The 60,948-nt window shown below is 47.1% G+C and overlaps 1 protein-coding gene across 4 annotated transcripts; it reads left to right on the forward strand.

The window, feature by feature from the left end:
* The first annotated feature begins 7,160 nt into the window (after positions 1-7,160).
* On the forward strand, positions 7,161-57,683 carry NCLN (nicalin). 4 transcript variants are annotated; one of them, XM_030218857.1, is made up of 15 exons: positions 7,161-7,619; positions 16,217-16,407; positions 18,820-18,964; positions 27,567-27,661; positions 28,045-28,125; positions 28,275-28,378; positions 28,570-28,658; positions 30,787-30,926; positions 31,228-31,406; positions 34,859-34,946; positions 35,021-35,059; positions 35,241-35,401; positions 36,318-36,371; positions 36,452-36,530; positions 56,999-57,683. In XM_030218857.1, exons 1-15 carry the CDS (start codon positions 7,322-7,324, stop codon positions 57,056-57,058), a joined length of 1,803 nt encoding a protein of 600 aa, XP_030074717.1. In that variant the 5' UTR covers positions 7,161-7,321; the 3' UTR covers positions 57,059-57,683. The 4 variants fall into 4 exon arrangements, with proteins under 4 accessions (XP_030074717.1, XP_030074716.1, XP_030074719.1 ...); XM_030218856.1 differs by having other exon boundaries at positions 7,162-7,619; positions 35,238-35,401; XM_030218859.1 differs by having other exon boundaries at positions 7,530-7,906.
* The last annotated feature ends 3,265 nt before the right edge of the window (positions 57,684-60,948 follow it).

Here is a 60,948-nt window from a genome sequence, read left to right on the forward strand (position 1 = left end):
TTCTCAATCAGTTTTTTCTTCCTGGTCTAGGATCTTCTTCGGGCGTGGAAGATCACTGGAAATTAAATACTTTAGATCTTAAGCGTGCTCTTACATATTAAGAGAGCTGTTACACGCTATTTGCAAGATATTGAATATTTTCGGAGCTCGGATCCTCTTTTTGTCCTTCTAGCCAGTCGGCGTAAGGGTTTGGTCGTTGGTCGTTTCTGACCCTCTATATCTCAATGGATTAAGTAAATGAGAACTTCTATTTGTCTTCTCTCCAGGAGAGCACTTCCAGAGACTGTTAAACCATATTCCACAACTTGAGAAGCGGTTTTTTCCTTGGCAGACCGATTTTTAGTGCCCTCGGTGCACATTTGTAAGGTGGCAACATGGGCTTAGTTTCATTCTTTGTCTGATTAATACAGACTACATGTTCATTGTCGCCAGGAGGCGGTCTTTGCAACTCGAGTGTTCTCAGCGGGTTTGCTAGGGTCCCTCCCTTAAGATTACTGCTTTGGTACTTCCCATCAGTCCAATCCTGGTCCGGTCCGGAGGGACGCTAAGGAAGGAGAAATTAAATCTTACCTGCTAATTTGCTTTCCTTTAGTCCCTCCGGACCAGACCAGGCCCCTCTCATGTTCTGTCAACTATTCAGATTTTGGTCTTAGGTTTGGAAGTGAGTTCTGGAGTAATTAAAAAAAAAACACAGATGCTGGTATATATATATAAAACTTTAAGTGGGCCATACCACTATTATTGAACATATAGACAAACATGGTGGGACATAGTCAACATGGATTCAGCCAAGGGAAGTCTTGCCTCACCAATTTGCTTCATTATTTTGAAGGCGTGAATAAACATGTGGATAAAGGTGAGCCAGTTGCTGTAGCGTATCTAGATTTTCAGAAAACTTTTGACAAAGTCCCTCATGAGAGACTCCTAAGGAAATTAAAAACCGATGGGTTAGGAGCAGTGGTGTGCTGGTAAATGTTTAACAACAGGCTCTCTCCCCGGTCCACCTCTGCGCCCCCCCCCCCCCATCCACCTCTGCACCCCCCCCCCCCCCCAAATTGCATTGCTGGCTATAGCCGGGGAGAGAGTCTGATGGCAATGCATTACTCCAGGAAAAAAAATTAAATGATCCCAGGTTCCAATCTAATTCATGTTTAATGTGGGATAAAATGCCATAAATAAGTAAATAAATATAAACTTTTAATGTTGAGCACCTGATTCTCAAAGTGGACATATTCCAAACACTATAATGAAAATAAAATGATTTTTTCTACCTTTGTTGTCTGGTGACTTTGTTTTTCTGATCATGCTGGCCCAGTATCTGATTCTGCTGCTACCTGTCCTCTTAACTCCGTTTCCAGGGCTTCCTTTCCATTTATTTATTTCCTTTCCGCCTTTCTTCTTCATTTCTTGCCCTACATCCGTAAGTAAAAACTGGGTCCTCCGCAGACTTGACTGTCCAGTGGATCCAGCTTCTGCCTATTTTCTTCATCCATGTGCAGTTTTTCTCCTCTCTTCCTTTTCCCTCATCTCATCTCCTTCCTCACTCTTCCCTCCCCTCCATCCATGTCCTGCATTTCTTCTCTCCCTTCCCTCTCCTCCATCTACCCATGTCCAGCAACTCTCCCCTCCAGCCACCCATACCCAGCAATTCTCTTTGCTCCCATGCCTCCTCCTCCAGCCACCCATGTCCAGCGACTCCCTTCTCTCCCCTGCCCCTCCTCCAGCCACCCATACCCAGCGATTGCCCTCTCTCCCCTGCCCCCCTCCAGCCACCCATGCCCAGCGATTCTCTTTGCTACCCTGCCCCCCTCCAGCCACCCATACCCAACATGGTAACATAGTAGATGACGGCAGAAAAAGACCTGCACTGTCCACCCAGTCTCCTCAACAAGATAACTCATATGTGCTACTTTTTGTGTATACCCTACTTTGATTTGTACCTGTGCTCTTCAGGGCACAGACCGTAAAAGTCTGCTCAGCACTATCCCCGCCTCCCAACCACCAGCCCCGCCTCCCACCACCGGTTCTGACACAGACCGTATAAGTCTGCCCAGCACTATCCCTGCCTCTCACCACCGGCTCTGGCACAGACCGTATAAGTCTGCCCAGCAACGACTGTCCTCTCTCCCCTGCCCCCCTCCTGCAGCCACCCATGTCCAGCGACTCCCTTCTCTCCCCTGCCCCCCCTCCAGCTACCCATGTCCAGTGACTCCCATCTCTCCCCTGCCCCCCCTCTAGCCACCCATACCCAGCGATTGCCCTCTCTACCCTGCCCCCCTCCAGCCACCCATGCCCAGTGACTCTCTTCTCTCCCCTGCCCCCCCTTCCTCCTCCAGCGATTCCCTTCTCTCCCCTGCCCCCCCTCCAGCCACCCATGTCCAGCGACTCCCTTCTCTCCCCTGCTCCCCCCTCCAGCCACCCATGTCCAGCAACTGAGACTCCCTTCTCTCCCCTGCCACCCCCTCCAGCCACCGAGTTGTTCAACGAATTCTTCGACTCTCCTTCCTCCCTCCGGATCCGGTCCCTCATTGCATCCAGTGAATTCTTCGGGGCAGACAATCTTGCCTGCCCACTGCCGGCTGGCGCCGACTCTCCCCCGCTGCCAGATCACTCTTCAAAATGGCCGCCAAGACTTACAAGGGTGACCTGCAAGACTTCAGCAGAAGTCTTGGCGGCCATTTTTAAAGAGCGATCCGGCGGCGGGGTAGAGTCGGCAGCGGCCAGGCAAGATTGCCTGCCCCGAAGAATTCGCTGGACGAGGTGAGGGACCGGATCCGGAGGGAGGAGAGCCGGCTTGCACTCAGGAACAACTGGCTCGCAAGTCGGTACAAAATTTAACAACCGGCTCTTGCGAGCCGGTGCGAGCCGGCTCCAGCACACCACTAGTTAGGAGGCAATGTTTAGGAACTGGTTAATGGACAGAAAGAGGGTAAGGTTAAATGACCATTTCTCTTGGTGGAGGAGGGCAAATAGTGGAGTGCTCCAGGAATCAGTACTGGGGCTAGTGCTATTTAACATATTTATAAATGATCTAGAAATGGAAATGAGTAAGGTGAATAACATTTGCAGATATCACAAAATTATTCAGAGTTCTTAAAACACATGCAGACTGTGAAAAATTGCAGACCGTAGGAAATTGGAAGACTGGGCATCCAAATGGCAGATGAAATTTAATGTGGACAAATGCAAAGTGATGTACATTAGGGAAAAATAATCCAAATCATGGTTACCTGTTACATTCCACCTTAGGAGTAAGCACCCAAAATAAAGATCTAGGTGTCATCGTGGACCATGCTCTGAAATTTTCGACCCCGTGTGTAGTAGCTGATTAAAGGTAAACAGAATGCAAGGAACTATTAGGAAAACAATAGAAAATAAGACAAGGAATACCATAATGCCTCTGTATCACTTTGTAGTGTGACCTCCTCTTAAGTATTGTGTGCAATTCTGGTTGCCATATCTCCAAAAAGATATCGAGGCATATTTTCAAAGCACTTAGACTTACAAAGTTCCATAGGTTACTATGGAACTTTGTAAATCTGCTTTGAAAATGAGCCCCATAGTGGAATTAGAAAAGGTTCAAAGAAGAGCGATGAAAATATTTAAGGGGACAGAACTGCTTTCATATGAGGAAAAGCTTAAGAGTTAGAAAAGCTGAGGAGGGATATGAATATGATATGATAGAAGTCTACAAAATCCTGAGTAGTGTAGCATGGGTAATGTGAATCGATTGTTTATTCTTTCAAAAAGTACTAAGCCTAGGGGGATATTCAATGAAGTTACATGGTAATATTTTTTTAAAACAAATAGGAGGAAATATTTTTTCACTCAATGAATAGTTAAGCTCTGGAACTCGTTGCTGGAGGATGTGGTAACAGCGGTTAGCATATCTGGGTTTAAATAAGGTTTGGACAAGTTCTTAGAGGAAAAGTCCATTATCTACTATTGAGACAGACATGGGGAAAGCCACTGCTTGCCCTGCGATCAGTAGCATGGAATCAGTAGCTATAGAGATTCTGCCAGGTACTTGTGACCTGGATTGGCCATTGTTGGAAGCAGAATAGTTTATAGTTTATTGGTATTTGCTAAACTGCTCTAATGGAGCAGAGCATAGCAGTGCAGGATGAGAAATGGAAAGGAACGCCATTGTATGACAGGAAAGTATCACAAACATACAGAGAGACAGAAGGGAAATCAGTAGAGAAGGGAAACATGGGAGGGGAGGACTCTATTGACTTGGCAACCCAATCAATCTGCATCCCCATGTCTTTAAATGTACTTTGAAAGTTTTAAACAAGAGAGAACTACGAACAGGGAGAGGGAGCCTATTCCAGATGAATGGCATGAAAAAAAAAAAAACCACTCCACCTAGTTGACTCATAGTGAGCAAGCTTAGGCCCAGGAAGGATGAGCTGTTGATCATTTATGGAACACAGGATTCTGGCAGGTGTGTAGGGAATATTAAGACTAGATAAATACCCCAGACTACCTGTTCGGAAAGCCTTGAAGGTCAATATTGCTATTTTGTATATGATCCTTTGCTCCATGGGCAGCCAATGATACTGTTTCAATAGGGGTGTGGTATGGTCTGTACGGTGGGCACAACAGAGCAGTCTAATGGCCACGTTCTAAAGGGTCTGTAACGTCTTTAGTGATCTAGGAGGTGATCCAGTGTAAATTATATCGTGGTAGTCTAGGTGGGATAAAGAAAGAGAGAAGTGTATGGAACCTTGTAGGGTAAAAGAAATGGTGAATGCTGCATAATTGGCGAAAAACAGAAAAACTTACTTTCGTTAAGTGGGAAATTTGGGGTAAAAATGAAAAGGAAGAGAAAAAATAATTCTTAAATAGCCAAAACTCTATACTGGTGGGATCAGTGTTCCAAAAAGGGTAAGAGGAGAGGAAGGGGGAGTTATGGACCCAGAGAGCCAACATACAATTCTTTTCTCTTTATTGCTTATTAGTTTGTATTCAGACAGCCACTTGGAAGCTGAGTCTAGGCAAGTTTGAAGCGGGGCAAGTGAGGAGGAGAAAGAATTAGCTGGATATATGAGAAAAATGTAATCAGCATAAAAGTAGGCTGAAATACCAGAGGCTTGGATGAGGGCAGTGAAAGGACTCAAGAATTGTCCTGTTACTAGTGGTGAGCCCTTAGGTTCCTTAAGGCCCCGCAAGACCTCAGAGGACAGCCGTGCACCCCGAATCTTCACCCGCGGCGGCCGCCGTTCACCAAGGGTTGAGCCCCCAGCTGCAGGCGGCCAGCAGGACTGCTGGAACCGCGGGGTGACGGCTGACCTGGTGGGTAGTCAGCAACGCAGTCTCTAAAGGGTAGCTAGCAAGGGCGGCTAGCACTCCGAGAGGACAAGTAGCACAGTCTCTCAAAGGTGGCTAGCAAGGCGGCTAGCACTCCGAGAGGACAAGTAGCACAGTCTCTGAATAGCAGCTAGCAAGGGCGGCTAGCACTCCGAGAGGACAAGTAGCACAGTCTCTGAATAGCAGCTAGCAAGGGCGGCTAGCACTCCGAGAGGACAAGTAGCACAGTCTCTGAATAGCAGCTAGCAAGGGCGGCTAGCACTCCGAGAGGACAAGTAGCACAGTCTCTGAGTAGCAGCTAGCAAGGGCGGCTAGCACTCCAACAAACCCACTGTGCCGGCTTCAGCATACACGAAACGGAAGCAATTGAGTCCTCTAGTCCTTCTGTTTAAATATCGCGCTGCCCCGCCCCCTCCCCGGGAGAGGAACCAACCAACCCGATCCTGGAAGGCAATGGAGCCTCCGGATTGGCCGGCCCGCCCTCCAGGCGGAGTTTTAGCCCCGGCGCGCCAATCCGGCGGGAGGTAGGTGGAGCCTCCGCGCTGGCCTGCCCCGGGAGGCGTCGGCGCCGCCATCTTGGCCGGCGCAACGCTCTGCTCTCCGAGGCCGGCGCTCGCTCCAGCGGGTCGCCGGTCTCGGCTCGACCCGCGGCAGTGCCGGCCTCTCCGGAGGTCCACCCTCACAGCCCTGGACGCCGCGAGGCCCGCCGACCATCGCCCCCCACAACAGGAGCGCAGGTAGGAACGTGGAACGGGACAAGAATAAGTTAAAAAGGAGTGAGTAAAGGATTGAGCATTGTCAGACACCACAGTCACAGTGTAAATCCCTTTTTCCAGAGATGGTCAGCTGTGAGAACTTGAAAAGAATGGTGAGATACAAAAGAGGTGAAAAGGGAAAGTACAACCCCAGGTATTCCCAGAAATGATAAATACCGTAGGTAAAAAGTAGAGGGTGATTAACAAGGCCAAAAGTTGTAGATGGGCTATGGATCAATCGGTCTGCCCCAGTATGTCTATTTTTATATTATCATTATGCGGTAAATGGGGTAGAGAAGGTGAGATACTGAACATATGGGGGGGGGGGGGGGGGCAAAGAAGGGTAGCGGAGCAGGGTTTGGGCCTTCAGCAACCTGGGTGGGGGCGCACGTCACATACCCCTTGGCCAGCCCAGTACAATCGCAAATCAAGCTGGAAGACGAACCTTATCCCGCAGAATAGCAGAAACTGCAGGAGAATTTTTTCATGCTTGTTGCAGAATCCTCATAAACTTGGGGGCTGTAAAATTTAACGTTTAGTTTCTGGAATGCAACTTCATGGTTTCACTAAAGCTCCTAAGGTTATCAATAGAAATCAAACAAAATAAAACATGGAAAAGAAAATAAGATGATACCTTTTTTATTGGACATAACTTAATACATTATTTCTTGATTAGCTTTCGAAGGTTGCCCTTCTTCATCAGATCGGAAATAAGCAAATGTGCTAGCTGACAGTGTATATAAGTGAAAACATTCAAGCATTACTATGACAGTCTGAAAGGGTGGGAGGATGGGGTGGGTAGGTGGTATGCATATCATTGATATTCTAACAGGATGGGTGTGGATAGGTGAGGGGTGGGGTGATCAACAGAGACATACAGCTTTATGGTTTATAATGGGCTAGGAACCCCAGATTCCTGTTAAGTCCTTTCTGTTGGATGTTAAAATATTCAATCAGTCTGACTTCAAAAGTCTTACGTTCTTGTATGGTTTTAAAGTTACCTTTCAGGATTCTCACTGTGAAGTCACTGGTACAGTGTCCTGGTCCTGTAAAATGTTGACCAACAGGTGTGGGAACTGTACTGGCACCAGTATTGTTCATGTGATGTCCTAAAAATAAACATTAAAATTCAAACGCTCTTTTTTTTGTAATACTGGTACCAACAAAATAATCAATTGATGATAAAAAAGAAATATATTGTCTCAGTCCTCCTACAATGACAACCATCATCGCTCCACGTGTGGCTAGAACGCATGGAATTCGTTCCTTCCTGCCTACAAATCCCACAATCCCTCCCAGGCCCAGCCGCAGCAAACTTTCCGCTGTACAACTTGTACTTCTGGCGAAGAGGAGACGGACTGACGGAGGAGGCAGAGTCTACAGCACATCGAACGCCCCTTCCGCCAATCGTGTCGCTATTTTTGCGACTTTTTGGCACTATTGGGCTGCAACATTTTACGCCACCTGGCAAACGACACTCCGCCTTGGACATAAAGACTACGAGTCCTAGCAGCCCTTGGGTGTGGAAGGTCCCTTACGTTGCAGTCCTGAGTACGTGCGGGTGTTTGTAGTGTGCCTGCAGGGATTCCAGCGTTGTCAGCGTGTAGTGAGGGAGACCGGAGATATCGCTGCCGCTGGGACAGGGACCCAACCGACAGCCGCCATGATCGAGGAAGCCAGCGAGGTGTTTGAGAATATGCTAAAGGCCTCCTTCCCGCTCAGCTTCATTGTCTTCCTGCCCGCGGTGCTGTTGTTTGTGTCCCCGCTGCCGGTTGAGGCTGCCCATGAGTTCACGGTGTACCGCATGCAGCAGTACGATCTGCAAGGCCAGCCATACGGTGTGTTATTACTGCTACCCCCAGACGACAGACATATTTTATATACCTCTCCACTCTGACCCCCCCCCATTTATTTTCTCATATTACTCACTGACACACTCGCTTCCATATCCCCTCCTACATTAGTAACATAACCCTCATACCTCACTAGCAAACGCCTCATATCCCTAGCACTCGGATACTCCCAAACCCCCTACATATCTCACCATTTACCCACCACCCACGCTCACTGACCCCCCTATATGGCTATATAGATACCCACCTCACACTGACATGTACCCCCTACACACCCCTGTTGACATATCCTTATATATCCTGTACATCAGAGATGGGCAACCATGGTCCTCGAGGGCCACAGCCCAGTCCTGGTTTTCAAGCAGTACATGTGAATCAATCTCTTGCATATTCATTGTGGAAATCTTGAAAAGCCAACCGGGTTGTGGCCCTCAAGGTTTGTGGTTGACCACCCTTCTGCTACACTTCACATCCCCTCATTTACACTCCCACACCACACTGATAAATTCCACACTCCAGACTGTCCATACCACTCCCAACTTACTGTCAAATAACTCCTATACCCATTCCCTCACTGATATAACTCTACGTACCTTGCATACACACCCAACCCACAATAACATATGCCCTTGTATTACACCACCCCATTCCCTAATGACACACCCTCATACACCTCCCTACCTGCATACTCCTATATACCCTTACTCCCCCCCCCCATTGTCACCATGATATACTCCTCCCACACATACCCTCAAATAAACACACCTCGCATATATCTCCCTTTCCCACTCTCCCCCCTGCTTACATATCCTTCTTCTTTGTCATCGGCAAATTAATCCAGGAGCTTGTGAATTATGACAGCCTATCAGCAGGTGGAGATGGAGAAGATCAAACTGTCATATTGATAGATCAGTGTGCATTCTGCTAAATCAGTATCTGGTTACCATGTCGCTCCCCTCCCCAACGCCCCCCTCCTTCCTGCAGTTCCTTCCCTCTGCTTCCTCACAGGACTGAAGTAAAAAAAAATAAAATAAAGGCTAGGTGCAGACTTCTGCCCTTGTAACAAACAAACAGACCTCCAATTAAATCTGCAAGTCAAAGATGATCACCCTTGTTGAATTCTCAGAGAAACTGGCTGTCTGGGGTTTTGCACCATTTGGGTGAGTAGTCCTTTAAATTTTTATTATCTATCAGAGTCTGTGTGGCTAAGGGTTTTACTTTCTTTTTCTTCGAGGCAGTGGCTTAATCGTGGTTCTTGTGTTGGGAAGAATACTTCATTTTTCTGTGGCATTTGCTTTGGGGGCCATGTCTGTGCAAGCAGGGCCATCAGGTTCCAGGGCGGGTCAATAATTGGCATGTCCTCCGTCTCTCCTCAGCACTGCTCCATTGTTGGCTACCACAGCTATCTTGGATATCTCCGACTATGCCCCTGTGGGCCAGTTCCTTGCTTTCTCTTAAGCAGTGCCTATCTTGTTGAGCTCTGTGGTCAGGGGCAGCCTCTTCAGCTGTTTCTGGGTCTGAGCACCCCTCTCAGGAGCCCTTTTCTCAGGAGTTCATTCTCCTGCTGTATCAGACTTATTTATTGAAGCACTCCTATCTCATTTTGGAGTCCCTGCAAGTTGCTCAGCCTCTGCAATTTGGCATGTCTGCCAAGAAAGGGTAGGTGGAGAATTTTACAGAGGTGGATTCTGTTGTCCCACCTTCTCCTTCTGATGGTGGGATTTCAGTGGCTTCATTTCACTCTTTTAACTGAGTCCCTGGAGGAGGATAAACTGTTGCCTATTGAGGCCGATGAACCTACAGCTAGTTTTTCACAGAGAGAAATTGCCTTCCTTTATAACTAAAGTACTGGAGGTCTTCAATATTGCTTCTGCAGCTAATTCTAATATTGCTAGTACAAAGAAGCCACCTAAATCTTTTCCAATTCATGAGGCTATGCAGGAATTAATTTTGACCCACTGGGCCACTTCAGACACCAGTTTGAGGGTGGCTCGGGCTAGCCTTTACCCTGTGGCGCAGAATGAACTGGAGAAGCTTAAATTGCCCAAAGTGGATTCCTTAGTGACAGCAGTGACGAAGAAGACTACCCTTCTGGTGATCGGGTCTCAGTAGTCCAGTGTCATGGTGGGTCTGGCTTTTCCTTCCTGGAGAGGCCATCAGCTTTGCCATGTTCATTGCCCTTCCAGTGCTTATAACAGAAGTTTTTATCACACTCAGTACATGCTAACAGTTTTAATCTTGTATTCTTCATTTTGTGAAAAGTGAGGAGTATCATCTGACAGAAGCTTTTACCACACTCAGCACATGTGAATGTTAGGTGTGATTTATGAATAAAGCTTTTTCTACATTCAGTGCATGTAAACAGTTTCTTCCCTGAATATATTCTGTGCTGCTTTGACAATAATTTCCTGCAACTGAAACTTTGTTTACACTTTGTAGTTGAAACTGGTCTCTCTCCTGGGTGAAATTTTGCATTTCTTGTGGAGCTTTCTTCCTGGTTGAAGCTACTGTCATAAACAGGATATAAAGATATTCTATTATTAGTGTTTTTCTGATATTTTGTAATGTTTTATTGATACAGTTTTTCCCGTATTCTATACTTGTATAGGTTCCAGAGTGGAGGAGTAGCCTAGTGGTTAGTGCAGTGGACTTTGATCCTGGGGAACTGAGTTTGATTCCCACTGCAGCTCCTTGTGACTCTAGGCAAGTCACTTAACCCTCCATTGCCCCTGGTACAAAATAAGTACCTGAATATATGTAAACTACTTTGAATGTAGTTGCAAAAACCTCAGAAAGGCGGTATATCAAGTCCTATTTCCCTTTCCCCTTTATTATTTTTCAGGGGCTGCTTTAGCTCTTTCTTCATACTGAAATCTTTCTCAGACTTAGAGCATGTAAAATGTCTCTCTTTATACATGTTTCCTTTTGTTCTAGTTCTACCTTTTGACTGAGAAGTTTTTTCACAGTCTGTACACTTAAATAGTCTCTCTTCAGTGTCAGATCCCTCTGGTAATGTCTCTAAGAGGTCAGGTATGGGCTCGCTATCCTGACACTCTTCTGCTAGGCTGCACACAGCTAGCACCATAACTATGCGATTTGCATAGGCCTTTAACATATTTACATGAAAAGTACACTGCTTTTTGTCTTGAGAGTTCATAGATATAACATAGTTTGTATCATTCAGGCGCCTTATGACCTTGTAAGGTCCCACCAAATTAGTTTGAAGTTTATTGTGATGAACTGGGACTAAAGTATCTGCTGGCCCTCATAAAACTCTCTATTTCGGGCCTTACGATCATACCAGGTTGTTTGCTTAGTCTGGGCTGCCTGCAAGTTATCTCTAACAAAGCCCACAAGTTCTTGTAATCTCTGCCGCATATTAACTACATATTCAATTACAGGGGTGTCAAAGGTATCAACTTTCCACTCCCAATGTTCTCTTTTTAGGTCAAGGGGCCCTCTCACCCTCTGGCCATAAAGCAACTCAAATGGGGAGAACCCTGTAGACTCCTGAGGTACTTCTCTGTATGCAAACAGTAGGTAGGGTAAGTATTTTTCCCAGTCTCAGTCTCCTGTCTCTACAAAAGTCTTCAACATATGTTTTAATGTACCATTAAATCTCTCCACCAACCCATTAGTTTCAGGGTGATATGGTATGGTATGTACAGATTTCATGCCACAGTTGTGCCCACAGATTTTGGATCAGCTCATACATAAACTGTGTCCGTCTTTGAGTATTTCTCGTGGATATCCTACTCGGTGAAAATATTTCTAGCAGGGCAGTGGTAATTTTCTCTGATTCTATGTAGAATAAGGCTACCGCTTCAGGGTATCTGGTAGCAAAAGTCCACCAATATATTTATTTTCAAAGTCCAGCTAGGAACAGCTTGAGGCCTTACTATATCCACAGCTATTCTCTCAAAGGGCTCACTGATAATGGGTAGAGGTGTCAGGGGAGCTCAGGGGTAATCTTGGGTCTAACCCACTCTTTGGCATGTATCATAGGTTCGACAATAGTCAGCTACGGCTCAAAATACTCCCGGCCAATAGAGGTTCTGTGTCAGTCTAGTGTGTGTCACTCCCTGATGTCCTGCTAGTGGAATGTTGTGTGCAATCTGTAGAAGTTGTTCTCTGTATGCCCTGGGCACTATAAGCTGCTTTCCTGTTGTCCAGGGCCTATTAGGATCAATAGGATCAGTCCCTCTGTACAACAAGACCCCTTTCCATAGGATACGATCTTTACAAGTCTTACTGATTGGTTGCTCAGCCCTCTGCCTCAGGGCTTCTAGGTCAGGGTCAGAGCGCTGTGCTTCCTGAAAAGGATGTCTCTGTCCTATATCAGTATCCATATTTGGAAGGGTTTCTACTGGTGACCCTGACAAATCAGGGTCATCCATCTGATCAAGAGTGTGCCAGTTAAGTTAGGCTGTTCCATACTTACGGCCTCGGTCATCTCTGGAACTGGTGCTGCTGGAAGATTCCCTCTGGAACTGGTGTTGCTGGAAAATTCCCTCCTGGTTGCAGATTCCCATGTTTCTTTGGAGTTCCCAACCATGGAAATGGGTTTAGTTTATCTGGCTGATGCTTTGCATGATCTGGTTAGAGCTTCGGCCAAAAAAAAATGGCCTTAGCGATTACAGCAAGGCATTTATTATGGCTTTGCCACTGGACAGTGGCATCTTGCCAAGCTGCAACTCCTCTTTAGAGAGGATTTGGAGAAACTAGCCAAAGATTTGGGGGACACAAAGACTCAGCATTTACCTGAGGACAAGACTAAGGGTTCCTTCAAGCCTAATCATTCTTGTTCTCGGTTTAAGGATTCAAAGTGATAAAGAGCTGGCCATTCTGCCTTTCAAAGGCCCAGACCTAAGCAGTCCTTTCACTCTGACAAGTGGGCCTTTAGCCAGTCTGCCAGGTTCTTCTCTTCCCCCTGTTCCTCACAATGATGGGTGCTAGTCCACTCTTTGGTTGCAACAATAGGAGGGCGCCTGACCATTTTTTATGAAGAATGGACCAAGATCATATCCGACCAATGGGTCTTGGATATTATCGGAGAAGATTACAAATTAGAGTTCTCTTCTCCCATCGAAGGTTTATTCTTGGAGTCCCTGTGCAAAGCCTTGCACAAACAGGCCGTTCTTTCCACTCTTCAGTCCTTGCAAGATCTGGGAGCACTGATTCCAGTGCCATATTCTAAGCATGGTCAAGGTCATTACTCCGTTTACTTTGTAGTACCAAAGAAAGGAGGTTCCTATCATCTGGTACTCAACTTGAAGAGGGTCAACAGATTTCTTTGTGTCAAGCATTTCAGAATGGAGACATTATGCTTGGTGATGGCAGCTGTTCAGCCAGGAGAATTCTTTACTTCATTAGATCTCAAGGAGGCCTGCCTTCATATTCCTGTTTGGCCTCATCATCAGCACTTCTTGCGCTTTGCAATCCTGGTTCAACACTTCCAATTCCAGGCAATGCCACTTGGGCTCATTACTGCTCCCAGGATTTTCTTGAAAGTCATAGTAGTGGTAGCGGTCTTTTTGCAGAAAGAAGGGGTGCATCCCTGTCTGGATGACTGGTTGATCATGGCATTCTCGATTAAGGATGGTCATCAAGTCACTGCCAGGGTAATTGGCCGCTTGCAGCTCTTAGGTTCGGTAATCAATTTTGCTAAACCCATTTGGTTTGTGTCCATCAACCAGCAGGTGGAGATAGAGAACTGAAAACTGAGCTGAGGCATATTGGCATCTAGTCCAGCTCCTCAGTATTTTCTATCTCCAGCAGGTGGACGAACACACTTTTCGACCACTGGTTCCGAGTGATTTGCTTCGCGGATTTACTTCTTCTCTCCCTTCACGTCTCCCCTGTTTCCTATGGAATTGTCCTTTTTCAACAGAACAACCTTAAAAAAAAAAAAGAGGTTTACTAGAGAGCGTGGGACAGAGTATTGGTCCTGATTCTTTGTCATCTGTGGTAAGACTTATGGAGACTGTTGGGAGCAGTCAGCAGTAGTAAGTCTGACTAAAGTTTGACTCGGAACTGCTTGGAAGGCTGCAAGTTCTACTTGATGCAGGGGAGGGATCCTGACTCACCACTTGGGACTGCATTGTGCTGCGCTTGAGCCAGTCGGGGTGAATGATGACCCCTGTGGAGGCAGTTAAGTAGTTTTCCCGCTGTGGGACCCACCGACTGGCATTGGAGCATTGCACTGCGTGCAAGCCAGGACTTTCACGAGACATGGGGGAAATGGTCAGCAGCAGCATGTCCAGATTTGGCACAGCTTCCGAATATGCTGGGAACTTCGGGCTCTCTGTCAGGGCCAGTGCACAGTTTGACGCAGGAGAGTGTGGGATCGGGAAGCATTTTGTCTGGTCCAGCTGGTTCTGTTTGATCACACGTGAAGCAGAGCCGCCATTTTACAACCTCAGGGCTCGACAGAGCATTCAGTTGCATTGGGATCTTTGTTTTCTCCGGAGTTTATATTGCTCTTACACCAGGCCTATTTATTGAAACAGGGACAGTCAGAGTTGCTGCAAGGTGATTAATTTTCTTGCCTTGCTGCCCTTCTGGCTCCTAAGAGGTCGCATTTAGCTTCATCTGCCCACTCCTGGAGGTCTATCTCTGCTTCTCCCTCCTTATCTGATGTGGCTTGGTCTATTCAGAGGAGCCATTGTTGAAGGAGCCATTTGAGGAGGGACATTACCTGAAAGTATTTTCATAAAGAGGAGCTCAGTACTCTTAGTTTTGAGGCATTGGTGGTGCTTTCCATTGAGGAGCCTTCTGCTTCGGTGTCAGGAGTTTCATTTTCGTTGATCATGAATGGGCTTGGAGGTCCTTCTAAGGCCTTTCTGATGCATCCAGACATTCAAGACCTGATTATAGCAGAATAAGTCTTGTTGGCTGTGGGGCTGAGATTAAGAAGTGCCATCGTTCACCTCAACCTGTTGGTTCCAGAGGAGAAAGAGAAATTGCAGCTTCCAGGGTGGACTCTCTTGTTAGGGTGGTGACTAAGAAGACCACCTTGCCGTTGGAATGGGGCATTGCCATAAATCTACAGGATAGGAAGCTAGAAGGCTGACTGAAACAAGCCTTTGAAGTGGCTTTTTGGGCATTCAAGTGACAATGTGCAGCTCATTCATTACTAGAGCATACCTGAAGTGGGGGCAGCAGCCTGCAACACAAGACTGGCGCCATACTGTCCAGCTGGAAGCAGAGTTGGCCTACTTAGCGGATGCTGTTTATGACATGTTATGGCCCATAGTATGTTTTTGGTTGTCAAGGCACATTGGCAACTGTAGTTGTGGCATTAGGCAGTGGATGCAGCGTCAAAGTCATGTCTAGTTAAACTACCCTTTTAGTGCAAATGATTATTTGGAGAAGATCTCAGTAACTTGGTGAAAGAACTGGGAGAGACTAAGCCACAGCTGTTGCCTGAGGAAAAGCGGAATGCCTCTGGTCGTCTGTCTTCAGGGGGACTCTCTATCTCGATTTTAAGATCAGACTGTACCGGCCTGGTCAATAGTCCCGCTTTCAGGCATGCCAATCATCCTTTCATGTGGACAGGAAGTCCTCCTCTCAGTCTGCTTGAGCGCCTAATGCTTTCTGAGCATCACAATGATGTGTGCAGTAATATGACCTCCAAAAGCACCTTAAGGTGCATTAGTGTTACTACCATATACCCTTCATATACACAGTCACTCTCTGATAATTCCGTACCCTCACCCCTCCCACTGACATACCCTTCCATATAGCCTTCCACACCCCACTGACATACTCTTCTATATATCCCTCCTGGCATACTCTCCATACACAGATAATCCCACTTCATATACCTCTACCCCATCATACGTGTATTTTTATTTATTTATTTAAAAAAATGTGTAGATCACACTATCGTGCAGTTGTAGGTGGTTTCTAAAATATATGCATAATAAAATCTTTACAAATAACACACTATACTTCAATCATATGAGACAAGATGTAACATAAAATACAGCAATTAAAATAAATAAAAATCAAAACTAACATCAGTCCTTAATTGTTAGCAACTATCACCTGCACAGACAAATCTATGGTGCGTTACTGCTGCCCCCAATATTATTTCCTCCTCTCATTGACATATTTTCCTTATGCTCTTCACTCCCAAATCATACACCCTGCATGCAGCAATAGAACTTGCAGGGGTAGCCTTATGATAGAGTACATGGGGAAAGTTTACAGAGTCACAAAGATCTTTGCTGGTGTATCATTTTGTGAGATTTGGCCTGAATCCCAGTTACTGACTATCTTGTCGTACTACAGGCACCAGAAATGCTGTATTGAATACAGAGGCCCGTACATTGGAGGCGGATATTCTGAGCCGCCGCTGTGTGATGATGCGGCTCCTAGATTTCTCCTATGAGAAGTACCAGAAAGTGCTCAGACAATCGGCGGGGGCAGTAGTGATTATCCTACCGGCTAACATGTCAGCTGTGCCCCAAGACATTCTCAGGGTGAGTACATCCAAGAGGATAAGATGGGGCAACAGATTTCACAGCTACAGTAGCAAGTGGCAGTGCCTGTTTTCCAACTAGTGGTGTTGAGGATGTGTCTTGGTGAAAGAGTTCCTCCAGTTCTTGGACTGGCAAGGGTCCTGTAACTGCCTTGGCATGATGTAAGATGAGAGGGATCATAGCTGGAGGGGTATGATGCAGAAAAAAATAGAGGAATAACATGAGACATCAGCTTACTACTCTTTACACAGAATGCCTTGTTTTTTTTTTTTAGCAGAAAACCTTGAATTTGGAAGATGAATGGTGAAAGTATTGCATGGAGCCACAAAATAAGGAAAACAAAAATCTTCCACAAGGAGTCAGCAGACAGACAAAACGAATGGAAGTCGCTGAAGAAATGTGGCGATAAAGTCAGTATACCAATGATGAAGTCTTATCACATTTGTTTATTCATAATTGGTTACACCTCAATGCAACTGAAGACATCATACCCAACATGGGCCATGTTTCAGCACACAGGGGTCCTCTAAAACTCATCCATCGCTACCCCATACAGATAATTTTGTTGTGTGGAGTAGTGCTGGATGACTGCATCGCAGTTCTTTTTGTAGACTACTAGGATACTTTCCCATCCTCCATTTGGTTTTAACCTCCAACTTTTTATCTATGCAAATTTTAGATGACCCCTGAAGAAGGCTTGTGTGGTGAAACATGTCACATGTTGGGTCTGATGTCTTCAGTTGCATTGAGGTCTAACCAATTATGAATAAACAAATGTGATGGACTTCATCATTGGTATATTGACTTTATTTATCATCTTGAACATTTCTTTGGCAACTTCCACACTTGTTTTGTTTGGAAGTATTGCATGACACAGGTTTCTGTGTATCTTAGAATGTGTGGTAGGACATTTTGCATCCTTCACAGAGTGACAGTGCATGTGCATGTTCAGGCTCGCACCTTTCCTTGGTTGCTCAAGGTGAGTTACATTCAGGTGCAGCAGGTGCTTCCCTGACCTCATAGGACCTCTGCTCTCTTTGATGTATTTATTGCACTTGATATACTGCTCTTAGCACTGTAGACAGTTTATAAAAAGAGGGGCTGCAAAGTACAAACAAGAAATGTAAATACTTAAGACCATAAACCAATGGATACATAGAGGGAAAGAACAAGCAAGGGATACATAAGGAGGGCAATTGAGTTCCACAGTCTTTCTCAAACCTCTCATCCTGCAACTTCACCAGAGTGAAGAGTCAGGTTTTGATGTTTTTCTTACATTTACAAAAGCAGATCTTGTTCCTATCTCCCAGGAACAATGTGTTCCATAAAGAAAGTGCTAAGTATGTGAAAGCAGAGCATCTAGTAAGCTCCATTTTAGTTCTGGTTGGTGGGGGGGGGGGGGGTACAGTAAGGAGGAGTCTGGGGACATTGTCTCCAAATGAGTAAGTTTTGCGCATATCATGACGATATTGAACCTCACTCCTAAGCCAGGGCATGTAGAGTATGATCTCAGTCTCTCAAATTTACTGCTAATGCTTACTGTAGTACTTGTATCATGCCAAAGAGAGCATCCATCTGGAGCTTTTAAGATATAACATATATAGGCAATCTATCCAGATTGATATGATTAGAAATTTCCTTCTAATCAAGCCTGTGGCACCTAAAATGATGGGAAGTACTTTTGTATCTTCTTGCTACATTTTCCTGGCTTTGGACTGCAGTTCTTGTGAAGATCTGAGTGATCTTGAAAGAATATAAGGCAGAGGTTTTCAACCCAGTCCTCAGGGCACACCCAGCCAGTTGGGGTTTTCAGGATATCTTTTCACAATAAATTTTGAATTTAATTCAGTAGGAAGCCAGTGTTCCTTGAGTAGAAGTGGAGTGACAATGGAAGATGAGGTAAAAAAGTGCTGATGGGCTTCCTTGTTCTCAGCCTGCGGTTCTCGCCATTTAAATCAATATTTCCCAACCCTCTCCTGGAGGTACACCTAGGTAATTGTGTTTTCAGGATATCCATAATATGCATGAGATTTATTTGTTTCTTTGGATTTTGCTCACACCTTTTCTGTAGTAGCTGAAGGTGAGTTACACTCAGGTATACTGGGCATTTCTCTGTCCCTTGAGGGCTCACAATCTAAGTTTGTATTTGAGGCAGTGGAGGGTTAAGTGACTTTCCCAGGGTCACAAGGAGCAGCAGTGGGATTTGAACCGGCCACCTCTGGATGTCAAGACGTGCTCTAACCACTAGCTTTTGGAAAACACTTGTACTGGGCTGTGCAGATCTGGTCTGATTCCAGCACTGTGCTTTTGATGCCTCTCTCTGTGGGTTTATGGAGGATCTTTGCTGTGGTGGGTGGATGCTTTGATCTCGGGGAAAAAAAGTGTTTAACTGTTTCACTTATCTGTTCTCAGCAATTCATGGAGATAGAGCCAGAGATGGTTGCAATGGAGACCATCGTCCCTGTGTATTTTGCTGTGGAGGATGAAGAGCTGATCTCTATCTATGAACAGACTCTGGCTGCCTCTGCATCTCAAGGCTCTTCCTCTGCAGCTGAAGGTGAGTCTGGGGGGAGGGGGGGGGCAGGTCCAAATTACCACTTAGACCAATTCAGTGCTTCTCCTCTCCCTCGATCTCTCAGTTGCATTTGATCTCATAGATCATGTCCTCTTATTACACGCCTACATCACATCGGCATTGCAGGTCAAGTCTTGGCCTGGTTCCAGTCATATCTCACAGCTAGAGACTATATAGTGAACCACCAAGGAGCTCTACCTAGGTCATTTTCTGTGGCTTGTGGAGTTCAAGGATCCATATTGGCACCAACCGTATTCAACATTTTATGGCACCACTTTTAACCCTTATACAGTCCATAGGCCTTACAGGTTTTGTATATATAGACCTCAATCAAATCTTGACCCCTCTAGATCCTACCAATCTCAATAACAGACTCTCAAAAGTCACTTGGTTAACTGACCACAAGTTAAAGTTGAACACAGAGAAATCCAAGGCCCTCCTATTCTCAGACCCTCATGGCATGGCTCTTTCCACTCCACTTTTACTTTACAATGTACAAATTTCACTAGTTTCCTCCCTAAAACTACTTGGCATCCTACTTGACCATGCTCTTATTTCCAACCACAAATTTCTACTTTGATTCAGTGTTGCTTTTCAATTACTCCTAATTCGATTGATCAGATCGCTTGGCCATCCTCCTGCTCTTCAGACACTAGTCCACTCCCTTGTCCGTTCCCAAATAGACTATTGTAACTCAGTATACAAGGGTCTGAGGCAGAAAAACATACATCGTATTAATTAATTCAAAACACTTCCATCAAACTGATTACAGGAGCAAAAAAATTTGAGCATGTTACACCTCTCCTAAAGGCTGCACATTAGATACCAGTTCCACACAGAATTACCTATAAGGTTCTTCTTTTGGCCTTTTAAAATAAGGAGCACTGGCTCCCCTTCTTTTCTGGTACATCTCCTGTCACCTTATTCTCCATCACTGGCCCTTCATTCATCCGAACAGCATCCTCCTAGTCATACCTTTCTTCTGACAAATTAGATAAGATACCACGTGTCATTCTGTTTTCTCAGTTATGGTCCCCACCCTCTGGAATGCTTTACCTCTTCCCTCTTAGATCGTAGATCTGTTTAGGAAAATTCAAATTGCTAGATGACTGAGGGGTAAAAGGAGCACTCGGGGAAGACAAAGCCATAGCGGAGAGATTAATTGAATTCTTTGCTTCAGTCTTCACTGAGGAAGATTTGGGAGAGATACCGGTGCCAGAAATGGTATTCAGAGAACCTGAATAAAATCTTATAAATCTGCAAGATGTAATGGTGCAATTTGCCTGGACTGGATGGTATTCATCCCAGGGTACTGATAGAATTGAAAAATGAACCTACAGAACTATTGTTAGTAATATGTAATTTATCTTTAAAATCAAGCGTGGTACTGGAAGATTGGAGGGTGGCCAATGTAATTTGAGCATGGATTAATGAGACAAAGCCAACATGGATTTAGTGAAGGGAAATCTTGTCTCACCAATCTATTACATTTCTTTGAAGGAGTGAACAAACATGTGGATAAAGGTGAGCCGGTTGATATTGTGTATCTGGATTTTCAAAAGGAATTTGACAAAGTACCTCATGAAAGAGGTATTATGCGTATTTCTGTAGAAGCAGTAATGCAATTGTGATAGGCTGATAACAGGAGTTTCGGCTTTTATGTCAGCTGGAATCTCCTTGTGGAATGAACTATCTGGCCAGCTTTGGTGATAATCTGACCTTAAGCAGTTTAAAAACTTTGGAAAACAAAACTGTTTATTTTTACATTTTGGTAATTATACATGTCTGTTGTTTGATATTGCGCAATGTTTTTGTATTTGTGGTTGATTTATGAATGTTTTTATGGAAAACACCTAGTTATAGGTGATATGTAAGTTTTTAAAATAAAGAAAAAGTGTTCTATTGTGGATTAAAAACTGCTTAAAAGGTAGAAAACAGAGAGGTTAAATGGTCGGTATTCTCAATGGAGGAAGGGTAGATAGTGGGGTTACCCAGGGGTCTGTGCTGGGACCGCTGCTTTTTAACATATTTATAAATGATCTAGAGATGGGAGTAACTAGTGAGGTAATTAAATTTGCTGACGACACAAAGTTATTCAAAGTTGTTAAATCACAAGAGGATGTGAAAAATTACAAGAGAACCTTGGACAGCCGATCTCTGAAAGCCTTTAGAGTGTTCTAGACCGCTTGTAACTCCAGGAGATTGATCTGAAGACCCCTTTCCTGGAGGGACCAAACTCCTTGAGTGTGAAGCCCATTGACATGAGCTCCCCACCCCAGGAGGGATGCATCCTTTGTCAGCACTTTTTGTGGTTGAGGAATTTGAAATGGATGTCCCAAGGTCAAATTGGATCAAATTGTCCACCACTGAAGGGAATTGTGAAAATTGGTGGACAGCTGGATTGCATCCTCTAGATCCCCCGCAGCTTGATACCACTGGGAAGCTAGGGTCCATTGAGCTGATCTCATGTTAAGACGGGCCATGGGTGTCACATGAACTGTGGAGGCCATATGGCCCAGGAGTCTCAACATCTGCCGAGCTGTGATCTGCTGAGACGCTCTGGCCATGGAAACTAGAGACAGAAGATTGTCTGCTCTCGGCTCCGGGAGATAGGCGTGAGCCGTCTGTGAGTTCAGCAGAGCTCCTATGAATTCTAGTTTTTGAACTGGAAGAAGATGGGACATTGGGTAATTTATAACAAACCCGAGTAGCTGCAGGAGTTGAATAGTCATCTGCGTGGACTGTAGAGTTCCTGCCTCTTAGGTGTTCTTCACCAGCCAATCGTCGAGATAAGGGAACACATGCACCCCCAGTCTGCGTAGCGACGCTGCAACTACTGCCAGGCATTTTATAAAGACCCCGGGCGCAGACGCCAGACCAAAGGGAAGCACACAGTACTGGAAGTGCTGCACTCCCAGACGGAATCGAAGATACCTCCTGTGAGCTGGAAGTATCGGGATGTGTGTATAAGCATCCTTTAAGTCCAGAGAGCATAGCCAATCGTTTTTCTGAATTATGGGAAGAAGGGTGCCCAGGGAAACCATCCTGAACCTCTCTCGGACCAGGAATTTGTTCAGGGCCCTTAGGTCTAGGATGGAACGCATACCCCCTGTTTTCTTTTGCACAAGGAAGTACCTGGAATAGAATCCCAGCTCTTCTTGCCCTGGTGGAATGGGCTCGACCGCATTGGTGCTGAGAAGGGCGGAGAGTTCCTCTGCAAGTACCTGCCTGTGCTGGAAGCTGAAGGACTGATCTCCCGGTGGGCAATTTGGAGGTGTGGAGATCAAATTGAGGAAGTGTCCTTGCCGGACTATTTGAAGAACCCACCGATCGGAGGTTATGAGAGGCCACCGTTGGTGAAAATATTTTAACCTTCCTCTGACTGGCAGATCGTCCGGCACGGACACTTTTATGGCGGTTATGCTCAGCTGAAGCCACTCAAAAGCCCGTCCCTTGCTTTTGCTGGGGAGCCACAGGGGCCTGCCTTGGCACACGCTGTTGACGTGAACGAGTGCGCTGGGGATGAGCCTGAGAATGCTGTCGAGAAGGAGGATTGTACCTGCGCCTATTATAGGCATAGGGAGCACTCTTCCTTCCCCGGAAAAATCGTCTACCAGTTGAGGTAGAGGCAGAAGGCGCCCAGCGGGAGAGATTGTCCATAGCGGTTTCCTGCTGCGTGATCTGATCGACCACCTACTTGACTTTCTGCCAAAAATGTTATTCCCCCCCCCCCCCCCACCCCCGGCAAGGGACATTCGCAATCCGCTGCTGGACTCGATTGTCCAGGTCAGAGGCACGCAGCCATGAGAGTCTGCACATCACTATACCTTGAGCAGCGGTTCTGGATGCAACATCAAAAGAATCGTAAGCACCCCTGTACAGGAATTTACGACACGCCTTCTGCTGCCTGACCACCTCCTGAAAAGGCTTGCCCTGCTCCGGAGGGAGCTTATCAACCAAGTCTGCCAGTTGCTTCACCGTGTTCTGTAAGTGAATGCTCGTGTAGAGCTGGTAAGATTGAATCTTGGCCACGAGCATAGAGGACTGGTAGGCCTTTCTCCCAAAAGAATCCAGGGTTCTAGATTCTCGTCCCGAGGGCGCCGAGGCTAAATCTCTAGAACTCCTGGCTCTCTTGAGAGCGGAATCCACAACCATAGAGTCGTGAGGTAACTGCGACTTCATCAACTCAGGTTCTCCGTGAATCCGATATTGGGACTCAGCTTTTTTGGGGATGGTGGGATTACTTAGTGGTTTCATCCAGTTCCTTAGAAGTGTCTCCTTAAGGACACTATGCAAAGGAGCCATGGATGACTCCTTAGGTGGCGAAGGATAGTCAAGGGCCTCGAGCATCTCAGTCCTGGGCTCATCCTCAGATACCACAGGGAAGGGAATAGCCACAGACATTTCCCAGACAAATGAAGAGAAAGAAAGATTCTCCAGGGGAGAAAGCTTCCTTTCTGGAGAAGGAGTAGGATCAGAGGGAAGACCACAAGACTCCTCGGAAGACCAAAGGGTATTTCTCGGAAGAGAAATACCTGGGATCTTGCCCTTCATCCCACGAGGCATCTTCATCAGTATCAGACAAGAGTTCCTTAACTGCAGTCCAAAACCGGGCCTGTCTCAACACCGAGGAACCATGTCCTTGATGGCGATGCCGAGAAGTCGACTCCCATGCCGGCAGCGATGAAGCTCCCTCCAGCGATGTCGACGGGGAGTCAACTTGGGTGGCAGCCGATGCCGCAGTCGATATCGGCATTGGAGACCTCACCATAGGCATAGAGCCAGCTGGCGCTTCCATCAACAGAGCCGAGGGCGCAAGCACCCCCGGTACCGGAGCAGACTGGCGCAGCAACCCCTCCAGAAGACCTGGAAGAATGGCTCGGATGCACTCGTCTAGAGTCGCTGTCGAGCAAGGCTGTGGGGTCGGTGCAGGAACCGGCGTCAGAACCTTTGGAGGTTGAGGAGGCGGTACCAGGCTGTCAGGAGACTGACGCACCGACACCTCTTGTATGGAGGGCGAGCGATCCTCCCGGCATTGGCGCTTCATGGGTGCCGCATCCTTCGACGCCCCGGAGCTCCCGGTACCGTGCCTGAAAGGAGATTGATGACGATGTTTCTTAGTCTTCGCTGAATGCACGTCATCGATACTCGGTACCGACGAGGAGGACATGGAATCCACACACCTCTTCGGGGTTGGGTCCAAGAGTGGTTGGTCCTGGTGGGCCTGCAGAGCAGGAGTCTTCGAGACAGGTGGAGACCCACTCGACGGCTCACTGCTCCCAGCGTGTGATGGTCTCCGGACAGCCATTACCTGTGCTGCTGAGGTTGATGCGATCCCTGGTGCCATCAATGCCGCCGACCTCTGTACCGCTGTCGACGCCGAGGAGCCGGACGAAGCTCCGAAAAGTCGGTCCCGAAGAGCTTGTCTTCATGCCTGTGTCCGCTTTTTCAAGCTAAGACACAACTTACATGCGTCTGGGCGATGGTCGGGCCCAAGGCACTGAAGACACCACGCGTGGGGGTCAGTACCTGAGATCTTCCGGTTGCCCTGAGTACACTTCTTGAAGTCGCTGGGAGTGTTCGATGACATGGATGGAAAAATAGCGGCGGCGGCGGCGGCGAAGTCAAAATTCTCGATGGTGCCAAAAGTAAGGGCACAAAAATGAGAAACCGCTTACGCTTGGCCTAAGAGGACCGCGACGGAAGCGAAAGAAAACTTAAAGAGGACAAAACTAGAAATAAGGGAATTTTTTAAAAACATTTGAAGGAAACAAAGAAATCGAAAGAAAAAGGAAACTAAGAAAAAATGGAGCAAAGCTCAAAACCGAAAGCTCTTTCTTTGGGCTGAACGGAGAGAGGCGGTCAAGCAGCCACTCTCCAACCGCAGAAAAGAAAAAACTGAAGCGGGACTCTCGCGCGACAGGCGGGAAGATGGCCGCGCATGCGCAGTGTGCGCGCCTCGCGCTCTGGAAGGCTCTGGCAAAGCTTTGCCTATTTTTGCTTGGGAAAAATTGCTGTTTTTGGGCCGCCGTGGGCGTCGACCCAGTCGTGAGAACAAGCAGCCTGCTTGTCCTTGGAGAACTGTTTTTTCTGCTTTTGCAGTGGGCCTGGTTATGCACACTACATGTATACTGGTGTAAGATTTGTGCTTTCTTATCATGCTGGCTTAGGACTGAAAGGGTAGCCTTATAATTTATGTACTTCTTTTTCATTGTAGGAGGGTAAACCGGGGGGGGGGGGGGTGTGGAAGTCTAGCACTGTCGGGTGCAGGTATAATGGGGGGGGGACTGCATCGAGTGGAAGGGATAATAGGGTTCAAATTTTGAATATTTCAGTAGGGGAACAGGAATGTTCATGGGTTTAGAGACATCTTTCTTTTTGTTGGACTCCCACAGCCTTGCATTATTTAGGGGTTAATCTCACTGTACATAGGTGCTGTCTTTATGAGGCTAATTAAATATCTGCTTCTCCAGACTGGGCTGGAACCTCTCTCCCCACCCCCCCCCCCCCCACCCCCGGTTTATTTACTTTTGCTGCCTGCCTGCTGCTGGGCTCTTCTCTTTTGGAGTGGAGGAGTAGCCCAGTGGTTAGTGCATCGGACTTTGATACTGGGGAACTGGGTTCAATTCCCACTGCAGCTCCTTGTTACTGTGAGCAAGTCACTTAACCCTCAATTGCCCCAGGTACAAAATAAGTACCTGTATATGTGTAAACTGCTTTGAAGGTAGTTGCAAAATACCACAGAAAGGCAGTATATCAAGTCCCATTTCCCTTTCCCCCTTACCGCGTTCTGCCTTGTCTTTCTCAAACCCCTCTCCCCCCCCCCAGGGTTAATTTCCACTTGCTCGGCAGAGAGTCACATTCGCTGCCTGCCGCTGGCCTTCGATTCTTCTCTGTAGTGTGTCCTGCCCTGTCTGACATAATTTCCTGTTTCCTCAGGGGCAGGACACGCTAGAGAGAAGACTTGGAGGCTGGCGGCAGGCAGCGAATGTGAATTGTTGCTGCAGCCTGGCGGCTCTGCCAAGCAAGTGGAGGTAAACCCAGGGATGGGAGGAGAGAGGAGGAAAAGATATCGTACCCCCTGGGGGGTGGGGGGTGTTTCAGAGAAACAGGGCGGGACAGCGGTAAAGAGAAGAAGAGGCCGGCGGCAGGCAGCAAATGCAGACTGGGGGGAGGGGGAGGAATAAGGACCCCCTAGAATATGTTATATTCGTGCAGAGATTTTTTTTGTCCTGGTAAAGGGCAACTAAAACAGACATATTATGAGAATCAGGTGCTCAATATTCAGGGTTTCTATTTACTTATGACAAATATTTATATCATACATCAAACATGAATTAGGTTGAAACCTGGGAGCATTTAAAATCTTTTTTTTTTTTTCCTGTTCCTAGATCAAAAGAAAAAAATGGCATGTAGGAACTTGCTCCTTTTGTTTTGTGGATTGCAATGGTATATTATAAAAATGCACTTGAAAATTTTTATCACTACTATTTACTACTGGTTGATATACAGCAGAAGTTAACCAAGTCGACTTCACGCTTTCTAATATAATTTTTAACAGCATTTTCTCAGTTATTACCCAAATGTGAACACAATTAAAATGTTAATAAGTTTTGGATGCTACTGAATTCTATTATTCTGTATTTCCAGTTTTGGCACAGTATAAGTCATCACAAGGACAAAATATAAGAAAACCTTCTCCTTCTTTGAGTCACTTGGCAGGGGCTTGCAGCAACCAAAGACCCACAGCTATAGGCAGAACTCAAACTCTCTCCATCCCAGCCTCTCCTAAAGGGCAACTAACACTTTTATTAACGCCTTATGCCACCTTCCCTGTCACTCTTCCTCCCAGTGCACTTTCTTTCTGCATTTTATTTCAAAGCTACTCCCCTTGGGCTGGGCTTCCTGCCACCCTTGGACCACCCCCCCCCCCCCCCCCCCCCCCAGTAACTGTGTACAGGGATATACTCTCTTAGTAATCCCAAACCAATAGTGGATTACATCCATTTGAAATTAAAGTCCCAGGGTTTAATTTCTGGGGGAATGGCCTGGAACATAGTTTCACCACTTCTTTTCAGACTCCAGAGCCAAAGGTGTTTAATTTCAGCCCCTCTCTTCCAGGCAGCCTAAAGAGGAGGGATGAACCTGGAACACAGCGGATAACACTCTGCTCCCTAACCCAACCCCTCTTCTCCTGTTGCTTCTGCCCAGGCCCACTTGTCCCCTCCCTGATTCCACAGTTTCACTTCCTTTTTGTCTACAAATTAAGCCCTGAAAGTAACCAATGCTGAATACCAGTTATTTCTATAAGTGGTGGGGCTAGGGGGAAATCCTCTGAAAATGTGATGGGGTTTCTTTCCTTAGAGATTTGAATTCAGTAAGGTCTTGGTGTTTCAGTGAATTCAGGTGGGAGGTATTAGAAGGCATGCAAGCAGGGAGTGGCATGTGCTCAGAAAACATATAAGAAATGCAACGGTTCTTCCTTGATACTGGACCTCTGGCACTCTAAGAGACCTTAATTTGCAAACTGGCATGTAGGCTTATCGAGTGCTGACCAATGTTTATCTGACTTTTATTTCCTTAGTGCTGCTTCACACTGCCACAGCTAATGGCTTCCAGATGGTGACCAGTGGTGCGCAGAGCAAGGCTATTAGTGACTGGCTGGTAACCAGCATTGAGGTGAGCTCTGCCTGAATGCAGCAGGAAGTTGCTGGATGGCTGTTACGTTATATGTAAAGCTCTCTTAGTGTAAGAATACCTCATTCAGGTTGATGACATAAACTTTTAAAGAGCTGCTTTTTGTATTTTGGATGTGTAAAAGCTGAACAATATATATTTGCTAACACTTTTCTGTATAACATGGTGAGCAAAAGGAGGTTATTAAATATTCTTTGCAAGGCCAAGGGACCTCCTGCTACTGGCACTAGCCAGAGTGCTGCTGTATGATTGCTTCTTCCTGTGTTATCCTAGGTCAGCTCACTTTAGTCCTGGAAGATTAGCGATGGTGGGCGCTGTTCTGCTCATTCTGTCTCCATGCTGGTTTCATTACTGTCTCTTGGCAGGGGCGTCTGATGGGCTTGGGAGCAGAAGACCTGCCTACCATCGTAATAGTGGCTCATTATGATTCCTTCGGTGTGGCTCCGGTAAGTACAATTTGTTGCCATGAGAGCTGGGCTATCCAGTACACAGCATGCATTTGATTTTCCTCTGTAGTCTTTGCTGCTCTGGGTTCTGGAAGTGTTGTGTTTGCATCAGGTAGCCTGCTTAGCTGTCACATATTCATCTCTCACAGTGGCTGTCCTATGGTGCAGACTCCAATGGCAGCGGGGTCTCCATGCTGCTAGAACTGGCCCGGCTCTTCTCCCGGCTCTATACTTACAAACGCACTCATGCAGGGTAAGTATCCATCCTGCCACTGCAACTCATGGTCTCTGTTGAATTCTGAATGCATTCCAGTCTCAGAGGTGAAAGTTAATTGGAAGACATTGTGGGTTACATACCTCTGTGCTCTATGAGAGAGAGAGATTTTAGGAGGGGTGGAATATTTTTTGCAGAGGTAATGTAAGTGTTCCCCCTTCTCTGTACAGATACAACTTGCTCTTCTTTGCCTCTGGAGGTGGAAAATTTAACTATCAGGGGACCAAGAGGTGGCTGGAAGACAACCTGGATCACACAGGTGAAGGGCCCCAGTCCCCTGGGAGGTCAGGTTTGGGATTGGCATTTAGAGCAGTGAATTATTAGAGATTAAATCTTGTACGCCTGACTCTGCAGGTGGGTTTAAGTGTATTGCTTTACCTGGCTGTCATTGAATATCTCTCTATATAAAACGCACCTCCAACGTTCGAATGAAGCCTCTGTTAGCCAAAAGTGAAGGGGGTGAGATCGCATTGTGTCTGCCCCGCCCACGCGTCAAACGTGATGACGTCGAGGGCGGAGCAATGACACTCATCCAATCGCAACGCTCGGCAGCGAAGCGTCAGGGAAGGAGGCGGCGCTCTCAACGTCTAGCCTTCCCTTCGCTGTGTTCCGCCTTCTTCTGACGTCAAGGATGACGTCAAAAGAAGGCGGAACACAGCGAAGGGAAACCTAGACGTCGGGAGCACCGCCTCCTTCCCTGACGCTTCGCTGCCGGAACCACGGAGGTACATTTAAAAACAAGAAAAAAAATAAAAACCATGTTGGGGGGAGCGAAGAGGGTGGCCACAAAAGAAAACAATGGGAGCGGGAGGGCAGGGGAGAAACGACACCATGGATGCGAAGGGGGGGGGGGGGGGGAAGAAGAGGGCGGCCCAGGCTGGGACATGGGAGAGAGAGGAGGAGCATGGATGCAAGGGGGGGTCATGGAAGGGAGACAGGGGACTTGCTGGAAAAGGATGAATGGAGGCGGCAGGGACAGAGGAGCATGGATGGGCATGGATTGGGAGGGCAGGGCTCAGGGAGAGAGGGCAATTGCTGGAAAGGGATGAATGGAGGGGGCAGGGGACAGAGGAGCATGGATGGTCATGGATTGGGAGGGCAGGACTCAGGGAGAGAGGGAAATTGCTGGATAGGGATGAATAGAGGGGACAGATGGGCATGGATGGATATGGATTGCAGGGCAGGCCTCAGGGAGACAGGGCAATTGCTGGATAGGGAAAAATGGAGGGGCCAGGTGACAGATGAGCATGGATGGGCATGGATTGGAAGGGCAGGACTCAGGGAGACGGGAATTGCTGAATAGGGATGAATGGAGGGAACAGATGGCCATGGATGGGCATGGATTGGAAGGGCAGGACTCAGGGAGAGGGGAATTGCTGGATAGGGATGAATGGAGGGCACAGATGGGCATGGATGCATATGGATTGCAGGGCAGGCCTCAGGCAGAGAGGGGAATTGCTGGATAGGGATGAATGGAGGGGCCAGGTGAAAGAGGAGCATGGATTGGAAGGGCAGGACTCAGGGAGAGGGGAATTGCTGGATAGGAATGAATGGAGGGGACAGATGGCCATGGATGGATATGGATTGCAGGGCAGGCCTCAGGCAGAGAGGGGAAATGCTGGATAGGAAAAAATGGAGGGGCCAGGTGACAAAGGAGCATGGATTGGAAGGGCAGGACTCATGGAGAGGGGAATTGCTGGATACGGATGAATGGAAGGGACAGATGGCCATGGATGCATATGGATTGCAGGGCAGGCCTCAGGGAGACAGCGGAATTGCTGGATAGGGATGAATGGAGGGGCCAGGTGACAGAGGAGCATGGATTGGACTCACACTTTCACTCTGACTCTCAAACACTCACTCTCACATACACTCTCCCAAACACACAAACTCCGAGGAAAACCTTGCTAGCGCCCGTTTCATTTGTGTCAGAAACGGGCCTTTTTTACTAGTATTAGTTATATTGTTCCTTAAAGCACCTTGGGTGGCAGACTCTTTATCCAAGGAGTGCTGTGTGCATGCTTCAGGAGTAACACAAATGCAAAGCATGTTGGGATAGAATATGCCATGTAACTGCCATTTATAATGTATCGTCATTGCATAATTGGCGGGTTCTCTTTCTGCTCCCCACAAATTTGCAAGATAAGACCATTGTAAAAAGGCAGCCACAAGGAAAGTGAAACCTTGGGATGTGAGGAGTATAAAGTAGGGTCTTCAGAGAAGCTAGAAATCAAGTAGAACATTGCACCCTGGAATCTCCTGTCTCCTTCAGTGCCACTAGTGCAGAAGAACTCCATGTACCCTTGCAGGGGGTAAGGACGCTACAGGAGGGGAGTTGCTGCTGATTCGGAAGGTTATGATGGGATGCATTTCTGGTTTGCTTTCAGATTCCAGCCTGCTACAGGATAATGTGGCCTTTGTCCTGTGCCTAGATACCTTGGGCCAGGGAGACACACTGCACCTCCATGTCTCGAAGCCCCCCAGGGAGGGGACGCTGCAGCACACCTTCCTGAGGGAGTTAGAGATGGTGAGAATCTGAGGGGGGGGGGGTGGGGTGCAGGATTCAGTCAGGGGGTTGGGTTCTACTCATTCCCTACTAAGCTGAGCCCTCCTGGGTTGTACAGCCTGTCATCTGTAACCAGAGATTTCAGAGCATAAACTTCAAACTCTATAGTTGGAGACCAAAGAGTCAGACAGCAGCTCTCCCAACTGAGCTAAGCAGGAACTCCCTTTAAATCCTTTCTCTCTCCTCCTCTTGAGACTGAGAAAGTGCCCTTCCTCCCACTCCCAAATGTTGCTTTAAGCTACTGTATACATTATCCTCATAGGTGATTGCCAGCCAGTTTCCAGAAGTGAAATTCTCCATGGTACACAAAAAGATAAACCTAGCAGAGGACATGTTGGCGTGGGAGCATGAGCGTTTTGCCATTCGTCGCCTGCCCTCATTCACTGTCTCACACCTGGAGAGTCACCGGGAGGGGCTCAGGAACAGCATCATGGATGTGAGGTGAGTGTCTCACAGCTTAAATCAAAAGCTGTCTCATTTCTGTTTTGTTTTCAAAGTAGTGTTTGAAAACCTTTACTTACAGTGATGTGAAAAAGTTTTCGTCCCTTCTCTTGATTTCCCCTATTATTGCATACTTATATGTCATCGAGTGGTTTCTGATCTTTAAACAAAATATGTTAGAAGAAACCTGAGTAAACATAACACAGTTTTAAAGTTGTTACTTTATTTACTTGAGGAACAAAGTTATCTAACACCCATATCACCCATGTAAAAAAGTAACTGTGCCCTAAACTTAATAACTGGTTGTACCACCTTTAGCAGCAATAATTGCAACCAAATGCTTCCTATAACTTGATATCAGTCTTTCACGTTGCTGTTGAGGAATCTTAGCCCACTCTTGTTGTAGAACTGCTTAATTCGGACACATTCATAGGTTTTTTGTGCATTAACTGCTCAGTTCAGGTCCTGCCACAGCATCTCTATTGGGTTCAATTCACGACTTTTGACTAGACCAATCCAAAACTTTTAATTTTGTTTCTTGTTTTTTTTTTTTTTTTTTTTCAATTTTCAACATTGTTTAATATTTTCATTTGGTCATCACTTCTGTTTTTTTTTTTTTTTCCTTTTTTTATCTTTAAGACATGAACAATAATTGTTATGATATTGTGCAGTTTGGTAAATCCCAACAGGGTTCCCTTTTCATCTTGTGGCTTCTTTTTTTTTTTTTTTAATTTATAAAGCTTATTAAACATGCCACATAAATTTCAACTGCACAGCATCTCAGCCCGTACAACATTAATTCCCCCCATTCCCAAACTTCAAGGTACAGACAAATATTCAGTAAATAATATCATACCCCTTATCTCCTCCATTTTCCCCCTCCCTCTCTGTTTGTCTCCATTACCTCAGTCCCAATTAGTCCCCACTCATCCTCCCTTCTTCCCCCCCCCCCCCCCCCCCCCTCCATTAAGGTGTTTCCCCAATATCGGTCAAAATGCATCCATTCTGCTGCTTCAGAATTATACCTCCCCCTCCTTTTGTCGGTCAGTTCTTCTATCGCTATTAGTCCCCTGAGCCTCCCCATCCAATTATGCACTGTGAGCCCCTCCGCCTTCTTCCAGAACACCGCTATTAAGGATTTTGCAGCTGCCAATCCTTCTTTAATTTTGTTTCTCCTCAGCTGTTCATATGTAGACTTGCTTTTGTGTTTTGGATCATTGTCTTGCTGCATAATCCAATGATGCTTCAGCTTACTGACAGATGACTGAACATGCACCTTAAGAATTTTCTGATACAGTGAAGAATTCACGGTTCCTTAAATAATGGCAAATTTTCCAGGTCCTGAAGCAGCAAAGCATCCCTACACCATCACACCACCACCGTGTTTGACTGTTGTTATGATGCTCTTACTGTAGAATGCTATATTTGCTTTACACCAGACGTGATAGAACCTGTGTTGTCCACAGAGTTCCACTTTTTTGACTTGTCTGTCCATAGAACATTATCCCAAAAGGCTTGGGGATCATCCAGGTGATATATACATTGATGTTAGTCTTGGATAGCAGTGGTTTCTGCCTTGCCACTTTCCCATGAATCCCATTCTTACCTAGTCTGTTTCTTATTGTTGGGTCATGAACATTGACCTTAGCTGAGGTTAGAGAGTCCTCCAGTTCTTTAGATGTTTTTCTGGGAAGTTTTGTGACCTCTCAGATGAGTTGTTGCTGTACCCTTGAAGTAATTTTCACTATTCAGAGTTTCCTCCATTTAGAAATAATGGCTTTCCTTGTGGTTTGGTGGCAGTAGAGTCTCTAGATAGAAATATTTGAGGTGGTAACAGGGAGGCAAGACATTTTCATACATAATCATTTCCCTCCCTCACACTTTTAAATAAGCTATAAAAGACACTATAAAAAAAAAAGTCACAAGGATCTTCTATGCATAAGGAAGCTCCCTAGCTAGTTTCAGCCACCCAAGAAAACCATCACTGTAACTGCTAGCAGCATTATTTTGCAAATTCTTCTGTATGGGAGTGAAACCTCTATTCCACATAAGACTAAACAGAATCCAGAGATGCAAAGTTACCCTGTTCCACAATCTTGCTTTTAAAACTACACCCTAAAGCAGTGTGGGATTTATAGTCCTTGATTCTACCCATAAGAACATAAGAATAGCCATATTAGATCAGACCAGTGGTCCATCTAGCCCAGAGTCCTGCTTCCAACGGTGGCTAATCCAGGTCACAAGTACCTGGCAGAAACCCAATTAGTAGCAACATTCCATGCTACCAATCCCAGGGCAAGTAGTGGCTTCCCCCATGTCTATCTCAATAACAGACTTTCCCCCAGGACCTTGTCTAAACCTTTTTTTTTTTTTAAACCCAGATAAGCTACTACTACTTCTACTTGACATTTCTAGAGCGCTACTAGGGTTACTAGGGTTAAAAAGGACAGTCCCTGCTCAAAGGAGCTTACAATCTAAAGGACGAAATGACAAGTTGGGGCAGTCTAGATTTCTTGAATAGAGGTAAAGTGGTTAGGTGCCAAAGGTGACATTGAAGAGGTGGGCTTTGAGCAAGGATTTGAAGATGGGCAGGGAGGGGGCCTGGCGAATGGGTTCAGGGAGTTTATTCCAAGCATGGGGTGAGGCGAGGCATGGGGTGAGGCTGTTACCATATCCTCTGGCAGCTTAACTATTCTTTGAGCGAAAAAATATTTTCTCCTATTTGTTTTAAAAGTATTTCCATGTAATTTCATTGAGTGTAAGGTTCAATATATAGCAGGGATACTCAGTCAATCCTCAGGACACACTAAGCCAGTCTAGTTTTCAAGATATCCACAATGAATATGCATGAAATAGATTTGCATACAGTGGAGGCAGTGTATGCAAATCTATCTCATCCATATTCATTGTGAGTATCCTGAAAACCTGACTGGCTAGGTGTGTCCCAAGGACTGGGTTGAGAACCCCTAATATATAATGAGGTTTAGATTCAGCAAGGCTGGTTTCAATCAAGCCTGGCTGTGTTCAGTCAGCTGAATCTAATTATCAATTACATTTGGTCAATTGACTAACTAAGGGGGCAGTTTTTCACATGGATAATAGCAATTTTTAAATTGTATGTTTACTCAGGTTCTCTTTGTCTAATACAGTATTACATTTTGTTTAAAGATTAGATACCATTCATTGTGATATATGCAATAGTAGGGGAAATTGGGGGTGGGAGGGAACTTTCACATTACTATAAATGCATTATCCTTGAAAAAATCTCCAGCAAACTAGGAGGTGCAAGCTAAGCCTTACCAATTAATACCAGAAGTACTGGGAGAGGGGAGGGCAAGGTAGGAGCATGAGAAGGTCTGATGATAAAAGAGGGAAGGGTGGGGGAGGGAGAACAGGGCTATCTATTGAAGTTTTTCCCCATCAGTGCACACTGTCACTGTTTGCCTCTGCAGGTTGCGAGTCGACACCAGTACTTTAACCCGAAACACTAGAATCATTGCTGAGGCATTAACCAGGGTCATTTACAACCTCACTGAGAAGGTAACGACCTCCTTTCACATCCCTGTCTCACTACTTGTAAAACACAGTCTAACCTCTTCCTTAATTGTTCCCAGGGGGCACCTGAAAACCTACAGATCTTCACCGAACAGATGGTAAGGGAATCACTCATGGCGTTATGCTACATTGCTGGTATCAGGGAGTGTAGAGGGGTGGCTGGGGATGATACAGTGAGATGTCAGAGATGGACAAGAGGAGGAAGCAGGCACAGAAACTGGTGTGTGTATGAACAGTGTAGAGATTATCGTCTCTTCTCTTCATTCTGTCTGGCAGCAGGTTCAGCAGGAACAGCTAGATGCAGTGATGCAATGGCTGACTAGCCAGCCACGAGCAGCACAGCTGGTGGAGAAGGATAGCACCTTCCTGCATACCCTAGAGTACTCATTGAGTCGCTACTTGAAGGATATCCGGTTGCACTATGTGAAGGCTGACAAGCGGTAGGTGGTTCTGGAAATGGGAAGTTATACATTATATTAGATATGTCTCTTCAAAGTATTAGTTTGCTTTTCTTTTGGCTTTTAGTCTTAATCCTGCTTCTTCTTTCAGTCTAGTCCCAAACAATTTGGTTTCTTATGTTTAGTGCTTGCACCATCCTGTCTGTGCAGACTGTGAGTTAATCAAGTGCCTTCTGCTGAGCCCAGAAGCCCCAGTTTCTTTGCCAGTAGGGCAGTAATGACCAGAGGGAATAGCTACTGGTCCTCAGCCCCCTTCTTTATCAGAGATGCCAAGTTTCTCAGTTCCATTGTGAAGACTTTTTGGCCAGTCCTGGCTTTGAACTTAGATCCTAAAGCAGTGTGGAATTTTGTAGTGTCTGATCCTGCCCATTGAAATCAGTGCTGCAAGTCCCATAAAGCACCATGATGGGGGTGGTCAGAAATCCAGGACTGCCCCAAAATCTCCAGCTTGGAACAGGGAACCTGGCATCTCTGCTTTTATATTTGTCATCTTTTTATCCAACCCCCCTCAAAAATGCTCAGAATGAGTTACAAAAAAAAAAAAGCATACACAAAACAAGCTGCATTTAAATGTTAAAAATCAATAACATCGAAGATGACTTAAACAATCCAATCTGCAGAGAAAATCAACTCCCCATTTCCCACATCTCAGGTGAGGGGCATTTACTGTCCACCCTTAACTACACCAAGTCTTGTGGCTATACTCCATTTCTGCTTCGATTCACCAAGTAACAGGAGGGGGGGGGGGGGTGATTCCAGCTGTTGTGCTTGCTTTTATTAGATGCTGCCCCTGCATCCTGTCATGCGTGCTTTCATATATGTGCTCTGTAGAGAACTCTTGAGGGCCCACCCCCCTGGGATGGAGTGTTTTGTAAAGATAACTGGTTTGTTTCCACAGGGATCCCGAATTTGTGTTCTATGATCAGTTAAAGCAGACAGTGCATGCATACAGGTAACTGCAGCCCATTTTGTCTTTACTCTGACTCTCCTCCTCCTCCTTCAGCTCTCATGTTATGTTGTTGTGCTTTTCAGGGTTAAACCAGCTGTCTTTGACCTGCTGTTGGCTCTGTGTATAGCAGCTTATCTTGGAGTTGCTTATATCGCGGTGCAGGTGAGTGAGAATGGGATGTGGGAGATTGGCCACAATTAATCTTCCCCTAGAGCAGTGGTTCTCAACTTTTTTTTCATTGTGACACACCTGACATACAATGCAGATGTGTGTGACACACTGCTTACTGTACTCCAAGGCTGAACTGAAAAATGGCTTAAGTAACTCTTAGGAAGTAATTTTATATACCATTTTTGTGCATAAACACTCTTTTATGTGCATGAAAGGGCTTGTATAAAATTACTTTGTTTAAAAGTTTGCATGGTGCAAATAATTGCATGTCTTTAGACAGCTTTACAGTAGGCATGTTTGGAAGAGGAATTGGGGCAGAATGATTTATGCACATATATTAATGAGCTGTCATTTATGCCAACCTATAAAAGGAATCATTTCCATGGCTTCAGTATAGATGTGATTTCTGCAGGGATGTGTGATAGTATCAGTAACAGAAACATTCATATCAGCACAGATATTCCGCTGTAGTGTACTTGCACTGCTTGAGCTTGGATCTTCAAGTCTGGCTTTCTTTTTGATAACAAATCTATCCATGACAAGTTGTAAACTCTAAGAATAGAAGTAACAGAAAAAAAGAGGTGGTAAGAAATGTTCTGATTCAGGTCTTTCTCCCTGCCAAGGGTCAAAAAAATGGTATTAACTTTTTTTCTCTTATTCTTACAATTATGCCACTAGGGTGGGAAGGGGATTATACCCATTCAATTACATTTTTTTTAATTTTTATTAGCATTTTCAGAAAAACACAGATTACATTATCATATTTTCAACAAAGCCATTCAATTACATTTAAAATGTCTCAAGAAGGAGATAGGAGGGTAATTTTATACAGCAACAAAAGTAAGAAATCTCAAAAAGTGCCTATTTCAAACCTGTTTTATAACAGCACCTATGGGGGGGGGGGGTGGTTACCACTATTTTGTATTGCAGGTTATGCGTTAACATTAAAATTTGTGCTCCCAATTAAAGCGGAAGCACTTAGCACCTATTTGGGAGATGTTAAGTGGTCCCATGTTAATTCTGCATGAGGCAGGCAGTGTGCGATAAGTTCTACATGTTAAATGCCAAACACCTTCCACATGGTTGCACAGTAAAATGCACTTTAAGTACTAATTAGGGTCCCTGTGTGCCTTCATAAAATTACCCACCAAACCCACAGAAATTTCAGGTAAAATGAAGGTGCGCATATTTACACCTGCTCAGAAGCAGGTGAACAACACATGCAAATCAGAACTGCCTCCATGCTCGGCCAAAACTATGGCCCGAAAAATGCCTTTACACAGGTTAGAGAAAACTATGCACCGCATGTAACCCACTTGTAATAAAGCTTTGATGCATGAAAAATTTTTTATAGAATTATTCCCAAGTAAATCTAGGGCATTTCATTTTACATTACAGCCAAGTATCCAATTTATATTCAAGTTATTCAGTCTCATTCAGTAATAGCAACACAAACTTTCTCCCTTGCTAGGTGTGTTGTAATGTAAAATAATATAAAAACATACAAACATGACACTGAGATTCTTATCGTACCATTTTAAGGTGCTTCAACTTTAGGCTTTGATGTTAGCTTCAGAACTTTTAGTACAAGAATAGTGCTGGGCAGACTTCTATGGTCTGTGCCCTGAGAATGGCAAGGACAAATCAAACTCAGGTATACATATAAAGTATCACATACCATGAAAAATGAGTTTATCTTGTTGGGCATTCTGGATGGACCGTTCAGGTCTTTATCTGCTGTCATATACTATGTTATGTATTAATTCCCCACAATGCTGGAGATTCCTGGAAGTTTTGTCACGGGCCCCAGCAATGTCTAAAACAAGTTCTGGCAGATATGTCTACCATCGATTTTTTTTTTCTCTGCATCCCTATCCGCCCTGCCCAGCATTGCCCTCTGTGTCCCCATCCCCCAGCCAGGTGCCAGCATCTCTCCCTCTGTCTACTTTCCGTCCTGTACCCCCCCCCCCCCCCCCCCCCCCCCCCCCCAAAAAAAAAAAAAAAAAAAATTTCCAGTAACTCTCTCCTCTTCCTCCTGCCCCCCTCTCCCGGGGTCCAGCAAGTATTCCTCTCTTCTGCCTCTCCTTTGGGAGTCCAGCACTTCTCCTTCTTTCCCCGCAGTCCCTGGCATCTTTCTCTCCCCACCCCTTCCCCTACTCCCACCTGTCTGTCTCTTCCACAATATGTAAGAAGCCAGATTTACTTACCTTCTTACCAGTACCAAGCAGCAGCCCTTCCACAGAACCAGGTTCCTTCTCCTCCACCTGGCACACTATGCAGGTGAAAGTCTGCAATGTTGCACCTTCTTGGAGTTGGAGGGAAATAGACACACACAACACTGACTACCCTTGAGAGGGAATGGGGGTGAAGTGGAGTGAAGGTGAAGGGATAGCTGAAGGAAACCCAATAGGCCAGATCAACTTCACTCATGCTTTCCTCACAACCTGTGTCCTACCTCTTCAACTGGAACAGTTGCCAAACGTGAAAAACATACCACCAGCATCACTTCCTGGTGGGAGAAGACAGGTTGTGAGGAAAGGCATATGCAGCTCTTTCATTTCCTGGCCCTGCTTTCATTTCACTTCAGGGTGGGAGGGTTGAAGTTGACTGCTCCTCAAGGGCTGGCTGAGCTGGCAGCTATGGAGAAATTAGATCTTACCTGCTAATTTGCTTTCCTTTAGTCCCTCCGGACCGGACCAGGATTGGACTGATGGGTTATGCTCGCCTACCAGCAGGTGGAGACTGAGAAAAAACTCTGACTCTAGAGAGCCAATAGGAGCCCTGGCCATGTGACCTTAGCCTCAGTATTTGAATAACAAAGCAGGAAAGAAAGAAAGGCCTTCTGTGCCGTATGGAATCCTAGCAGCCACAAAGCACTCGGCAATGCCAAGTATCAGAGCTCACCAGCAACTCTCACCAGAGAAGTGGTATGGCCCGATATGTATTACAGCTCACCAGCAACTCTCACTAGAGAAGTGGTATGGCTCACTTGTACTATAGCTCACCAGCAACTCTCACCAGAGAAGCGATATGGCTCACATGTAATATAGCTCACCAGCAACTCTCCCCAGAGAAATGGTATGGCTCACGTATAATATAGCTCACCCGCAACTCTCACCAGAGAAGTGGTATGGCTCACTTGTCTTATAGCTCACCAGCAACTCTCACCAGAGAAGTGGTATGGCCCACTTAAGATTTTATATATATTCCATCAACTGAGCTTACCAGCAACTCTCACCAGAAAAGTGGTAAATCATATTTAAGGTTTTATAGATATTCCAGCAACTGAGCTCAGCCACAACTCTCACCAGAGAAGTGGTATGGCGTATTTAAGGTTTTATAGATTCCAGCAATTGAGCTCACCAGCAACCACCAGAGAAGTGGTATAGACCACGTAAAGTTCTGTATATATATAGTATTGTTCCACGAATCGTAAAGGAATGAATACACTTCCTACTGAATACACTTCCTACTTAATAAAAGAAGCTAAAGAGTAGAGAGAACATGGGAGGGGCCTGGTCCGGTCCGGAGGGACTAAAGGAAAGCAAATTAGCAGGTAAGATCTAATTTCTCCTTCCTTAGCGTCCCTCCGGACCGGACCAGGATTGGACTGATGGGAAGTACCAAAGCAGTAATCTGAAGGGAAGGACCCTATGAAAACTGCAGAGAAATGTTCATGCTGCATAGGCCACCTGGCGACAACATGTAGTGTGTCCCAATGAGCAAAATAAAATGAAACTAGGACTAAGTTGCCAACTTACCAATGTGCACCGAGAGCACCAAAAATCGCCGTAGTAAGAATAGAGCCCGCTTCTGAAGTTGTGGAATATGTTGTAATACGCTGTGGAACTGCCCTCTCAGCGAGAAGAGAAATAGACATTCTCATTTCCTTGATCCTTCGCGATATAGCGGGTTAGAAACAATGAAAAACTTTTACGCCTACTGGCTAGAAGGACAAAACCAATAAGAAAAAACCGATTGGGAAAGGTGAAAACTTTAAACTACAGCAGACCGAAAAGAAGTTACCAACCATAGAAGTATTCCACACATAGATCTACTTGCTGCAATGGCTACTGGGAAACACTGCTTGAAGAGGAAAACTTTATAGAAAAAGTTATGGCTACTAGAAAACAGAACTTTAAGAGTCTGTTCACCTAGTTCACCTAGCTGGTGGACGAAGCGGGAGGTACAGGTGCAGGACTCCTTTAAGAAACCGCTTTGACAGTGGATGCTGCATAAGCGTGTGGTTGTCAACAGTATCATGCATCATTGATAGAGCTGCCAAATGAACTCTAATGGATGAGTAAGACAGACAAGATTTCGCAAGATGCAGAAGATATTCCAAAACATGCAAAATGGATACTGTTTGTGGAATGAAGTGGCGAGAGGAGTACCACAGAGTGAACCGTCGCCACTTTGATTTATAGGACTTTAATGTAGATTTCTGTCTGGAAGCAATTAAAACTTGAAGTACTTCCTGCGAAAATATCAAAGATGTTGCAGACCCAGTAACCACGCCATAAGTTTGAGTGACTGGGGGTCCGGATGTAGAAGGGTGCCTTGGTTCTGCGTAAACACCTAGTGAGATGATGGAAGAAACGCATAAAGAAGGCTGAAAAAACCCCTGCTGGACGTTGGCATCTGTCCCTGTCTCCGTCAAGACTGTTGCTGAACGGAAGAAGCAAGAAATGTTCGTGAGCCTGAAGGCAAAAAGAGATAGCCCTGAAGTGTCGCAGTGAGGAAGTAAGGCTGAAAAAAATGAGTCCATTCACCTAAATGCAGGGTGACACAACTAAGAAAAAATGAGTACAAACTCAAGAGTATACTCTTAACTCCTCCTTGGCGGATGACATAACCCATTGCCATGGCAAGGACCAACATAGCTCTCTCCGCCTTGTTTGTCAGTAGGGAAAACAAAATTCACCCGAAGGTAAAACGAATTGCTGAGGTCCCCCAGAAAAAAAAATATATACAAACAAGCTTCTGCCAAAAGTGTACTGCACGAAGCATCCCAATGACAGAACTAAGGTTCTTGAGATAACTAGATGACACTTAAATAGTGCGATTGATGACCCTGAGATTCGCAATAGGATGAAGGAAAATTCCTTCTTGGGCATTAGAAAGTAAAATTGCATTCTGCAGAATAGAGCGAGGAAATGGCCGAAGGCCCAAGGTCACCAAGAAAAATATAAACTGGGATGTTTGCAGAGGAGACAAAAGACTGTGCGCCAACCTGACTAAACAAAGAGAAAATCAGAGATATCTGATGAGAGATCAAATGAGAGATCAAATGAGAGGCCTGGCTACAATCACCACCCAACCTAGAGACTGTAAGAAATGCAACACCCGGTGCGTGACCTGAGAACTCTGCTGATAAGACTTTCTCCAATTAGGCAGTCGTCTAGGTAAGAATGAAATGACCCTAAGAGCGCAATGAACATCCTCTTAGATCTATAAAAGAACGGAAGAGAGAGTACTGCTGAAAATGACCGGTTAATGCATAAGCAAAAAACTAGCCATTCTCTGGATCCTGAGGAGAAGAGGAAGGGTGACCAAGGACACCAGTTAAATAGGGCTACAAACAGCCATGGCAAATATTGTATGCGTTAGTTTGCAGAATTACTGCAAAGCCTTGCTTTTGGAGCAGAGATTTCTGTTCGATACTCTCGTGAGAGGTTTTTTTTTTTTTTTCTTTTCTTTAATGCTGTTCTGGTTGTAGAAAGGTGGACATTTGAGCTTCCCCAGAATGGCAAAACTTATGTACCTATGCCCATTAGATATGAATGCTGGACTTGATGGACTTTAGGCCTTACCCAGCATAACCATACTTCTCCGAGGACAAGCAGGCTGCTTGTTCTCACTGATGGGTGACGTCCACGGCAGCCCCTCCAATCGGAAACTTCACTAGCAAAGTCCTTTGCTAGCCCTCGCGCGCCCGCGCGCACCGCGCATGCGCGGCCGTCTTCCCGCCCGAAACCGGCTCGAGCCGGCCAGTCTTCTTTTGTCCGCACTCGGTACGGTCGTGTTTTCGCCGTGTCGAGCCCCGGAAAGTCGACCTCGCGCGTCCAATTTGTTTTGAACGTGTTTTTTTCCTTCGGGAAAGCTTTGTCCTAGTCGGGAAGTGCTCCGGAAACCCCCCGCCGGGTTTCGTGTAAATCCTCCCCGTACTTCCAGCTTTTTTGCCCCGGTAAGTTTTCTTTCGTCGTCGGGGTAGGCCTCTTTTCGGCCTCGGTCGAGATTTTTTCTCCCTCTAAATTTGGTGCTTCAAATTTCGCCATTTCGGCTTTTGATTTCGCCGGCGTGATTTTTCCGCCCATGACATCGAAGCCTTCCAGCGGCTTCAAGAAGTGCACCCAGTGCGCCCGGGTTATCTCGCTCACTGATCGACACTCGTCGTGTCTTCAGTGTCTGGGGGCCGAGCACCGCCCTCAGAACTGCAGTCTGTGTTCCCTGCTTCAAAGGCGGACTCAGGTAGCGAGACTAGCCCAGTGGAACGTGTTGTTCTCGGGCTCTTCGTCGGCATCGGCACCGGGATCTTCGAGTGCATCGACGTCGTCAGCGTCCAGACCATCTTCCTCGGCCGCCCCTGCATCGAGTGCATCGAGGCATCGGGCCTCTGCATCGGCGCCGAGACATCGGATAGCTGCATCGACGTCGGTGGTACCAGGACCTCGTCTGCTGATGTCGTCGGACGGTGGTGCATCGGGTGGAGTGCAGGTGAGGGCTGTCCATTCCCCTGCTGGTGGCGGTGAGCCCTCGGGTGGGTCTCCGCCTACCCTGAGGGCTCCTGCGGTACAGCCCCCCCGAGATCGACCTTCTTCAGTCTCGGCCCCGAGGAAGCGACGGATGGATTCGACGTCCTCCTCGTCGGTGCCGGGGAGCTCCGGTGACATGCTTCGGAAGAAATCGAAGAAGCATCGACACCGGTCTCCTCCCCGTGTCGGCACCGAGAGCTCTGGGTCGCCGAGGGATTCGGCACCCAGCAGGCATCGGCACCGAGAGGACCGCTCACCCTCTGTTCAGGAGGTGTCGATGCGCTCCGCTCTGGACAGCCCGGAACAGCCTCCACGCCCGGAACAGGTACTGACGTCGACGCCTGCATCGACCTCTCAGCCTTTCTCTGCAGCCGCTCTAAACGAGAGCCTCCGGGCCGTTCTCCCAGAGATTCTGGGAGAGCTGTTGCGCCCTACCCCTCCGGTACCGGCGGTGCTTGCGCCACCGGTACCGTCGAGCGTGGCGCCGGCTGGCCCATCGCCCAGGTTGAGGTCCCCGACGTCGGTACCGCACGCGCGGCCACCTCCCAGGAAGGCTCCCCGACTACGTCGGCGGAGGGAGCTTCGCCGATGCGGGCGAGGGAGTCTACCTCTCGATGCCCCCATCGTGGACGGGGTTCCACGGAGTCGAGCAGGGCGAGGTTGCAGACACAGGTCCGTGAACTTGTGTCTGACACCGAGGGTGAGGCCTCGTGGGAGGAAGAGGAAGATCCCAGATATTTCTCTGACGAGGAGTCTGAGGGTCTTCCGTCTGATCCCACTCCCTCTCCTGAGAGACAGCTTTCTCCTCCCGAGAGTCTGTCTTTTGCCTCCTTTGTCCGGGAGATGTCTACGGCCATCCCCTTCCCGGTGGTTGTGGAGGACGAGCCCAGGGCTGAAATGTTTGAGCTCCTGGACTATCCTTCTCCACCTAAGGAAGCGTCCACTGTTCCCTTGCACCATGTCCTGAAGAAGACATTGCTTGCGAACTGGACCAAGCCATTAACTAATCCCCACATTCCCAAGAAGATCGAGTCCCAGTACCGGATCCATGGGGACCCAGAGCTGATGCGCACTCAGTTGCCTCATGACTCTGGAGTTGTGGATTTGGCCCTAAAGAAGGCTAAGAGTTCTAGGGAACATGCTTCGGCGCCCCCGGGCAAGGACGCTAGAACCTTAGACTCCTTTGGGAGGAAGGCCTACCATTCCTCTATGCTCGTGTCCAAGATCCAGTCTTACCAGCTCTACACGAGCATACACATGCGGAATAATGTGCGGCAGTTGGCGGGCTTGGTTGATGCTCTTCCCCCTGAGCAAGCCAAGCCTTTTCAGGAGGTGGTCAGGCAGCTGAAGGCGTGCAGAAAATTCCTGGCCAGAGGAGTTTATGACACTTTTGATGTTGCGTCCAGGGCCGCTGCTCAAGGTGTGGTGATGCGCAGGCTCTCATGGCTGCGTGCCGCCGACCTGGAGAATAGAATCCAGCAGCGGATTGCGGACTCGCCTTGCCGTGCGGATAACATTTTTGGCGAAAAAGTCGAGCAGGTGGTAGAGTCTCTCCACCAGCGGGACACCGCATTCGACAAGTTCGCCCGCCGGCAGCCTTCAGCTTCTACCTCTACAGGTAGACGATTTTTCGGGGGAAGGAAGACTGTTCCCTATACTTCTGGCAAGCGTAGGTACAATCCTCCTTCCCGACAGCCTGCGGCCCAGGCTAAGCCCCAGCGCGCTCGCTCTCGTCAGCAGCGTGCGAATCAGCAAGGCCCCGCGGCTCCCCAGCAAAAGCAAGGGGCGAGCTTTTGACTGGCTCCAGCAGAGCATAGCCGACATCCAAGTGTCAGTGCCAGGCGACCTGCCTGTCGGAGGGAGGTTGAAAGCTTTTCACCAAAGGTGGCCTCTCATAACCTCCGATCAGTGGGTTCTCCAAATAGTCCGGCAAGGATACACCCTCAATTTGGCCTCACAACCTCCAAATTGTCCACCGGGAGCTCAGTCCTACAGCTTCCAGCACAAGCAGGTACTTGCAGAGGAACTCTCCGCCCTTCTCAGCGCCAATGCGGTCGAGCCCGTGCCATCCGGGCAAGAAGGGCTGGGGTTCTATTCCAGGTACTTCCTTGTGGAAAAGAAAACAGGGGGGATGCGTCCCATCCTAGACCTAAGGGCCCTGAACAAATATCTCGTAAAAGAAAAGTTCAGGATGCTTTCCCTGGGCACCCTTCTCCCCATGATTCAGCAAAACGATTGGCTATGCTCTCTGGACTTGAAGGATGCCTACACACACATCCCGATACTGCCAGCTCACAGACAGTATCTGCGATTTCAGCTGGGCGCACGCCACTTCCAGTACTGTGTGCTACCCTTTGGGCTCGCCTCTGCGCCCAGGGTGTTCACAAAGTGCCTAGCTGTGGTAGCAGCGGCGCTTCGCAGGCTGGGGGTGCACGTGTTCCCATATCTCGACGATTGGCTGGTGAAGAACACATCCGAGGCAGGAGCCCTGCAGTCCATGCAGATGACTATTCGCCTCCTGGAGCTACTGGGGTTTGTGATAAATTACCCAAAGTCCCATCTTCTCCCAGTGCAGAAACTCGAATTCATCGGAGCCCTGCTGGATTCTCGGACGGCTCGCGCCTATCTCCCAGAGGCGAGGGCCAACAACTTGTTGTCCCTCGTCTCGCGGGTGCGAGCGTCCCAGCAGATCACAGCTCGGCAGATGTTGAGATTGCTGGGCCACATGGCTTCCACAGTTCATGTGACTCCCATGGCCCGCCTTCACATGAGATCTGCTCAATGGACCCTAGCCTCCCAGTGGTATCAGGCCGCCGGGGGTCTAGAGGACGTGATCCACCTGTCCACGAGTTTTCTCGAATCCCTGTATTGGTGGACGATTTGCTCCAATTTGACTCTGGGACGTCCCTTCCAAATTCCTCAGCCTCAAAAAGTGCTGACCACGGATGCGTCTCTCCTGGGATGGGGAGCTCATGTCGATGGGCTTCACACCCAAGGAAGGTGGTCCCTCCAAGAAAGCGATCTACAGATCAATCTTCTGGAGTTGCGAGCGATCTGGAACGCTCTGAAGGCTTTCAGAGATCGGCTGTCCCACCAAATTATCCAAATTCAGACAGACAATCAGGTTGCCATGTACTATGTCAACAAGCAGGGGGGCACCGGATCTCGCCCCCTGTGTCAGGAAGCCGTCAGCATGTGGCTCTGGGCTCGCCGTCAAGGCATGGTGCTCCAAGCCACATATCTGGCAGGCGTAAACAACAGTCTGGCCGACAGGTTGAGCAGGATTATGCAACCTCACGAGTGGTCGCTCAATTCCCGTGTGGTGCGACAGATCTTCCAGGCGTGGGGCACCCCCCTGGTGGATCTCTTCGCATCTCAAGTGAACCACAAGGTCCCTCAGTTCTGTTCCAGGCTTCAGGCCCACGGCAGACTGGCGTCGGATGCCTTCCTCCTGGATTGGGGGGAAGGTCTGCTGTATGCTTATCCTCCCATTCCTCTGGTGGGGAAGACTTTGTTGAAACTCAAGCAAGACCGAGGCACCATGATTCTGATTGCTCCCTTTTGGCCGCGTCAGATCTGGTTCCCTCTTCTTCTGGAGTTATCCTCCGAAGAACCGTGGAGATTGGAGTGTTTTCCGACCCTCATCACGCAGGACGAAGGGGCTCTTCTGCATCCCAACCTCCAGTCCCTGGCTCTCACGGCCTGGATGTTGAGGGCGTAGACTTTGCCTCTTTGGGTCTGCCAGAGGGTGTCTCCCGCATCTTGCTTGCTTCCAGGAAAGACTCCACTAAGAGAAGTTACTTCTTTCATTGGAGGAGGTTTGCCGTCTGGTGTGACAGCAAGGCCCTAGATCCTCGCTCTTGTCCTACACAGACCCTGCTTGAATACCTTCTCCACTTGTCTGAGTCTGGTCTGAAGACCAACTCCGTAAGGGTTCACCTTAGTGCAATCAGTGCATACCATTACCAAGTGGAAGGTAAGCCGATCTCAGGACAGCCTTTAGTTGTTCGCTTCATGAGAGGTTTGCTTTTGTCAAAGCCCCCTGTCAAGCCTCCTACAGTGTCATGGGATCTCAATGTCGTTCTCACCCAGCTGATGAAACCTCCTTTCGAGCCACTGAATTCCTGCCATCCGAAGTACTTGACCTGGAAGGTCATTTTCTTGGTGGCAGTTACCTCGGCTCGTAGAGTCAGTGAGCTTCAGGCCCTGGTAGCCCAGGCCCCTTACACCAAATTTCATCACAACAGAGTAGTCCTCCGCACTCACCCTAAGTTTCTGCCAAAGGTTGTGTCGGAGTTCCATCTGAACCAGTCAATTGTCTTGCCAACATTCTTTCCCCGTCCTCATTCCTGCCCTGCTGAACGTCAGCTGCACACATTGGACTGCAAGAGAGCATTGGCCTTCTATCTGGAGCGGACACAGCCCCACAGACAGTCCGCCCAATTGTTTGTTTCTTTTGATCCCAACAAGAGGGGAGTGGCTGTAGGGAAACGCACCATATCCAATTGGCTAGCAGATTGCATTTCCTTCACTTACGCCCAGGCTGGGCTGGCTCTTGAGGGTCATGTCACGGCTCATAATGTTAGAGCCATGGCAGCGTCGGTAGCCCACTTGAAGTCAGCCACCATGGAGGAAATTTGCAAAGCTGCGACGTGGTCATCTGTCCACACATTCACATCTCATTACTGCCTGCAGCAGGATACCCGACGTGACAGTCGGTTCGGGCAGTCAGTTCTTCAGAACCTGTTTGGGCTTTAGGATCCAACTCCACCCCCCGAGGGCCCTGTTTGTTCTGTTCCAGGCTACACTCTCAGTTAGTTGGTAAATTTTTTAGGTCAATCTCAGTTATGTCCTCGCCGTTGCGAGGCCCAATTGACCAATGTTGTTGTTTTGAGTGAGCCTGGGGGCTAGGGATACCCCATCAGTGAGAACAAGCAGCCTGCTTGTCCTCGGAGAAAGCGAATGCTACATACCTGTAGAAGGTATTCTCCGAGGACAGCAGGCTGATTGTTCTCACAAACCCGCCCGCCTCCCCTTTGGAGTTGTGTCTTCCCTTGAAGTGTATTGTCTTGCTACATACTGGACTGGCCGGCTCGAGCCGGTTTCGGGCGGGAAGACGGCCGCGCATGCGCGGTGCGCGCGGGCGCGCGAGGGCTAGCAAAGGACTTTGCTAGTGAAGTTTCCGATTGGAGGGGCTGCCGTGGACGTCACCCATCAGTGAGAACAATCAGCCTGCTGTCCTCGGAGAATACCTTCTACAGGTATGTAGCATTCGCTTTATGTACCTATGGTATAAATACACAGGAAGTGAGTGAATCCCCTTCCAATTGAAAGAACACTCTGGAGTGAAGGCGCATAGAATGAAAATGAAAAAGGACAAACTTGGAAATTACCTGTAACGAAAAAAGTGAAGTTGTGCCACAGCCACTTGGTGAAGGCAGTGTAGACAAGACTGTATCTGAATTCAAGAAAGCTTGATATAACATCAGGTCTCTAAGAAAGAGGAAGAGATAGCAGATGGTATGTATAGGCATACTGGACCAAACCAGGATGTTTATAATCTGCCAATGCTGAACTGATAGAGTAGAGACAAACACGAGTAGATGGTTTGAGGACCGTCCACTATCTTTAAGTGAAAGGATGACTTTATTCTCTAAGTGACCATATGTCCTGTAAAAACCAGAAGAAAGCTAAAATGAAAAATGAGAGGCTTCAAGGCAGTTGGAAAAGAAGGGAAGACATGAATAAAGCATGCCTGCTAAGGCAGCTGAGTGACTGGGAGCTTGGTAGACAGGACTGTCCCTCAGAGAATATGAAAGAGCTGATATATCCCCATGGCATCTGAACAATATACTGTATGCCTCTAGAGAAGGCTTCTTAAAGTCGGAAAAAGAAAACACTGTATAACACTACAGCCATTGAGAGTGTCTGTTAAGTTCTTAAAACACTATATAACATCATACGCATGGAGTAAAATGCTTGAAAGGAACTAAGATATTATGGTCAGAATTGCAAAGTACCAATCAATTGACTCTTAGACAATGTAGTCCTATTCACCAGGGAATGAGAAAGACAGAAATTTACTCTATGCCTATAGAGAAAGTTTCTAAAGTTCTTAAAACACTGTATAATACTACAGCTATTGAGGAAAATGCTTGAAATGAATTATGATATTATGATAAGATGTAGATTTTCCACCAGGCAATGAAAAATGACTGAGCACCAGAAAAAACTAGTGTTAACAGCCCCGTGATACATAGAAATTTAAAAGAAGAAAAGCTTGTTATATATCCATATATGAAAGGAGCCCCCTTTCAACCAAATATTGCCTGCTGATGTGAAGAGCATTTTAGAATACGCCGTTCAGCACATACAAAAGTGTACACATCTTGGAGCCGAACTGCTCTATGAACTGCAGCCTTACCTTCAGCAGAGAGATCCCCGACTGATAAGATGGAGGGAGAAACAAAATGGCCGCCGTTCGCTCCACTGGCCCTGTGGCGATCGTCGACAGCGCGCCCGACACCTCCGAACAAGCGGAGCCCAGTGGAACGGCGAAGAAACAACAGCCGGCGAAAAAGGCCCCGAAAAAACTGGAGGCAGCACCGGACCCGAAGAAACCTTGAAGGGAGAGCAAAATTTACACGTTCCGGCTGCGTGAACTGCGCGACGCTGACCGACAGCAGCTGTTTGAACTTTTAAGCCATATCAGAAAAAACAGGTGGCCGCGCTTACGCGGTTCGCACCTTTCTTTTTTTTTTTTTTTTCATTTGTTTAAACTGCCGCCGCCAAAACGCAAGAAAATGGAGGAAATTAAATCTGACGAGAAAAATCGCTGTTTAAAGTCACAGATACTGAATTATTTTCTTCTGTTTGTTTTTTTATAACCCCTCAATCATAATAAAACACTGGAGCTGCCTGCTCGTTAGAAGTCTGGGGAAAGAAAGGCTGCTTCTTTGAATTTACTTTTATTTGATTTAATTCTTTTAAAGCAGCTACCTGTTAAAAGTGGCTGCCTCTCCCAAAGACGGTACACCTTTCCAGAGAAAGGGACGGCCCTTCCCTGCTAAGCCAGGGAGATGGGGAGGAAGGGGGGTGGACTCGAGACACCCGAGTTTAACACCCCCGAGGCTGTCAAAGAAAGAAGAGAAAGGAAACCCTGTCAAGCCTCTAAATAAGATTCCAGGCACAGAAGAATTATCACAAATATCTGTAATATCTAAAGAGAAAAGGAGAGAGACTAATGGGCTCACTTCCTACCTGCTGGGAGACTGAGAAAATACTGAGGCTAAGGTCACATGGCCAGGGCTCCTATTGGCTCTCTAGAGTCAGAGTTTTTTCTCAGTCTCCACCTGCTGGTAGGCGAGCACAACCCATCAGTCCAATCCTGGTCCGGTCCGGAGGGACGCTAAGGAATCTTTGTTGCTCTCCTTGCACAGAGTGGAGCTCATTCTGCTGTGTTTATGCCAGGGCTGGAGGGCAGCCAACTGTTAGCCCTGACTCTGGTGACCCCAGCAGCTGAGCACACCTGTAGAAACAACAGCTGTTCTGCTGCTGTGGTCGCTAGAGTTGTGACAATGGTTGACTGCCCTCCAGCCCAGGCATAAGCACTACTGGAGGTGTAGGTGCCAGCTGCAGCAGCATTATTGCTTCTGTACTTGCACAGAGGATTGCAGGCACCCTCACTGCACAGAGGACTACTTGGGGGGGGGGGGGGGGGGGGGGGTCAGAGCACATTTGTACCGGGAGGTCTGCTGCAACTCCTTGGTGCCAGCACCCCAACTGACAGTCTAGCGAAGCTGTAGTCTCTAGTGACCCCAGCATCAGAAGCCTTTATGCAGAATCCACAGAGAGCCACAGGAGCACATGGAATTACTGTCTGTGATTTCTGCAGGCACGCTCCTGCTGCTGGGATCGCCAGAGTCATGACAGAACGGTTGACTGCCGTCTAGTCCAGCGCTTCTGCTTCAGAAGTGTCCGTGTCATCACTGACACCAGTGGCACCCTCACTGCACAGAGGACAGTGGGGTGGGGGTGTCAGCGTAGATTCAGATTGAAAGGTCTGCAGCAATTCCTTGGTGCTGACACCCCTGACAGTGCAGTGAAACTCCAGTCTTTAGTGACCCCAGCATCAGAAGCATGCCAGCAAAAGCCACAGAGAGCCCTGTTCTGAGTCCCACAGAAGCACTCTGAACCGGGCTGTCTATGGTTTCTGCAGGCACATTCCTGATGCTGAGGTCCACTGGAGTCACAGCAAGACATTTGGCTGCCTTCTAGTTCAGTCTTTGGTGCTGTTGTGGAAGTGTCCCAGCATCACGGGTTCCAGCAGCACCCTCACTGCAGAGAGGACTGCTAGGGAGGAGGGTGGAATCGGTGGCAATTTGGCCCGAGGTGCGCTGCAGCAGGAAGATTTGCAAGTGCCGGTTCACTGTTCAGCGCTCTACTGCTGCCCCAAAAAAAGTATGTTGCCAGTCTGCATCCGTGACACACTTTGCTGTGCTTCGTGACACACAGATTGAGAACCGCTGCTCTAGGGCTAAGACAAAATTGAAACAGAGGCATATAGAAAATCACAGTAGAAAAAGACCCCACATCCTATCCAGTTTGCCCATCCATAGCAACTACTTAGCTCTACAATCCCTCTGTCTTAGAGCTCCTCTGCACTTGTCCTGTGATTTTTCTGAATTCACACACAATCCTTCCTCTCCATTAGGAGGCTATCTGACACTTCCACTACCCTTTCTGAGAAGTAGTATTTCCTTACATTACTCTTGAAATCAGTCCACTTTCACCTTCATCCTATGTGCCCATGTTCCAGAGCTTCCTTTTACATAAGAGATTTGCCTCCTGTGCATTGATGCCATGGAAGAATTTTAAAAGTCTCTCTCATCTCTCTCTTTCAAAGTATATATATTGTTCTACCCAGTGAAGACCTCTTTTGTTCATATCTACCATTCTCCGAGGACAAGCAGGCTGCTTGTTCTCACATATAGGTGACGTCCACGGCAGCCCCAGGTCCGGAAAATCTTCCTAGCAACAAAGGTTGCTAAAGCCTTCGAGCACGCGGGTGTACGCACCGCAGATGCGCGGCCATCTTCCCGCCTGTCGCACAAGAGTCCCGCTTCAGTCTTTTTTTCCGCGGTCAGGAGCGGCTGTTTACGGCGGTTCTGTTGCCCCAGAAAAAGAAGAGCGTTCACTTAGCCGGCTTTTCGCCAAATTTTTTCTTTGTTTTTCTTCGTGTGCGGCTTGCGTTTGAGCTGTTCCGGATTTTCTTAAAAAAAAAAAAAAGTTTCCTTTATTTTCCTTAGTTTATCCCCACCATTCCTAAGAAAGTTGAGTCCCAGTAATCGGATTCACGGGGACCCGGAGTTGATGAGGGCCCAGTTGCCTCATGACTCTGGGGTTGTGGATTCCGCTCTCAAGAAAGCCAAAAGTACGAGAGATTTTGCCTCGGCGCCCCCAGGAAGGGAAGCTCGGACTTTGGACTCTTTTGGGAGGAAGGCCTACTAGCCCTCTATGCTCATCTCCAAAATTCAGTCTTACCAGCTCTACATGAGCATTCACTTGTGGAGCAGTGTGAAGCAACTGGCGGACTTGGTCGATCAGCTCCCTTTGGAGTAGGCCAAGCCTTTTCGGGAGGTGGTCTGGCAGCTGAATGCGTGTTGTAAATTCCTATCCAGGGGTACTTACGATTCTTTTGATGTGGCGTCCAGAGCTGCTGCTCAGGGTATAGTGATGCGCAGACTCTCATGGCTGCATGTCTCTGACCTCGACAATCGTCTCCAGCAGCGGCTTGTGGATGATCCTTGCTGGGGGGATAATATTTTCGGCGAGAAAGTCGAACAGGTGGTAGAGCAGCTCCACCAGCGGGAAACCACATTCAACAAACTCTCCCACCGGGCACCTTATGCTGAAGGCGCCCGGTGGGAGAGTTTGTCGAATGTGGTTTCCCGCTGGTGGAGCTGCTCTACGGGGGAAGGAAGAATGCTCCCTATGCTTACAATAAGCGTAGGTACAATCCACCTTCCTGCCAGTCTGCTGAGGCTCAACCCCAGTGCGCTCGTTCACGTGAACAGCGTGCGCCTCGACAGGCCCCTGCAGCTCCCCAGCAAAAGCAAGGGATGGGCTTTTGACTGGCTCCAGGCGAGCATAGCCGCAATAAAAGTGTCCGTGCCGGACGATCTACCAGTCGGGGGGGGGGGGAGAGAGGTTAAAAATTTTTCACCAAAGGTGGCCTCTTTTAACCTCCGATCAGTGGGTTCTTCAAATAGTCCAGCGGGGATACTCCCTCAATTTGATCTCCAAACCTCCAAATTGCCCACCGGGAGCTCAGTCCTTCAGCTTCCAGCACAGGCAGGTACTTGCAGAGGAACTCTCTGCTCTTCTCAGCATCAATGTGGTCGAGCCCGTGCCACTGGGGCAAGAAGGGCTGGGATTCTATTCCTGGTACTTCCCTGGGCAAAAGAAAACAGGGGGGATGCATCCCATCCTAGACCTAAGGGCCCTGAACAAATATCTGATTCAAGAAAAGTTCAGGATTCTTTCCCTGGGCACCCTTCTTCCCGTGATTCAGAAAAACGACTGGCTATGCTCTCTGGACTTAAAGGATGCTTATACACACATCCCGATACTGCCAGCTCACAGGCAGTATCTTCGATTCCATCTGGGAACACAGCACTTTCAGTATTGTGTACTGCCCTTTGGGCTCGCCTTTGCGCCCTGGGTGTTCACCAAATGCCTGGCGGTTGTTGCAGCGTCGCTACGCAGGCTGGGAGTGCATGTGTTCCCTTATCGCGACGATTGGCTGGTAAAGAACACCTCGGAGGCAGGAGCTCTACAGTCAATGCAGATGACTATTCAACTCCTGGAGCTACTGGGGTTTGTCATAAATTACCCAAAGTCCCACTTTCTTCCAGTTCAGAGTTCATAGGAGCCCTGCTGGACTCAGACGGCTCATGCCTACCTTCCCGAAGTGAGGGCAGACAATCTTCTGTCGCTGGTTTCCTTGGCCAGAGCATCTCAGCAGATCACAGCTCGGCAGATGTTGAGACTCCTGGGCCATATGGCCTCCACAGTTCATGTGACTCCCATGGCCCGTCTTCACATGAGGTCAGCTCAATGGACCCTAGCTTCCCAGTGGTATCAAGCTGCTGGGGATCTAGAGGATGCAGTCCAGTTGTCCACCACTTTTCACAATTCCCTGATATGGTGGACAATTCGCTCCAATTTGACCTTGGGACGTCCTTTCCAAATTCCTCAGCCTCAAAAAGTGCTGACTACGGATGCATCTCTCCTAGAGTGGGGAGCTCATGTAGATGGGCTCCACACTCAGGGAGCTTGGTCCCTTCAGGAATCAGGTCTTCAGATCAGTCTCCTGGAGTTGCAAGTGATCTGGAACGCTCTAAAGGCTTTCAGAGATCGGCTGTCCAATCAAATTATCCAAATTCAGACAGACAACCAGGTTGCCATGTACTATGTCAACAAGCAGGGGGGCACTGGATCTCGCCCCCTGTGTCGGTCGGGGGGGCCGCCAAGATGTGGCTTTGGGCTCGCCGCCATGGCATGTTTCTCCAGGCCACGTATCTGGCAGGCGTAAACAACAGTCTGGCCGACAGGTTGAGCAGGATAATGCAACCTCACGAGTGGTCTGTCAACAGGGCAGTTGTCCACAAGATCTTCCGAGCGTGGGGCACCCCCTCGGTGGATCTTTTTGCCACTCAGAATAATTACAAGGTCTCTCAGTTCTGTTCCAGACTTCAGGCCCATGACAGGCTAGCCTCAGATGCCTTTCTCCTACATTGGGGGTCAGGCCTTCTGTATGCGTATCCTCCCATACCTCTAGTAGGGAAGACTTTGCTGAAACTCAGGCAAGACCGCGGAACCATGATTCTGATTGCTCCCTTCTGGCCGTGTCAGATTTGGTTCCCTCTTCTTCTGGAGTTATCCTCCGCAGAACCGTGGAGATTGGAGTGTTTTCCAACCCTCATCACTCAGAACGAGGGAGCGCTTCTTCATCCCAACCTCCAGTGTCTGGCTCTCACGGCCTGGATGTTGAGAGTGTAGATTTCGCCTCCTTGGGTATTTCTGAGGATGTCTCCCGAGTCTTGCTTGCTTCCAGGAAAGATTCCACAAAGAGGTGTTACTCTTTCAAATAGAGGAGGTTTGCCGTCTGGTGTGACAGCAAGGCCCTTGATCCTCGCTCTTGTCCTACACAGACCCTGCTTGAATACCTTCTGCACTTGTCAGAGTCTGGTCTCAAGACCAACTCCGTAAGAGTTCATCTTAGTGCAATTAGTGCTTTCCATTATTGTGTAGAGGGTAAGCCTATCTCTGGACAGCCTTTAGTTGTTCGCTTTATGAGAGGTTTGCTTTTGTCAAAGCCCCCAGTCAAACCTCCACCAGTGTCATGGGATCTCAACGTCGTCCTCACCCAGCTGATGAAACCTCCTTTTGAGCCACTGGATTCCTGCCATCTGAAGTTCTTGATCTGGAAGGTCATTTTCTTGGTGGCTGCTACTTCAGCTCGTAGAGTCAGTGAGCTTCAAGCCTTGGTAGCCTGTGCTCCTTATACTAAATTTCATCATAACAGAGTAGATCTCCGCACTCACCCTAAGTTCTTGCCAAAGGTGGTGTCTGAGTTCCATCTGAACCAGTCAATTGTCTTGCCAACTTTCTTTCCATGGCCTCATACCCACCCTGCTGAACGTCAGTTGCATACATTGGACTGCAAGAGAGCATTGGCCTTCTATGTGGAGCGGACAAGCCCCTTCAGACAGGCCGCCCAAATGTTCGTTTCTTTTGTCCCTAACAGAAGGGGAGTGGCTGTCGGGAAACGCACCATTTCTAATTGGCTAGCAGATTGCATTTCCTTCACTTACGCCCAAGCTGGGCTGACTCTTGAGGGTCATGTCACGGCTCATAGTGTTAGAGCCATGGCAGCATCAGTGGCCCACTTGAAGTCAGCCACTATCGAAGAGATTTACAAGGCTGCAATTTGGTCATCAGTCCACACATTCACATCTCATTACTGCCTTCAGCAGGATAGCCGATGCGACAGTCGGTTTGAGCAGTCGGTGCTGCAGAAACTGTTCAGAGTTTAGAATACAACTCCCCCCCCCCCCCCCCCCCCCCATTTTTATTCTGTTCCAGGCTGCACTCTCAGTTAGATGTTTCTTCGTAGGTCAATCTTTATGTCCTCGCCTTTGCGAGACCCAATTGACCGTTTGTTGTTTTGAGTGAGCCTGGGGGCTAGATATACCCATATGTGAGAACAAGCAGCCTGCTTGTCCTCGGAGAAAGCAAAGTTACTTACCTGTAGCAGGTATTCTCTGAGGACAGCAGGCTGATTGTTCTCACCAACCCACCCTCTTTGGAGTTGTTCCTTTCTTTGGTTTTGCTTCCTAAGTTGACTGAAGTGGGACTCTCGCGCGACAGGCAGGAAGATGGCCGCGCATGCGCAGTTCGCGCACCCGCGCGCTCGAAGGCTTTAGCAACCTTTGTTGCTAGGAAGATTTTCCGGACCTGGGGCTGCCGTGGACGTAACCCATATATGAGAACAATCAGCCTGCTGTCCTCGGACAATACCTGCTACAGGTAAGTAACTTCGCTTTTCCAGTATCCTTATGAAGAAGCATTGTCTTCCAGGTTAAGGGCTGAGGGCTTGTGGGCTGTGCTTCATTTCTTTGTTTTTCTTTCTGTTGATAGAATTTTGGTCTCCTCTACAAGACTGTTCAGAAGCTGTCTCTCAAAGTGAAGCAGCAGTAATGTGATGGATCACCATTCCTCCGTCGCCTATTCCAGCTTGGTGAAACCACACCTGCTGGGCAACCACTGAGCCATGATGAACCAACTAGTGCTTCCGCTTCCCACCCAAATCTGATGAAACCAAACTGTAATTGTTCTTTGCCCTGGCCCCTGTTTTCACAGAGTGGGAGAAGAAGGGGAGGGGCTTACACAGACCTCAGTCACTACTGTGTATTGTACTCACTAGGCAGAGACTTAAGGTGGCCCTGCAGAGTCGGGACTTCCTCTGTATTATGTATTTCTGTAAGGAGAATGGTTATAGCAGCCATTGCTCGGCAAAGTGTGCCATACAAGCAGATTCTAAGCAGGTTGCTTAACTGCAGTCTCCACCACTAATGTTATAATGGTTTCTTATGACAATATATTTGCAGATACACTGTTGCTTTTATTTATAATGACAGGGATTTCTTTTCTATTTTGTTCCCCTCTTCCCCATTTTGGTTTGTCTTTAATCACTGTGCTCAATTGTGTTTTTCCTTTGGGTTTCTCACTGTCCCTTGCACTCTGTCCACAATCGGTTTGTAAATGATGGCCATGCAGGAAGGTATTTGCAAATAATGTGGGGAAAATAGCCCCTTGCTGAAAAAAAAAATAAAATAATTTTGGAAAATCTTGCCTAAGATTTCTTTCTGTAGTTTGATGGTATAAGTGGAGGAGTAATCTAACAATGTGGTGGCCTGAGAACCAGAGAGACTAGGTTCAATTACCAACGCAGTTTTTTGTCACTCTGGGCAAGTCATGTAACCCTCCTTTGCTCCAGGTACAAAATAATTACTGTGTGCAAGATGTAAGCCACTTTGATCATAACCACAGAAAGGTGGTATATCAAATCCCATCCACTTTCCCTTTTTATGTTGTGTGCTAGGCTTTGCTATCATGAGCTATGCCCCTGTGCATAGATGTTTGCGATCCAGTTAGAGAGATGTGGACCTGGTGTAGAGAATTTGGTAAAAATGTGATGGTTTATTTATCTTTCAAATATCACTAGGTTTACGGAATTCTCCATGAAATTAACCAGTTGTAGACTTAAAGCAAATTGAAGAAAATAATTTTTTCATTTAGTGCACAATCAAGCTGTAGAACTGGAGGGTGTGGTTAAGGTAAATCACATAGCTGGCTTTAGGAAAGACTTGGACAAATTTCTGGAGGACAACAGGAATTGGGGCAGCCTGAAAAGAGCTGGGCTTGATGAGCCGTTGGTCTAGCAGATATGACACAGTTGGTTCTTCAAACTTTTGGTTTGGCAAAAACTTAAGAGGGAAAATAATATATCCGATTTAATGGAGGAATAGCACCAGAAGGAATTTTCAGAAACTTCTAATATCTTTTAAGTACATCTAGGGGAGCAATTCCTGGGGGATTTAGGAAAGTTCCAAGATTTAACCTATGACTGTAATTCTCCAACTGCTCAAGCCTTCTCTGCAGAATTACTTTATCCTTCACTAAAGCAGTCAAGTCTTGCAAGTTCTTTATGTCTCCTTTAACTCCTGAAATTTCAGCTATAAATTCAACCTTCGTGCCTTCTAAAGATTATCAACAGTACTCACTAAAGTAGAAACCTCTTATGTCTGTGCAGCGCTGCATATGCCTTGTAGCGCTATAGAAATGCTAAATAGTAGTAGTAGTAGGGTAGACTTAAGTCACCATTAAGGAGGGAAGTCCATACGCTATCTGGCGTCACCACCTCGGGTTTCCTTTTCAGAGCTAAATTTCCACAAACTTCTGTACTCCATCTGGAACCGCAGCTTCAGTTCCTCAAATAGGACCTTTCTTCAGCGACTTCCACATTGGAAGGCCCACGCTGATCCATGTGGGCGAGGCAGCGTATTAGGAATTGGAGGGGAGAGAGAGAGCGAGAACACCCAGCCCCAAGTCTCTGGGGTCTTCCAAACCCAGAGCAACAACAGGGCTCCTGCCGGACAGCATCGGGGTTCTAATGGCAAAACTGTCTGCTGCGATGGCAGAGATGTTCGGACTGTCAAGGACCAGGCCTTTACAGTCCATTTACACTTTGTGTGCGGCATAATAGAGAAGGAAAATGTTTACCCCCACAGCAGGTAGGGAGGCTTAAACAGCTAGAGAAAGCATGCCGCCATTTTGACATACCCCCTGGTATAAACATTTATAAGATAAATCCTATCTGATAAAATTATGTTAAAGAAGAATTATTTATTTAGCACATTTATACCCCACATTTTCCCACTAGTTGCAGGCTCAATGGTGTCAAGAAACCACAAGAAACTTTTTTTTTTATTAAAAATTTGAGTACTGCTTAAGAAATACTCCCCTCTTTGTGAAGGAAGAATTTTATAGTCTTACAACTCAGGTCACATACCTTTCATTACTAAGCAGGGTCTAAAGTACCCCAACAGAAGAGGGTTGTTTAAAAGCTAGGCGCAGTTTGTTCCATCTGAAGCCCTCTGCCAGCACCAGCACCATAGGCAAAAGGAAAGAAATTACATTCTTATTGGATAATTTTCTTTCCTTTAATCATACTAGACATGTCCATCCATGGGCAGGGGACCCGACAGCCGCACGACTGTTCCGTGCATCCCCTTGCTAGGAGGAAGGGAGGTAGAGGCAGGAATGTTGCACAGGTGCCCCAAAGTGGTGTACCTGTCTTTCCCCCCTTTTCTTCCCAGATAATGAATGATGAGAGATGAATTTTCACCTTGCTGTTTAATTGTGTTGTATGCTGCATTTTATTATGATCATGCTGTCACTATAATTGAAATTGCCTCCACCTGTTCCACTTGTACACTGCCTAGGGGAATTTCTTAAAAAAAAAAAAAAGGAAGTCTTAATAAATATATTAATTTTAAAACCAGAGCAACACTTGCTGCTAAAAAGTCAGATCCTCCAAATTGTATGCTTTACATCTTAAAAGCCACCAATGTTATACCAGATCTTCCATGTGGAAAGCAAAGCAGTGGATCTGGGAGAGGCCAAGTGTCCTCTGGATGCTGATCAAGTTGCCCAGAGCTGCGCTAGATCCACTGAGTGAGATCAAAAGATCTGGCTCACTTTCTTTCTCTGCCAGCAGTTTACTCAAGCATCCTCTGGATCCCCCTGCAACTTTTAAAGTGATCAAAAGTACGGAGAAAAAGGAAGCTGGGTCTTCTATATACTGTGCTAGGATGCCTGAGCAAACTACTGGAAGAGGGAGAAAGAGCCCTGTCCTCTGGATCCTACTTGGAGGATCTGGCAGAGATTCAGCGATTTGAGGTCTAGAAGACATATGAGCAAACTGTTTCTCCTTATCTTCTCCACACCATTTCTGATGAGCGGGTAATATGCTGTCCTACCAGCAGAGACAGACTGAGAACTACTGACTAGTGATACCTGTATAAGGGATTGTGCAACCCTGACCTTTCTCAAGTCTCCCAGCAGAGGTAGGTGAGTCTGTGCAACCCAGTCCTCCTTTATTTTCTGAGCAAGCTGGTTTTTGGCTCCATTTAGCTTGGTTTCTAAATTTTCCTTTTTTGCTTGACAAGGCTCATATGTCCTGGTTTTGTTTTTGGCGGCATTTGTTTAAAAAAATAAATAAAGGGAACAGAAGGAGGATTAGACGAGTGATTTTAGAGCTCTTGGGTCTCGGGCTTTGGCCCCTGCACCTTGTTGGGGATGTACAATCTGGATTCTGGGTCTCCCCCCCCCCCCCCCCCCCCCCCACTGCTCGCCTTGTTTGGTGAGTGCTGTGCCTTGGCCTCCTCCTCCCCACTTTGCCTGGGAGGGGTTCCTTGTGGAGATCCTGGACTGGTGGTGAGCACTGTGTAATGTTAAAAAAAAAAAAAAACCCACTGCCTCAGAGGTTGGAGCAGTAAGCAGGGAGTGCAGTTAAAAAGAAAAAA

Source organism: Microcaecilia unicolor, chromosome 11, assembly GCF_901765095.1.
Source record: "Microcaecilia unicolor chromosome 11, aMicUni1.1, whole genome shotgun sequence".
Taxonomy (NCBI): Eukaryota; Metazoa; Chordata; class Amphibia; order Gymnophiona; family Siphonopidae; genus Microcaecilia; species Microcaecilia unicolor.

Coding starts and splice junctions, on each gene's coding strand:
- NCLN (XM_030218856.1), top strand. CDS start 7,322: ATGGAATTCGTTCCTTCCTGCCTACAAATCCCACAATCCCTCCCAGGC. Junction 18,965..27,566: donor CTCTTCCTCTGCAGCTGAAG/GTGAGTCTGGGG, acceptor TTATTTCCTTAG/TGCTGCTTCACACTGCCACA. Junction 28,659..30,786: donor AGACAACCTGGATCACACAG/GTGAAGGGCCCC, acceptor GTTTGCTTTCAG/ATTCCAGCCTGCTACAGGAT.